This window comes from Microchirus variegatus, assembly GCF_963457635.1.
Source record: "Microchirus variegatus genome assembly, chromosome: 1".
In the NCBI taxonomy this organism is placed as follows: Eukaryota; Metazoa; Chordata; class Actinopteri; order Pleuronectiformes; family Soleidae; genus Microchirus; species Microchirus variegatus.
This window is the reverse complement of record NC_139802.1, coordinates 29,021,475-29,082,422: the sequence shown is the minus strand read 5'-3', so window position 1 is coordinate 29,082,422 and position 60,948 is coordinate 29,021,475. Positions and strand designations below refer to the sequence as shown.

The 60,948-nt window shown below is 40.4% G+C and overlaps 1 protein-coding gene across 1 annotated transcript; it reads left to right on the top strand.

Annotated features, from left to right (window-relative positions):
* Positions 1-5,193: 5,193 nt before the first annotated feature.
* On the top strand, positions 5,194-40,563 carry LOC310932306 (FERM and PDZ domain-containing protein 4-like; the record flags this gene model as incomplete). Its single annotated transcript, XM_083895606.1, has 16 exons — positions 5,194-5,234; positions 20,836-20,958; positions 25,094-25,245; positions 25,961-26,063; positions 27,687-27,732; positions 29,157-29,261; positions 29,499-29,606; positions 29,741-29,872; positions 30,571-30,690; positions 31,881-32,017; positions 32,333-32,459; positions 34,411-34,500; positions 34,596-34,778; positions 34,900-35,038; positions 35,842-36,867; positions 37,250-40,563. The coding sequence occupies 16 exons, from the start codon at positions 5,194-5,196 to the stop codon at positions 40,561-40,563; spliced, it is 5,946 nt and encodes a 1,981-aa protein (XP_083751732.1).
* Between the last annotated feature and the right edge of the window lie 20,385 nt (positions 40,564-60,948).

Sequence of the window (60,948 nt, the reverse complement as noted above, 5' to 3'; positions counted from 1 at the left end):
TCATAGTTGAATGCGTTGATTAATTAAGTGAGGCTGCAACAACTTCACCGCAACAACGTGACCAAGCCACAACTACCACACGCACTTTGGTCAAAGACACCTTTGGCTTCTGTCTCGTGTTTCCGCTTCATTTGTTCTCTTGTGAAACTCCCATCACCATTATGATGATGGTTATTGTGTCGGATGTGCCATTTCCTGTTCCTTTACAGACACACACACACACACACACACACACACACACACACACACACACACACACACACACACACACACACACACACACACACACACACACACACACGCACACACACACACACGCACACACACACACGCACACACACACACACACAGATAGGTTAATGATTAACTCCACATGTGTGTCAACCGTCAGACTACAAGGTGAGCGAGTGCAGAATGCCAATGTGGTGTGTAATAATGCAGAGCACATGCCTTCTCTCTCTCTTACTCGGACAGCACACATGAGCAGTGACCTTGGGCTGTATTGCTATTCATTAGCAGATAGAAGCTAGAGACTGCCTTCTCTCCTCTTATCTCTTTGGGACACAAAGCAGCAGTGGATTGCCAGCGGTGTTGCTACCTATTCTGCGATTCACTCGTTCTCATTGTTGTTTACCTTTTCTTTCTCTCTCCCAAAAAATAATAATTTCGGTGCTTAACTCTTTCAGGGACCATTAAGGTAACTAATGCAAAACCTAACCCCACTAGTAGGTGCAGTTGAGCAACAGCATATCAGACCAAAACAAAACAGATTCATGAAAGCAGATAGAAATACATTCAATAAAGGAAAGGGCAAGCTCCAAGTCATGTTGGAGCCATTTTGTGGCTCGTAGGGATCTCCATTACAGAAATTCCTGACCAAAATGAACCATATGAAGCGTTTTTAAACCATTACTCCATCTGACGCATTGCACTTATTAAGTGTCTTGTCAATGTTTGATGTTTTATTTTATGAGCATTTTGTTTTAGTATTGTCAGTTTATGTTTCATATTGCAATCAGCGGCCGAGTTCGCTTTAATTCAAAAAGTCGAGCTCAACTTTAATTTTTTGAGAGCGGAGTGGGCCATTCACTGGATGGTTATTACTATACAGATATCACGTATATCAAGTTGGGGATGTGGACTTGTTGAAAAAAACAAGACATCGATGTCCTATCTTGCATCCCTTAACAAAATGAGTAATAATAATAAAATGGGAATTTGTGGACCTTGGCAAAAGTCCATTTCCTCTCCCACGCTTCTTCATCACTCCCCCCTCTAAACTTCTTGGCACCACTCCATTGCAATAGAAAGCTGCATCCCTTTCTTATCATGTCGTTTTTTTAAATTAAGCGACGACTTCTCCACTCATTTTATCCAACCTATGCATACCATTCTCCTACAAAAGACTCCATCTAGAAGTAAATATCCTCAGCTTTGATTTCATATGCAACAACATGACATTGACATGTTGCAGAACATACAGATAATGCTACAAGTATCAGTTGATGCATGCAAACCTTATTTTTAGTGGCAGCACTTTAAGTTTGTTGCCCCCAATCCAAATCTGTGCTCATCTGTCAAATGGTTTCAAAAATATTGATTGAAGTCCAGCACAATATTTCTCCCTATTTTGTTTTGTTACTGCTGCTGCACTAGCTTAAAGATGTCCATTAATCTAGAGGAATCACATTTTAAGATTGCCAGATTTGATTTATTCACCAGTAAAGTTGCATCATCCTAAGAGGTGCATCTGAATCAATTCCTGAACACTGTCTTCCAAAAGCTCTCAGTGATGCACAGTGTCCCAAAATAGCATCTGTAATAAATTGTGACAGGAAATTGAATGTACTATTAGACAGAGGGACCCTATTCATTTGTCTTGTTATTGTCCCGTGATGGGTTTGTGATCAGATTGAATGTGAAATGAGTGAAATTATCAGAGGGCAACAAGGCCTTTTATATCCTACTGCCCACAAAAGCCCTTTTGATGTGTGTGGATGCATGTTTTCCTGGTGCAGGGTTTTCAAAGAGTTGTTGCATCAAAGCAACACAAATGCTGCTTCACAACTTGAGTGAGAGAGGGTAATTCCTGATTAATTGTGAGCATGGAAACACACTACGATGACAAACGTAAATTAATTAACACCAGATTGCTGGTTTTTTCAATGTACACGTTTGCAATCAGCCAACGAGAGTTTTATCATAACCCCATACTTTTTACAACATGATTTAAAGGTGCATTATGTAATAAATCTAAAGCAACTGGCCGTGAAATCCTCCTAATATGTCACAGAGACTCAGGAATAATGTTCATATAACAAACTGAACTCACCAACAACAACAGTACAGCCAAAATATTTGCATTAAAAAATATTTTGTGGACTGCAAATAATGTTTATGTTTTCAAATCAGGTTTTGGCATGTGGCGCCACCTACCGCCGTCTACCAGTCATTGCAGTCAGTAGAGTCTCAGCTGCCCAGCAACCATGGGTTGCCAGTTACGTCTGAGCTACAATGGCGGAGAAAAGGAAACCTAAAAGACTTTATTTGGAATTTGAGTCTAGAATTTCAATCTAAAATATGAAACATAGTTATATAGAGTTATTTCACAGTTTTGTGTTTACTACATCATGCTACATCACTACATCATGTGTTCATTCATAGTTTTGATGCCTTTGGTGAGAATCTACTATGTAAATAGTAATGAAAATATAGAAAATCCATTCAAATGAGTCGGTGTGTCCAAACTTTTAACTGGTAGTGTATATATACATATAATATAATTGTGCAGTCATGTTTGAAAGAAAATTGATTTAAAAATGCTGCATTTTTTGTCCATGCAAATCTAAGGATGTCACCACAACAGCCAGACTCGGAAACCATTCCAGAATGATTGAATCTTACGGGTTATTACACTGAATTAAAGACATAAACATTTGGTACTTTCGATGCTCCTGGAGCGATGTGTTGAACACAGTGAACAGGAGTTCCGGACGTCTCCACAATGTCATGGGTGTAGATGAGGAGAGAGAACGACATGACACTCAGTGATTATTTAAGATGGAACTTTGTGTTAAGCAGTCTTTAGTACGGTCTTAAAAACTCTCAATACGCTATAAAAAAAAACAAAATGTCCCAGCCACCCAAACTTTGAATGTCATCAATTGTGCAGTCTTGCGCTGCCCCCTGGAGAAATTTTCATGCTCATAAATAGTGATTAGAGTGTCCTAAACCATCAGCATGACTTTGTATAAATTCGTACATCTCCTGGCACTCATCGTTGGAATATCTGTTACCATTGCTCTAATTTCACGTGCCATTTGACATTATGTCTTTCCCTCTACTGTGAATCACACATTTAAGAAAATTGAAGGAACCAATCCAGTGGTTATTGTCGTTTAAGATGTCTGTTAACATTGGGGACAACATGTCCAGTGAATCAAATAACTTACTACAAAGCTTCGCTGTGATACTCATTAGCTTGTACTTGTATAATAACTAATGGCACTTAGAATAATGACAGACATGTGTACTTCATTGCTCATGTTTCTCTCTGGTGTTTTGCATTCAGTGAAACTTTGTCCTTGGCCCCTCTGTGGCATGGAGCCAGCAGGAGCACCATCTTGCTCAGTCTGAACCATCTGTGCCACGCACACATTCACACATACACACACACACACACTTTCATTGACGACTCTGACTCAGGGTTTGATGACAGCCTTTGAAAAATGATTGGATGTTCTTTTCCCTTCGCAAGTCTGAAATACGGTGTAACTAAATGTTTACGACAACATTTGTTTTCTTCTGCTCATGAGAGGAGAGCTCGTCTCATTCGCGGCCATAAAAAATGATGCAAGTCGATACAAATACTCCTTCGGGGTGAGTTCGGTGAACTCATGCTGCCGTGTATGCACTCACCGGCCACTTTATTAGAGACACAGGACACCTAATAAAGTGGCAGGAGTGGCACCTGGAGTGGTCTTTTGCTTTTGCTGTGTCTTTTGCTGCTCAATGTGCTCTGTGACCAAATAGGTGAAATGAGTGGTTATTTGAGTTACCTTTCTATTATCTAGGACCTGTCTGGTCACTGTCCTCTGACCTCCAGCATCAAGACATTTTTGTCCAGAGAACTGCTGCTCACTGGATATTTTATCTTAAACCCTGAGAGATGGATGCATGTGACAGTTCCTGAAGATCAACCATTTTTGAAATTCTCAGCTGTGCATTAACCATGCCACATTCAAGTAATTTCAATCACCTTTCTTCTTTTTTATTTCTTTTTTATTTTTAATTCTGATGCTCCATTTGAACCTCAGCAAGTCATTTTGACCATGCTGCCATGCCACAGGCTGATAAGATGAGCAGTTGAACAGGTGAACTGAATGAAGTGGACAGTGAGTGTGAGTGTGTATGAGCTCATTTACTTAAGCCAAACTAAGAGGGGGGAGAAACCCTGAGAGACGGGGTCTTGCTCTCATCAGCGTCCCATTCTGCAGAGTCAGCTTTTCCTTGCCATCACACCCAACCCCCACTTCTGTCTCTCTCTATTCCTCTTTACAGCCAAAGCACTTTAACTCTCCCTCCCCCCTCCATCTTTCATTTTGATTTCCTCCTCTTGTAACCATCCTTGCTCTGCATCCTCCCTTCATCCTCTTCTCTTCCTTGCAAAGAGAGTTGCTGCCCTGAATAACAGAGGGCAACGCCAGAGCCAGAAAGCATCTGTCATTCCCTCGCTCTGTCCCTCCCTCGCTCTGTCCCATCCTCTCTTGCTCCTCCACCCCTCCCTCTTCTACTCTTCTCCCTTGCTCACCGCGGTTAGGATCACTGCACTTCTCCGTGCGCTGAGATTGAGAGCGCACACAGAGGTCATGTTGCAGCCCGAGTGAACCAGGTGGATAGACAGCAGAGAGGTGGAGGGTGACCCTCGCTCCCTCTGTCATCACCTACAACATTTGTGGGACAGACAGGGTATTGAACTGTCTACAAACTGGACGGGACATTCAACAAGGCTGAGACCTGCTGCTGTCTGAGTTTATTTTCTTACACTGCAAAACCACTCAGGCTTTTGTTGACTCTTGATATGGATCCAGGTTGAAAGTGGATTTGTATCTATGTGAAGGGATGTGGATATGGATCCGCATGCTGATGTGGACGAATTGAGCTTTGGGACGCTGTGCTCTGCTGTGAAACCACATGGACATGTTTGGTTTCTCTAAGATGCCAAAGCTGTCTGGGTGAGTGTGAGCGTATACATGATGACACTGTTCATAAGTTGTGTTCTTTATGGTGGCGGTGCTCATTTTTACAATGTGTGGATACCAAATAGTGTTTTCTCCTTATTCCATTTTCCCATCATTGTGACCAATAAGAATATAATCCATCCAAGACGATGCCACTAAAAGGTATTTAGCCTGTCTTTGCATAATTAAAAGTCAAGTCTTGTTTCTAATTGGAAATGGAAACCTTTACTGACATCAGCCCAAAAGTTAAGTGGCTTTGGTGAGAAGACTTCAAAGTATATGAGGATAAATGTGACCCGTAGTTCCTCGATATTAATTGGTATTTCTGCGTTCATGGTTGTCATTGATTTGTTCTATTTATGTGCGGCCTGATTGGGTTTTTCTTCTTGTATTTGAGTAACTCAGAAATCATTATGTCAATAAAGTTTAAAAGGATTTGGATACAGACAATAAAAAGAGAGGCTCTGTGACTAAGGGAAATTAAAGGAGGAGTAGAGTCAGAAGTAGTCCAGGCAGACAATGTGCTGGATTACGTTAGAGATAAGGAGATGGGAAGACAGACAATGGTTATACTGAAAAGAATGGGGAGACAGCAGAGAGCACAGATGTAAAGACTACCAACTACTTAGTGTGAAATTGAGCTGAAACCATGTCTATTCTTAAAAGCAACCTTACCTGCGTAGTTCAATTATACATAGGCAGAAGATTCCCTCATTATATGAAAGGACTAATTGTACAATTAAAACCCATGCAACTTAATATTGGGGCATTTTTGGCATTGATTAATTGCAAGATAAGTCATTAATGTGAGAGTTTCCACAGCAGGTAAATATGGCTTTGCTCTGAGGTGTGTAAAAGTAGCTATCACTTCCTGTTTCTGTATCTAGTTTGAGATGAAGAAAAAAAAAAAAAAAAAACTTAAGACAGAGCTGCTGTTAAATGAAGAGCTCAGCACACAAAAATCCCTGCTCATTGTGCGGAGATGCACACCACATGTGCATATAAATATATGTCTGTATTATCCTTGAATCATGTGTGGTCACATTGACACTAAGCCCGCTAAGAGGGTAGAGCATCTGGAAGGAAGGAAGTCTTCATAATAAGAGTTTAATACTAAGCTGTTTTATTTGACACCTTTCACATTGAGAAACTTCATATTTAAGTTGTTTATCACTTTAAAAATCTCTTTCTCTTTTAAAACACTGCAACCATGACATGTTTTATAAAAGCTCTTGAAAACCCATCTCTTCCAAATGCATCTTCTGTCCTAGCACTTACCCTACCCCCTCCCCTGCACGTCTACTTCTGCACTTGGATCCACCTCTGCACTCTCACCCTCTGTCAGTGCACTGTTCCTATCTCGTGGAGTTCTTTCCAAGGATATTTCTATGAAGCTTATTCTTCTTTTGTAAGTTGCTTTGGATAAAAGAGTTTGCTAAATGCTTAAATGTAATGGCAAATGAGTCAGTTATAAAGTTGCTGATTCTGAGCTGTGTCACATGGATGACTGAACACAGGAAGTGCTGATTGTTTCCAATGTAAAATCAATAATGACATTCACCATCCTCAACAGTTATAAAACATCTTTTTTTTTTACCACAAACCACTGTCAAGTTGTAGTTTTTGTACAAAATCAGAACCTTACTGCAACTGTTCTCAATGTTTTTATTATTGTTACCATGACAATGGTCTGGTACGGCTGATGTTCATTTGTTCCTCTGGGTTTTGGAATAAACCATCCATATGGTCCCAAATGGCATCAAACATATCTAATTCCCAGCCAAAAAAAAGTGTGTTTGCATGTATGGTTTTGCTTCCAACATGTCCATCCAGCAACCCTGTCACGTGACAATCTTCTGGAAAAAAAAAGACATAAATATTAATATAATGCATCAACCTTTAAACCTTATTTGACTTTCTCCTCTCCCAGCCGTACCCTTCTTTTAAACCATTTGTCCTTCCACTTAAGCATCACAGCCAGCACATTTAGCTCCATTTGTTGTGAACAGACTGTAACATGGTGAAAATAAATAATGGTGTAGTGTTGCTAACAGGCACCTGTGAGTTGCGCAGATGGCTAGAGTTTATCTAGACGATCTGTCATCTTACGTTTAAGGACCCTTTTTTTTGCGAATGGCCCCATCATAAAGTTTACTGACAAGTTATGGATCACTATCCTCTTTTAATACTTTTAATAAATCTTTCATTGTAAGAGGTGCTGCAGGTGAGATGCACCTGTGATCTGTTTCTGGAAACATTAAATCAGCCGTTCTTCTTCATTTCGCTCTGTGCATCCTAAACACTGAGGCTCTATCAGTATTTGTTGTTGGGTAAAAAATCTTGGCTTCAGTGTCAGCCAGCAGGGCTTGTTTGTGCTCTGAATATCAGATTACAGTAACATATGCCAAATTGCCTTCTGCTTTGTGCCAATGCATGCTGCTACTTTATAGGGCAAAGTTCCATTGTGTACTGAGAACCATCTGACAAGTCATAACCTGTGATTTGCAGGACCCTGTCCTGCCTTAAAATGACCAGCAAAATCTCGTGGTAAAGAAAATGTGTAGCATAACATATTATTATAATGCTCACACACCAACCTTGTCACATCCTGTCTGTTTTTGTCCGTTTTACGCCTGTCGGTCCCAAACATTATCTCTGCCACGATACCTCCGTGCTTTTATTGAGTTTATTTGTATGGACGTTTACACAGTATTTCCTCTAGAGGGCAATGCCGAGTACCAAGTTGTAGGCATCAACAAACAGCCATAACCATTAAAAAGGGTTATTTATTATTGTGCTCGATCTAAAATAGACTGAAATGCAAGCAGATTTAGTGGCCGTGGAATGTAAGACCGCTTAATGTAAGTCGTTCCATTAATGGGGAATTTTACTCTCTGGTGTAGCCGATGAGAGAGATCGATGACGATGATGGCATTTTCAATATTTCTATATGTCCACCGCGACTTTTGACAACTTGCTTCATCCGATAGCCCGTCGATTAAAACCATAGCTTGCCAGTGTGTGAAGTGGAGCGCCTGGCAGACACTTTTCTGGCTGCAGGGATAAACCAGCGAGCTCTGGCACACCGTTGTCAATTGGGCTATTGACTCCACTGCCCCTACTATTTCTGGTGGTATTGGTCTGTTTTGTCCATAAATGGGCCTTTAGAATAAGCCTTTTATATATATATACTTTCGGCAGGGGCTTTGCATTAAGGAGGCCACCATCTTGCATCTTGTCATATCTCTAGAGCAGCCTGAACAGAGAAACCGGCCAGAGCGTGCTTTCAGCATTTTGAAGTGGAAGCTTACAATTTAGATTTGACTGTCGGCAAACTGGAATTTCACAGATTTCACACTTGCAACCAGGCACCTGATTGGACAATGATAGCTATCGTCCACTCATGTATTATTTTGCTATGTCAGTCTCAAACTTTTCACACGAAGTACCACCTGCGAAAATATTGAGCTCTCCAAGTAACACCATTATCGTTAAAATACAGTGGTGTAAATAGGCTGAGCAAAAATCAACTATGGTAGGCAGATTTATTCCCAATAAGATAATTTGCTCTCTCATCATCCTCCTCTTCCTCACATATACTTCAGACACTGGTAGAGCCAAATTGGATTAAGATGGATGGAGAGAGAGAGAGATAAGGTTTGTACGCACTCCGGTCACATATCCTGGTATATACAGTAGAACAGTATTTCTGTAGTACCACCAGTGGAAGCTTGCGCACTAAAGAGGCTTTTGCTGTCTGTTTATTTGCATCCTGGTGGCTAACTTATGCTTTCATTCCACTTCCTTGGCTTCAATTTGTATCCTTTTTTTTGAATATACAGTCGATGACACAGATGTGGAAGAAATCCATATTTCTGGTAAAAGCCACCGTAGTTTTCTGAGGTGCTTAGAGGAGGCCTCTTTTTATTCCAATCTACAGTCTCACCACAGGATGTCACTAATTCATACAAACTGGACCTGTAAGAGCACATTAGATGTCTCTATGGTTCTTAAATGTCTCTTGTGTTCAAAATATTCAGTTACTGGGTTATGTCTCCACACAGATGACATGTAGCCATCCCTCACTCCATTTCTCTCTTTCTCATTCTCTGCCCTTAACCCTTAAAGTTGCACGATTTTCTTGATTTGTGTCTGGATAATCCTCCTAAGGGATTTGGTGGGTGATCAGTGCAGGAGGGGCTGACAGTGTGAGGACACTGTCGGCTGTTCCATTTAGTCTATGAAATGAAATCACACTTATCACTGTCTGTTATACTGTACGACAGCAGCACATCCATCCACCTGTCTGTGTATCTATCTTTCCTATCTAGCCTGTAATTTATAGATGATTCATCTTCTATATTGACACTGACGTGGGTTTTCACTGTGTCAGGATGCCGAAATAAACCAGGCATGTTTTGTTTTTAGTTTCAGAATAAAAAGAAGACAAATCATTCTCACTCCTTGTCTGAGAAAATATGCCAGGTCTTAAATGTAGTACTTTAATCAGCCATTCAATCTGTACTCATTTATTTCCTGCAAAGACCAATATTCTGTTTTGTCATGATTACATATAATTCCAGTTATCTCTCACACTAGTTAATACAGAAACATTGCACAACATGTTCCCTCGCCTTGTGCCCTTTTTGACGAGACACTTGGATTTGATGAATTTGAAAATCAAGCAAAAAGCCATTTTGTTTCTTGTCGCTGTCAGACTTCCTTCCCCTGTCTGCACTACAGAGAAACAAGCAGCCTCATCTCCAAAATGTTGCTCCAAATTATGTTATGAATCTCAAACAGGGAGCACACTGGAATTCAGATTTCATTCATCAAAGATGGAATAAAAACGGGACATTCTTATTGAGTCACTTTTCATGCTCTGAAAATTATATATTTATTGTCAAATTGCACAACGAAATTCCAACGTCAGATGGAGGGTGGATCACAAGGGACCAACCTGACCGAATATATCTAGCATTCTAACATGTTTTGTGTGGTGGGAGGAAACAGTAACATGCTTTTCCCTCTATTCGTGTTTCATCATGTATTATTCAGCAGCGCATTATTAAAAGACACTTTGCTTCATAGGCTTTTAACTACCGTGCTGTGACCATACGATGACCGTGGACGTTTACATTTAAAACGGTTTGCATGTGCTGATGCAGCCACCTCTCCTTCTTTCCATAATGCTCATCATAGCAGGCGTGTAATGGAGTTTGGCTTGAGGTTGAATCCCCTTGAACAATCCCAGAGAACAAAGGCACCAAAATCATCCATGTATCCCAAGATGGTCTGTCCCAAGTTTTTACTTTATACCAACACCACAGTCAACTCTATAATGAGTTGGCAGCTGTGTGTGTGTGTGTGTGTGTGTGTGTGTGCGTGCGTGCGTGCGTGCGTGCACTCGTAAACCAGTAGAACAGGGGTCTTTGGTGTCGCTACACACCCACAAAGAGGGGACTCACGTTGAACAGGGGACGTTTTTCCAGGTCCTCACTTTGTCATGCCTTAAATCAAGCAAAAATCATGTCAAACATGACCTGGTGAGTTTTTTTATATTAAGCAAAGTGGGGATTGGAAGTGTGTGTATAAAAGCCCATACTCAGCACTGCCCCTGCAGCCTAGAGCAGGGATTTTAACACTTCATTGACGTCGTTTCTTAACACTCCTCCATAGTCTGAATGGCTCGCAGCCACAGGCAGTCTTTCTGATAGTAGTAGGGCTATTCACCAAACTACTTAGTGAAGAAACAGTCTATTGAAACACAATTAATTGTTTTTTAAACAAAATATAAAAGTTTAGCTTTAGTACATATCGTTTCAAGCTCGACACTGTATTAAAATAAAGGACTGCCCAGAAAACAGGAGAGCAATAAGTCTTTCAAAATCTTAAAAAGAAAAGAGAGGGATAAAATTAGAAATCAAATGGTCAATGGTTGTTTTTCTGTTTTAAATGTGTGTACTTGTATTTAGTACCTCTTTAGGACCTATTCTGCCACAAACACTAACCTTATCAGGACCAGCAGTCCTCATGAGACCAAAACCTATCCCCAGCACTTGTTTAGGCTGTTCAAATGAATGGAAGTCAGTGTATTGTCCCAAGAATAATAGCTGTGGAAACCTGTGTGTGTGTAAGTTTGCAGCTCATAAAACAAAAACAGTATGACAGACAAAGTTCCATTTATTGGACATGTCTCAATGTTCTATGTCTTTGACCTCCACCTCTGTATCATTTGCCATTACAGCTGCTGGTCCCCCTTTAGATAAGCACTCTTGGATGCAATAACAAAATGCAAGCAACGTGGGTGGTTTTGTCCTTTTTTGCTGTCATTACATCCTCTCCTGAGCTATGTTATTTTTAATTAATCACATTCAAATCTTTTCTCGATCAGGTAAAACAAGTGATGCATGAAGTAAATGGATGTTTCGTGCCACTCTTCTTTCCAAAGTGCACACTCAATAATTGATTACAAGGACTCGCTTTTATAACATAAAAGGAGCAAATTGTTGGTTGTAGGACAGAAGGGAAGTTAAAAATATCTTCTGCCTCTTGAATTTTATATTCTCTCACTCTCACAGTAAAGTTGGCTGGGAGAAAGCGCGGAGGAACAAATTAATCAAACATTAATCTTTTTCATTCAACTTTAATGTCACTGAAATTGTGTGTATTTTCTTTAACGTTGTCGGCAATGTTTGTGTTGAGAGCATAATTTTATGATTTGCATTTGTTGGGGAATAGTGGATGAAACTAAACTCAACATTGCTTACATTCTCGAGCTGCCAATATGAATAGTTGAGGAGTTGAGAAATAAACTGGAAGAAACTTGGTCGAAACAATGCCTAAAATTGAATGCAGATGATGGTTGTGCCTTCAGCCTGTTGTTTGTGTGCTGATACATCTGTTTGTTAAACAGGCGAGTGGGGGGATTAGTTCTGCTCCAGATACTGTCACATAATACTTAAGTGCCACTGTGCATTCTCAGAGACATACTGTACTGTAAACTCTGCCTACAGCACTTACACACACACTACACACACTAACGCACTGGCAGACAAAAAAAAAAAAACCTGATGTGCAACTGAAAACAGGGAGGTCAAGAGTCTCAAACTCTCTGCTCTTTCACTGATTTAGTCATCACTCCAAATAACTTGACTCATTTAATTTAAATAGGAATTATGAACAGCATTAGACATCAGAAATCACCTCATAAACACAAAACGTGCTAATTTCAAAGTTATGCCATCTTTCAAACACTGTTAGACCTGATTTACCTGAATTCTCATGAAACTTTCACTGAGAAGTGATGAACAAATCAGATAACGGAAAAATACATTGTGAAATTTACTAATTCCACACCAAAAGCTCAAAAAAAAAAAATATCCAACATAGGAACCATATAGTTTCCTCTGATGACCGTAATACTGCAACTACCCATGTATTTTCACAATTTTGCATGCTAATACTATCAATTTTGAGTTTAATCTAATGGGACCTTGACTTTTTCAAAATATATTTATATTAATCTAAAATTGTTATTTATGTTTTGGCAAATTTGGTCTGTATAAAATTATAAATTTTCTATTAAGGTATTTTAATTATTATTATTATTATCGTTCACAAAAAACAAAATACTACACTACTGATTCATCATTTTAATTGCAATGACAGGTTCCATGTTTGCAGATGAATTAATAACTTTTACTAGAATTGCAATTTACCCACATGAGCTCCAGTGTCACAGGTCTAGGCCGTTTAAGACGATATAGAATTCCAATAATTTGATAATTTATTCGAAAGGGAGACATTATACAAGTGAAAAAATATTAACAAGTCTGCAGGGAACAGCATACTGTACATATGGGAGGTATTGTGTATTTTGTCAATGAAACATGTCATTATAAAGCACATTGGATCTCAGATCTCTCTAGGAAGTTGTGTATAGGAGGTGCATCCAGCTGGTTGCCAAAAAATTGCATTCTAATTACGCTAAACCTCTTTTTCAGCAGTATTTGAAGTATATACAACTCTCAATAGTGAGTTTCTTTCTTTCTTTCTTTCTTGGATGCGTTAGCATATGGTACAGAGTGAGGATTTCATTCCTACATTAGGATTCAAGAAGCAAAGACAAGAGCATAAGGGTCCCTCATTTATTCTGATGATCACATCCTCCTGTGTAATCTTATTTGAGGAGCGTTTAGCGACGCTTGTTCGGCTGTGCTATTTATATCCCGCTGAATTACGCTTCGACGTTTGCTGCAGATGTTCTTGTCGAATGTGATGTTTTCCCACCTCTATCTTTTGACGTGAAGCAAACGCAACCCCCCCACCCACCCCCACCCCGGTGACAAAAGCAGTGTAGTATTCATGCGTGTATATACGCACACAAATGCTGCTAATGTTCATATGAGTTCTTTCTTTAACTCGAACCAAACAGATGGAGCGAGTCAATGCTTGGCTGTCATTATGTCGCACGAGCACAGTCAACCAGCTAGAAATGGAGTGATAGTGAAATCCCCACAGGCAGGACCTCAGCCAAAGCACTGCTATGCTCCCATTACAAAGGTGAATAAGAATAAAGGGTTCTGACACAGAAAAAAATCAATTAATTTGATATTATGTGGTGAATCACATGAGCTTTTGATTTTCTTTCAACTGTTGTGTATAACATGAGACCTTAAAATCGAGTGAAAAGCTAAATTTTAGCGGTGAGTAAGAGTTTATAACTCTCCCTGGAGGGACACATGACTTTAATTTAACCAAACAGTATTTTTTATAATCGATTAATCTATGGATTATTTCGTCACTCAGTTGTTTGGTCCATAAAATGTCAGAAACATCTTGATCACCATTTCTAAAGCCAGCAACTGATGATGTTTTCAAATGTCTTGTTTTGTTCACAAACCAAAATCATTCAATTTAAATGGTTTAAATGATGATGATCGTTTATAAACCAGAAAATATTCACATTTAAGAGGCTAAAACAATCTGAGCACTTTTATTAATTATTTAAAAAACACTCAAACCGATTGACAATTGATTTACTAATTGAATATGCATCAATTAATTTGTAGTCTTGCATTAACTTGTCCATTAGTGCTTGTTCCTAGATTCATTGATGGAGTTCAGAGTAGAGTAACAGCGGTGGATACAATCATACAAATATAAAAAATTTTGTCCGTTTGCCAAGAGTGGTTAGTTTCAAGAGCCAAATCGGGTCATCCTTGCTTCAACCACAACAAAATAAACACAATTCATCCATCACCTTCTAAAAACACAGTTTATAAACATGCTCTGTTGCCCTTTGTGTTTCCAGCCCCGCTGGAACTGCGGGGCTTTGTGTGACATTTACAGAGAATCAATGCTGTGTGCCGCGGACTGTGTTGTCCCACTGAGACACACCGCTGTGCCACAAAGGTTGGAGAGCAACACTGTAAAGTGTTTCAGGCCTAATGATGCTGGTACTGATACAGCAAAGACCAACAGTCTGTCACACATTGGCAGCTTGTAAACAAATATAAAAGAGAAGTGGAAGGGGAGAGTATTCCTCCTTTGTCTTGTCTTGATAGGAGTGAAGCATACGTTGTTCATATATATTTAAAGACAAAGCGCAATACATATAAAGTAATATGTGTACTTTAACAAGCATGACCTCATATGGTACTTATTGATTGTTGTTTCAGCTCCCTCACTTTCATCACAATAGCATTCCTGTCAATCAAAACTGTGACATAGAACACAAGCTTCTAAAGGGCAACAATTGTGTCAGAACAAATATGAAATGCCTTCACTAAGGTTTGTCACTAATGGTTTATGGATTTTTTTCTTTATCTTTTAAATTAATTACTTCATAATTAAAGCTGCAGTGGGTGACTTTTGGTGATTTCTTCCAGTACTGTGAGCAGAACTGAAGTTGCATATGCGAATACAGCAGTAGAGCAGCGGTGAACAGGGACAAGAAGGACGCTTGTTTGTGTTTTCAGTATTTTGATAACATTTTACTTAAAGGTGAAGTAAGTAGTTTATAGTGCCACTAGAGGAGAGACTGAAATTTACAACAAAGAACTGCTCCTCTGCTCACCCCCTCCCATTCCTGAGCGATACGGTATCCTCAGCCGGTCAAATGTCGTCCTCGTCGTCTTTCTCCGTGTCAGCAGATGAGGTTCGTGAGGCGAGGGAGAAGGCGAGCTACCGCGGCCATAGCAGATGAAGCGGAGAGAGAGGAGGCTGGACTTCCGCTACAAGTAAAGAGACGCTTGTTTTGTTCTCTCGCGTCCTTACAGGCTCCGGTAGAAACATGGCGTCTCGCTGCTAACAGTGGCTATGCAACCGCGGCCCGCGACCATGTTATTTTACATGACTTTTTGAAACACTACGAAAATGAAACATTGAAATATTATACAGCGACTAGACAATGCAGGAGCACATAATATGTATACAAAAGTGGATTTTGGGTCTTATAAACCCATAAATTCTTCACAGTGTCCCTTTAAGTACAAGTAAAAGTACTGATCTAAAAATGTACTTAAGTCAAAGTAAAAGCAAAAGTAAATTGTATAAAATCTACTCAGAGTAAAAGTTACTTGAGGTTCTTTCTTGTGTTGTGCAAAAACAAGTTAATTTGTTTTTAATTAAAGGCCAACCTTTACAAACTAAAGTGCTTACAAAATAACATATGTAAACACATAATGCGTTGGTCAAAGGTGACAACATTCACCTGTTCTTGTCATCCACTGCCAAAGTTTCTGTTGCGTTTTTTTTTATTGAGGTAAAAGTAAAATTACAAATTTTAAAAAAGTGCGAAAAAAAAACCTACTCAATTACAGTAATGCGGGTAAATGTATTTCATGACTTTCCATCTCTGGTAACAGTTGCACATTATATTCTAGTATCTTACAAATAATCACATGTACACCGCGTCTCTTGTTCCAACCCACAAAATGCTGCTCTCCCTTTGCACGAAGCTTTTAAGTGAAACGTGACATTTCAACACAAACTTGTTTCAGTCCTTTAAATGGCATTAATGATGCAGTTAAGTACGGTCACTGTGCTATGACACAGTGAGTCTGGCCAGTAGCCTGCAGTGCATGACGTTACAACGTTTGTCTGAGGTGATTCTAATGACCCGTCGTCCTGTGTGGGAGCTTCACTGCAGTTGGAGCACACACTGTGACTTGGACAGCTGTGATTGATATAGTTGACTTTACACAGTGGCAGAGCCTGGTATTTTGTGTGCATATTGCTCACGCTGTTCACTTTCGTGTAGACAAAGAATGGAGCTGACCGTGGTGCTGAAATCAACTGATCAAGCGTCTCCCTGGCTTCCCGACTTTAATGACTTTGTAAGGACAAGCTTTTTAGTGTGAACTTTTAATTGACTCCTTCATCGTAGGCTTGTGTAACCACAGCCAGTCAAGAGTTGTCTCTTTGCATGCCAAGTCCCAAGATCTATAATAAGTCCGACACCACACTGAGAATGAGTGTGGCTGTTTAATATGAGCTTAATTAACATGTTAAAGTAGATGAAGGAGAAGAAGGTGACCCAGACACTAATTTACATTTTACCTATGCTCGACATCACCTCACCCAACCACTTAACTTGCACGTCTTTGAGGTTTCCACAACTTTTGCAGCAAACTGTGCGACTGATATTGTAATAGGAAAGAAAACTCATTAAGATTCCTGTGGAAATATGGTTAAATTAAGTAAACCAGCCATTTCCAAGAGATAAATGTTTAACAATTGAATTGCAAATTCATTTTAAGCATGAAACCTTGAGTGAAAGGCTGGAAAAACAAATTATTTGGAGATTCAAAACACATATCTTGGCCCTGACTTCTGTCCTGGGAATGACGACTGTGTAGCAGAGTATAAAATTAATGAATGAATCTAGTGGAATTAATATCATACAGAGTTATTGGCCAGGCTGTCTTTTAAACAGCCTCAGTTTTGAGGCAGGACCTTTTGTAATGCTGCGGCTTCTTATTTGAATCTCATTTCAGCGGATTCATACTCTGAATTGAAAAACAGACACGTCTGTGTAACTACGCAGATCTTGCTCTACTTCTGGGTTTACTTGCTTTGAAGACAGTTAGATGAAGGCCAGGTTTTTCCTTGTCCTTTGCCAAATCCTCCAGAAAAGCCAGTCATAGTCATATTTACTGTGTGCATGTAATGTACACTGATGTATTAACACATTGCAGGCTTATGTGGTACTATAGGCCTATATGCTGAGCTCTGAGGTGGATTACGTTACTGGACAGTAACAATCAAATCTGCAGTAGAAGCGAATCAAGAGGAGACGAGTGCTTGGGGCTGTGCCTTGTTGCTGAGTGGAGCATGTGGAGGCTGGGCAGCCGCGTCAGTGCCAGCTGGCTCCACTGCGTTCTGTGATAGCAAGGTTTGACATATGATGCAGCAAAAAAAACAAAAAAAAACATGCTGACTGGCTCTGGTAACCACCAACCATGAAAACATATAAGGATGGATGTTTATCCACCATGTGGTGGATTATTATCTGGTTTAACTGAATGCAAGAGGCTCTGCTTCATTGTGTGTGTTTCAAACAACCTAATAAAACAGACTGGGTGGTCAGAGTCTGTAATGCAGTCAGTGAAGGACTAGCTTTGATTAATCCATCTGGCTCGATAGCTTTTATCGACAAAGCAAGTATTGGGATAGCTTAGCTCAGCTAATATCCCTTTAATGTAGTGCATCAGGACTCATTTATTGCCAAATGCACCTTTAAGTTCATCCTGTCCTCAAATATTTGTTGAATTGCTACAAAATCTGGCCCAGACATTCCTGATCCACGGAGGGTAAATCCTCAGGAGCGAGACATCAACATGTTGGGCAGGTGTGAGGAATGTTAGCATGTTGCCGTTAACATTTCACAGCAGCAAATGTTGAATGAATAAATGAAAGAGTGAAAATGATATGGTTTATATTACACAATAAATAGATCAAAAAACAGTTTTGTAAATCATCACCAATGAAAAATAATCTGTCAAACGTATTCATTTATTCAACATACTGCAGCTTTAAGTGACAGTTAAGGTTTAATGAAGGTTTAAGACATTAGTCATCAAAGTATCATCTTACTTTTGTTCTAACCTCATGTCACCACATTATACAATGCACTATAGCCTTTTTAAGAAGTAGAGTGAACGACTGTCAGAAATCCATCCCAGGAGGTGGCGTTTTGGAGAGAAATAGGTAAAAAAAAAAAAAAAAAGTCAATACAGTGACATTTTCAGCAAAGGCATCCCTGCTGCTGCTTTTGAAAGTTTGTTTTTAGATTCCTGGTACATTAAAGGGAAAGGAAAACAGGGGAATCAGGTTCGAGTTGGCCTAAAACTCAAGTTAATTGAGAAGACGACATAAACTAGACTCATAAAGTTAGGTTGTGTTGGGATGTCCGTGTTTCTGATAGAGAAGTTTTCAGTCTGGATTTTTTTGTCCTGTCATTGAATGAAACCCCAATCGGGGCAGAGGCATACGTTACCGCAATCTAAACTCACTGTCCTGGTTGGGGCAAGATTTGTTTTGTTTTGTGACTTTTTCTCTGCCGGAAGAAGGAAGTGAATATAAATGAAATAATAATCCTATCTTCATGAACTTTATGAGGCAATTTTCTCTTCTGCTTCCTCCTGTTTGACACCAGCTCTGAGATGGAGCCCTGTTTCCACGTTGTTTCTCCCTGAAAATCCTCTTACACACTCAAGCACACATCCACATGCACAGTCGCACATCGACTCATTCGCTCTCTCTTTCACACACACACACACACATACACAGCGTGGATTTGTTTTCTCTGTGATGAGAAGGATTATGGGATAAAGGAGGGAAGGCCACGGCAGTTTAGTTCAGTTTGGACCAAAGCTGCTTTCGGCAGCAGCAGCAGCAGCACAATGACAAGCACAGATGAATGTCAGGCTACACACTGGATATCCGCACGTCTGCAAACACCACGGTCTCTTTGTATTTGTAAAAACAAGTGGCCCTCATTGTGATTCTGAAGTGGCAGTGAAGCTGTTCTGATGATTCCGTGGATGACTGAAGATCAGCAGAGACACGCGTGTCGGATGGCGGCAGAATTTAAATGAAATGCTTCCGAGGAGGACATCAATATCAATTGGTTTTTTTTGTGAGCATTGAAGGACCATTTCAATTTTCCCGGAGTGGAAGCTATGACATGAGTGATGTATTCAACCCATCAAGAGCAGAACATGGGGATCGATCGGCTGGATTCTTACAGCGATGACATCCTCATCTAGTATGCATTTTCACTTATTTTAAGAATTTGTTCTTCTCAGCCAGAAAAGGTCATAGAGTTAAAACTGTAACTCCTGATAGTCGTGCACAGACTGAGAGTGAGAATATACTGTGTGGCAGAATATTAGTCCGATTTTTGCACCGAAAAGCCAGCAATCATTTTGTTAATCCTGTAGCTTTGCATCAGCTTGCTGTCACAGATGTGAGGTCAGAAGAGTGAACTGGTCTTGATGAAACACGATGAGGAAGGACACAGATGCTTAAATGCACTCTTTTCTCTGGCTTGATCTTTTGTAGCATTTGAGTTGAGTTATGTTGAATATCATTCCTGGTTTATTTAATTACCTGACGATGTTGATGAAGTTAGTTTGAGAGTCCGTCTGTGCAGCTACTGATGCAAACTTGGACAAAGATTGCAGCAGATACTCTTTCTGTGCTCTTTCACACTGATCCCAGGTACAGAAATGTGGCACTGTTTGATTTACAGTGAATGAAGGCGATATTCTCATTAATTTTTAGTGTTTTTTTCCCCATATAATCCACCATCTGATGCCAGCTATTTACTTCTCGAAAACCTAGCGGCATCATAATTCTTTCTCACGGCACATACGCATGCACACAATTTTGCAGAGCAACTGACCAAATCCACAGCCATTGATTTCCTATCTATGGAGCCAATGAGCCAGATATGGACCACGGTCAATTGCACTTAGCATGTGCCGTTTCACACTGCAAGCCACACACAGAGAGTGTGAGCAACAGTAATCTAAGCAGAGCTGAGGAGAGTGTCCTTCGTGATCTTTAGAAAGTCACCTTCAATTCAGTTCTGTAATTCAGCCTCTTTGTTTTCCTGTCATTTTAAATGCTTGCTTTTATAAAACAACTTTCATTTATGATGCTTTTACTGTATTCCCCAAAAATTATCCATGCTGCTCCTTTATATAGGCATGGTTGTTCAGCAATATATAGAGGGCAGAAGGTAGGTAAACAAACTACGGATGATATGATACCAATTTTTGTATTTGATACAATTGTCCAATATATCAGTCTGAGACGGTGACTTTCTCTGATATCCAGACATGTGATTTTGACCAATAGTGTTTGTGATATGTGAGATATGATTTCTAGAGGTTTTTTCTTTATGTTTAAGCTTTCAAAAGACAAGCGCAACTGTGAATTGTATATACAGTATTGTGATATGTCCTGAAACCAAGTACAGCTCAATCAAGTGGATTCACAATTCCGAGTCATTTTCTTTCACAAACTGTACCAACACAAACAATGATCATCAAGGTTATTTTCCCCTCTTTTTGTGTTCCAGCCATAAGAGCAAGACATCAGGCTGGCCACCTCCTAGCTTTGGCACATGGGCTGGACTGCATGGGCCTCCGTACAGCTGGGACAGCATGAGCAGCACCAGAGATGAGCGTGACTGCCTCACCAAGTATGTATGATCGTAAAACACCCAGCCATTCCTACAGTCAAATCTGGTTATAACACTGGCCACTGGAGAACTACAGTGCAGATTTATGTCTGTTTAGCATAATTATGAATCATAGTGAAAGCTCCTCATAAAGCGCTGCTCTAATGGTTCCATGTTTTTCAAGTTTAGGTTATCATGACACAGCAAACACCAAATCAGCTTTCCAGGCTGCTGTGGAATGGAAATAAAATGGCTCGAAATGCAAATACGGCTATGTAATCATGATCACTTTTAAGAGCCAGTGTTTCATTTTTTTTGTTTCATTCGCCTCTCTCTTTCCACGGCCTGGTAATTTTGCATTAGAGCTGCATGTGCAGTCTGTCAGAGAAAACCTTATGCCAGGTAAACACAGCAAATCCTCACATTGGCCTGGCATTGTGATTTGGCAAGAGGACACTATGAATCTAGCTACATGTAAACACAGGCTTTCTGCAGATCTCTCTGGTGGCCATAACCTTATTAATATTCTTGTATTGTTTTTTTGTATTGCACTAATCTCTGCTGCAGCTTCCTGTTACTCTCCCTTTTTCCTGCAGTAGCTTCCTCTCAAGATCTTACATCTTCGAGTGTTCCTTTTATCTACTGCTACATTCTCCACTTTCTGCCGATTCTCTTCCCCTTGACATCACTTCCCTTGTCTCTGTCGTCCATTTTCCTCGTTAGCAATCTAGAATACCTCTGCAATGCTAATCTGCTATTATGCTGCCTCTCAAGTAATTGAATAATTGTGAATTTTCTTGCACCATTACTCTCTCACAGACTTCCTAACCTACTTGAAAATATTTCCTCATTTTATTCCCATTTTTTAAGCTTTAATCTCTTGTCTTTTCTGCCCAGTCCCTCCTCTTTGTCACTCCCCTATTAACAATCCCCCTTCCCTCATGACAGTGGAGTCAAATATAACAAGGCTGACAGTTCAGGCTCTGTGGCTTTGTTCCGAGGGAAAAGCTGATGGCTTTTGAGGCAGTGGTTGAGTGTGACAATTGGATTTCTGTGAGACGCAGAGAGAGAAAGAAAAGGGAGAGATGGGAAGAGAGTGAGTAAAGCCAATGATTTATTTAACTGCACTGGACGGATAACTCCCCTAACCATCTCTAATATGATGGAGCGGGGTTCTGAGTGCTGCTCTCTGCTGGAGCACTCACACGCCTGGTAGGACAGATATATATATACCAAGATACCATAGTTTTTTTTTCCTGAGTCAGTAAGGGAATGTCTGTTTACATTAAGTTAAATGAATTCAAGGGTTTGTTCAGTGCTAAAATAAAACCTGCAGAGTTGAGCAAAAGACATGGTTTTTGCCTTGAGCACAATGTTCATGAGTGTAGGGTTTGAAGTTTTAAGAGGCACAGTACGTACTGTGTATCCACACTTTGGTTTTCCTTTCAAAGTACATACATTCTGTTTTTTCCCCAGCAGAGTTTGAAAAGTCGTACGTTTGCAAACTCTAAGGATGCTTTTTAGTCTGGATGAGTAGAATAAACATAACGTCTTCCTTGTGCATACAAATGTCCTTTTCACCAGTGTTGCGTCTCGTTAGTAGTACAACTGCGGAGGAGAGAATCTGCTTCCTGTTCACACTGGCAAGTGAAAATGTAATGGTATGGGTGGAGCCTTCAGAGATGAAAAGATTGCCTTGGATCTTTCTGTCACGTTTGGAGCATCTGAGAGAGTGGCCCGCAGTTTATGGTTTACGATCACTGGTTGGTTGCCAAGAGTAGATTAAATTTGCTAAGCTTTTTATGCAACTCTCACATGCTTCTGTTCACTGAATTACATTTTTATCAAAGTCCTTTATTGACTCATTATGAATGACTAAGTCTGGCATGAGCCAAACATTTCTCCCAGGAGTCACACTCATGTATTTTAAGGCTGTGCTTGGAAAAAATCAATACAGCAGAATATCATGAGGTAAAGCTTGCTGATGCGTCCATCTGAATTGATTTGGCAGCAGATGCTGTGATGGTAGTCCTGAGACATAGACGTTGATTAAGGTGCAGTACAGAATAATGTCAGTGGGTGGCAGCATGATGCAACGTGCATCTCAAAAACGTCTATTTTCCTTGCAGTTTAAAGTGTGTAACATTTAGAAGACGTTTAATATACTACTATATCTTTTGTAAATAAATGATAACTATAAAATACGGTCTGCACGCTCACAACTAGATGTCTCAAAATCTTACACACTGGACTTTTAATGGTGCATTATGTAATAAATCTAAAGCAACTGGCCATAAAATCCTCAGGAATAATGTTCATATAACAAACTGAACTCACCAGCAACAACAGTACAGCCAAAATATTTGCATTAAAAATATATTTTGCAGACTGCAAATCATGTTTATGTTTTGCAATCATGTTTTGGCATGTGGCACTACCTACCGCCGTCTACCAATCATTGTAGTCAGTAGAGTCTCATCTGCTGAGCAACCACAGGTTGCCGGTTACGTCAGAAAACTTAACCTAAAAGACCTCTGTATTTTGAATTTGAATGTAGTAGCGGTTTTTGGCCACATTCTTACATATGGAACCTTTAAAGGTCAATTAAGCAGCTGTTATAGTAAATTTTGTGTAGGATCATTATTCAATACAACGATATATTTTGGATACTTACATATATCGTCAGAGGCAAGATTTCAGTTTTAGTGGCAGCATTTCTCCCTGTGATTCGGTCATTTGTTAATACCTGACCTCTAAACTTTTCTCATGTGACACTTCATGACATTTAGGAGTGATTTTAACAGAATGGTAGAAACCTTAACATTTAGCAGTCTGTGACCTGAACCCATGCGATGGCACTCTGTGTTCCATTTGACCCTTTGTTTCCAGCTTTGCTCTGACCTTCTGACATCCACCCTCTGCCTTCCTGAGGGATTAAACCCCAACAACCCTGACAGGGAAGATGAGCCAGCGGTATCACAGATTGGAACACGCTCCAGAACAGACAGATTTAGTTTGAGATTTCTGCTTCCTATGTACAATACAGGGCGATGCATTAATGAGAGAGAGGGAGAGAATGAGAAAGCACAAGAGGAAAAGAAAATGGGAGGCGGGGCGGAGATTGAGACTGTTCTGGATTGGCTGGGGATAATGTCCTCTATGGTTGGAACATTTTTCATCATCTGAACAGATTTAAAGCCACAGGTATATATCTGTTGTAAAAACTCCATAAATATCCAGTGGTGAGGCTACACAGGTTGTTTATTAGCTGAAGAAGTTTCTAGTCTCAGTGTCTAGTGAAGGATTCCAGACTGGAACAAAGACATAAAACATTTTGTGAGAGTGTAAAGGTTAGAATAGATGAGGCAGGAAATTCATGTGCTCTTCCATATGGACAGTAGAGGCAGAAAAAAAAAAATGGGACGGATGTTGGCCAGGTAACAATAGACACAGGAGAGAAAGCAATGACTGCCAAGGAAGCTTTGTGAGAGAAGGAGGGAGGAAGAGAGTGAGTTAACCTCAGTGAAAGTGTATTTCACTTCTTAATTAACAGGCACAGGCACATTCTCTGTGTCTCAGTGTAATCTAATATGGTGCATTATACTTTAGTGGTGCTCTCATCCTCAGTTACTTGATATAAGGCAGAGAACAGGACAGTATAAAACTCAACCAATGTTAACCTACACTGGTCTCACATTAAATTGCTGCCCTGGTATATTATCACTCCCTCAGACAGAGCATATATGAGGCAAATTAGTTCCAGATTTAAAATTCCTAATAAATGGCGGACCCGTCCTCTCTTTTGTGTTGTGCTAATGGCCAAACATGAGCCAACACTCTGATTTATGAACAGCTGCTTGCATTGATAAAATAGTTCATTTAAGGTTTTATGTTTTCTATCCTGGTTAAGACTTTTAGTCCTTTTTCGAATGCAGTCGTTGAATTTTAATGTGCACTTTGAGTTTCATTCAGCAAGTAGAACAAGTTTGATCATGTAAACAAATTGGATCACGTGAGTCACTGTACTTTTATTTGTAAATATATATATATATATATATATTGGTCCCAGAATTTCCCTCATGGGGATCAGTAAAAGGATCTTTCTGTTTATTTGCGGTTGTGCCTCAGTGTTTCTCTTCTTTGCTGTGTTTTCCAGCCAAGTGTCTCAGAGCAGTTCCCTGGAGGAGGTTCACCTGGATGGCATCCCTCCTGCCCCTCGCCTAGTAGAGATGAGACGTGACCCGGTCCTGGGCTTCGGCTTTGTGGCAGGCAGTGAGAAACCGGTGGTGGTCCGCTCCGTCACACCCGGTAGGGGTTCACACTCAGCTGTCTGTGATTATCTTCTTTTGTTGAACCATCACGAAGCATCATTTCATGTTGTACAATATCCTCAAGTTTAAAAAAAAAAAAAAAAAAACAGAAAAAGCTAAATCTTCTTAATTGCCTTGCTTGCTTTCTGTTATATTTAAAGGTTTCACTATACACATGTATAATGTGTATAGTATGCATGTATTCAGTAATGTTATATTTTATACAATATTTGACCAGATGTGATTCGATAAAGACTTTTTCCCATACAAATAAAATAACATACTTATTTTATGTATTTTGTAGACTGTATGAGCAGAACAGTATATTTGTTGTTTTTTTTCCTGGACAAATTGTTTATTCTGGTTAATTGGCTGATTACTAAATTACTGTTAAAGCCACGCTTCTGTCCTCATGTCAGCCATCAGCTCGAATGGCTGCACAGACACAGTGATTAGGCATATCAATAATCAATCAGTGCTGAATTGCAGGCAGGCAACTGAACTAATGAATGCACTATTTAGAGCGTTAAGCCAAAAAAAAAAAAAAAAGAGAATACTTATTTTGTGCATTAATACAGCAGAAGGGAAACACACAATTTTCACGTTACGTGGTGATATATTGATGCATAGCCTTTGCTATGCAGTGCAGAGCAGTGATTTGATCAGCTGTGGCTCATTTGCACATGTGTGTGTTTGTGTTTGTGTGTGTGTAGGTGGCCCATCAGAGGGGAAGCTGTTGCCAGGCGATGAGATCATCATGATTAATGACGAGCCGGTCAGCTCAGCTCCAAGAGAACGGGTCATCGACCTGGTCAGGTAGATACACACCAAAGCCTCTGGGACATTGCGAGGTGTTGGCATCAATCACAGCTGACACAACCGTATCTGCCTAAACTTTAAAAGGCCAGCTCACTTATACTAAAATATGTGTTTTTACCTCTTAATTAAGGCAAAAAAATTTAATATATGGCAAGATATAATACAATACAATAAAACGTATGAAACCTATAAATCTATAAATCTGGAGCAGGATCGACCCCCTCCACCTCCTGGTACAAAAGGTGCCCAGCCCGTTGTTTGAGGCATCGGTCTGCAGGATGAAATGGAGAGAAAAGTTAGGAGTGTATAAAAGTGGCTTCCCACAGAGGGCTTGCTTTACCCTCTCAAACGCCTGCTGACACGACTCTGTCTACTGGATTGGATCTGAGGCACCCTTTCGGGTCGGTAAGGGGGCTGGCCGAGAAAGACTGAATGAACCTCCAATAGTAACCAGCCAGCCGCAGAAACCTCCTGACCTCTTTTTTTTGTCTTGGGTATTGGGCAGACTACAACCGCTGTGGTTTTTTATATCTGTGGCCACACCTGCCCGCCCCCCAAAAAGTGGTACCCAAAATACCGTACCTCCCTCCATCCAACCGCACACTTCCCCGGGTTTGGCCGTGAGCCCTGCCTTCCTCAGGGACTCCAGGACTGCTCCAACCTGCTGCATATACTGCTCCCAGGTCTCACTATGAATGATGACATCATTCATGTAGACCGCAGCATATGCAGAGTGAGGCCACAGCACCCGGTCCATGAGGCGCTGAAATGTAGCTGTGGCCCGGAACAATCTGAGGCCGGTTTTTCCCTGGACTCTAGCAACAAAAAGAATCTGCCAGTAGCCCTTGGTCAAATCCAGTGTCATGAAAAAGTGAGCCGTGCCAAGCCGATCCACAAGTTCGTCGACCCGGGGCATTGGATAGGCAACGTATTTAGACATTTTGACTCTACGATAGTCCACACAGAACTGTACTGACCCATCAGACTTGCGAACCAGTACAATGGGGTAATATCAGTCACTATTAGACTCTTCTATTACCCCCATCTCCAACATGGCCACCCCGAACAATTTTCCTCTTGTGTTCTGGCAGCTGATAGGGTCTATATGGTGGTGTGTGAGGCTTGTGCGCCCTGTCTTGTTTGTCCAAGGCTCTTACCTAAATGACATACAGAAGGTTTATTTTGAGGCTCCAAAAACAAATTATTTTCATTTTATAATGCATAGTTACAATATTAAATTCCTGCCAATAAAACGAAATGTTACATACAAGACAAAGTCTAAAAGTAACAGAAAAAGAAAAAAAAAAATTCTATTATTATTAATTTGTTTATTTTATTTTAAATTAATCTTGTTATGTTTTAGTGATGCTTTACACTACGGTCAAAGTCATAGCATGAGCACATAATACGATTGAAATAGTTTCAGATGATATGAATAAGAGTTCTTCTTCAGCAGTTTTAATTATGTTCTTTTGTATATGGTGATTGCCAGAGGCAGCTCATTTCACTTCAGCAAAGCTAATCAAGTTCCTGTCGTTGTTTGTCTGCCATTGTCGTTTCATCGCTCTTGTCGGTTGCTGGCGGTTTTGTTGACTCTGTGATTTGCTGTTCTTGTTTCAGAAGCTGCAAAGAATCCATCATGCTGACTGTTGTCCAGCCCTATCCTGTGAGTCGATCCTGTCTTACAAATAGCTTCTACTTCTTCTTTTTTGGGGGGGGAGTACAAATTGTTTTCCATCTCTATTGTTGTTCTGAGTGTATCATTTTATTTATTTTTTTAAATTGCTGATAATGGTGAAATCTCCTTTTACCCCAGAACACTAAACAATCCATTAACTCGCAATTGAATCCTTCATATAATGACCAGAGAAAAAAAACACAATCATGACGATGAGTAATGTTCCGTGTCTCATTTCGGGAATGTTATTATTGTTACCAATTGCAAACATTATCCTGACGTCTGTCCTTGAAAACTAATATCATTCTTTTAAAGAATAATATATTCTGGATTAACCTTATTTTCGATGAATTAGAGCCAATGAGCCTATTTAAGTGTTGAAAATACCTATATATACACACACACACATATATATATGTACATACAGAGGTGGAAAGTAACTAAATACATTTACTCAAGTTGCTGTATTGAATACTTTTTTTGTGTATTTTGTATTCTTTAAGTACGTATTGACTCAGGTATTGTACTTATACTTTATTTTACAATACTTTATATTACTTTATAAATCCTATCTGTTACTGAGTAAAAATAAAATTTCAACACAATGAAGACCTACAGGGGGAAAATATACACCAGAACCAGACGAATGATCCAGCACTGGCGCGTGAACATAGAGGGCGCGCAAAAAGTGACATATTATTCTGTGTCGTGCCAGTTTTGGATTTCTGACCCCTTGTCATATTTCTACTACCCTCACACCCCACGCAAAGTAACTAAGTAACTTTTACTTAAAGTACATTTCAAATGAACTACTTTTTACTTCTACTTGAGTACATTTTCAGATGACTACTTTTACTTCTACTTGAGTACATTTTCAGATGACTACTTTTACTTCTACTTGAGTAATATTTCATCAAAGTATTGGTACTTTTACTTGAGTACAATATTTTAGTATTTTTTCCACCTCTGTGTACATATATAATTCCTCTTTGTCGGTTCCAAAGCTGTCCAGCAACTTAACACCTGGTTGCTAAGGTGCCTGGTTCTTTTGGGAAATGACGACGCACATTTTTACTTTTCAAAACAGTTTCTGGAAATTAGAATTAATAGAAAAACTAGCATTTTCCTTCAAAGGGAGATTAAATAATGTGTTTCTTTTAATTTAGTTCATCCTGTGCTATGCATGTTCTTCAATGCATGTTGCATTGCACTTGGACTGTGTTTCTGTAACTTTTTTTTTTCAAGAAATGTAAAGTGACTTCCTGGAAGCCAAAGGGCTAATGACTTTCAGTTTTTAATCATTTTTATTCCTCTATATTTGACCAAGTATCCTGCCATCTGTCTCTCTCTCTCTCTCTTTCTTTCCACCCCATCCACATTTCCATCTCTCTTTTTGGACGGCTGACTCTTAGTCCCCGAAATCGGCCTTCATCAGTGCAGCCAAAAAAGCCATGCTCAAGTCCAATCCAGTCAAAGTGCGCTTTGCAGAGGAGGTCATCATAAATGGCCAGGTTCCAGTGAGTTTTCACACACACACACATACACACACACTCATGTATATGTATGACCTATATAGGCAGTGCCAGATGGTTGCCACTTGCCTCATAAGACAGACAGCTCAGTGTGACAGACAGATAAGATAATCACTGTTACGTTGATGAATTTGTTACACGTGTTAAAGCCTTCACAGGTTTTCTGTTGAAGTGAGCACTGCTGTGCCACATTTTGTATTTATTTATTTATTTTCCCCCCAGAACCCAGTGAAGGACAACTCTCTTCTGTTCATGCCAAACGTCTTGAAGGTTTACCTGGAGAACGGGCAGACAAAGTCGTTCCGCTTCGACAGCAGTACCTCCATCAAGGTGCGAACCGTGTGTCCTACGTGAAGACGAAAGACTGGACTTAGTTTTCACAACTCGCTTAAATGTTTTATGTTTAAGTCAACATGACAACTTTTTTTTTTAATGGTTGTAGTTGTGTTGTTTTGTTCTCCCAGGATGTGATTCTGACCCTGCAAGAGAAGCTGTCAATCAAATGCATTGAGCACTTCTCCCTCATGTTGGAACAGAGGATGGAAAGCGCTGGAGGCAAATTGCTTCTCCTGCACGAGCAGGAGATGCTTACTCAGGTAAACGCGAAAGGTTTTCTTCTTCCCTTCACTGTGTTTACCACGTTTCTGTCTGACACACAAATGTCGACAGACGTACACATTCCTGCTCAGCATTCAGGCTGCATTTGGACCCCAGTGTCAATTTATCAGCACTAGCACACCAGGGGTGACAGCTCACATTACACCTATCCTCCCACACACATACACACGCACAGTGTCCGCTACATTCTAATGAGGTTGCAGGATGACAAAGGACAGTTTTAATATTCATACCACACAGTTCAAGCTCCGCGTGTGCCACAGCGTTGGATGAATGTTCTTCTTCAACACACTTGATAAAATATACTCTTATATACTCTAATAAACATGAGTGTCCCTCTTGGGCTTATCATCAGTGGGTATTTATTTTTAATTTTTTTGAAAACAAGGGTTTTTCAAGAGGTTTAAAAAATACTCCCATCGACACATTCATTTCTCAAAGACCATTTCACATGAAAACACAAAACCCCACTGTTTAATTCTGCCAAAACTTCAGTATGCCAAGTGGTGATGTTACAAGCTACAAACTCAGTACAAACTCAGTTATCCCTGTCTAGATGTGCCGCAAATGCATTTTTTTTTTATTAGCCTCCGTTACACAGTTAATACAATTACACAAGGCATCATTTGGCAACTTCTCCCCCTTTTTTACCCTCTCGCCACCTCCTGCTTTTCAGGTCACCCAGCGATCCGGCTCTGACAAGATGAAGTGTTTCTTCAGAATCAGCTTCGTGCCGAGGGACCCGGTGGAGCTGCTCCGCAGAGATGCCGTGGCGTTCGAATATCTTTATGTGCAGGTGAATCTGGTTTTCATTATCTCGGTAATTGCACGTCCCGTCTTCAGCAAAGTTAGGACACGCTCTAGAAATACAATTAAGTCTAAAATTTCCAAATTAACATGGACTATTATTTAACAGAGAAAAGGGTCTTTTGGTCCAACTCAGATGAGTTGAGGCCCAGAGATCTCTGCAACCCTTTTGTGGGACTGATTTACGGCTTCCTTTTTGCGTAATGTGGTTTTCAGGATGCGTTTCGTGTACGGTGACATTGAACCTGTGTGGTTTTGTCCATCATAGAAACGACACTTTCTCATATATGACAACCTGAGGTTCTTGATGCACATGCACATTCAGCAACGTTTTCTGCCTCTGGCTTTTTCACACCGAGATTTCCCCTGACTCTGTGTATTTTGTCAAAATAATATGTACTGACAAGATGGTGATGGTGAAAAAAAATATTTAACAACTGACACACCAACTTTACAAGAAAGGAAGGAAGCTGGCCAGTGTTTTTTTTTATCAGTGCTGGTAAAAAAAATACACAAAGGCTAAATTCTAAAGGTGCTGCTGGATATCTACATTGCAAAATAACCATTAATGGTATTATGATATTGATATTATGAATCAATTGCATGAGCACAGACTAAGCCTTTGGTAGATGCTCTTTTTATATGCAATAACGATACCCACACCTGATAACTGTGGATCCTTCCAAAACTGCGCTTCTTATATATTATATATTTTCAGTCCTGGAAAATTGCAAAGCACCTCATAGGATACGTTGCAAGTGAAGTGATTTCACAAATTATAGTTTGTGAGTTCCAATTTGTTTGGAAAACGTGATGTTGTGGCATGAAATTTAATGATTATGTCGCTTGTTCTGCTACAGAACAAATTCCTTTAAGACAATTTGCAAATTAAGTCCTTAAGTAAAAGTGCTTTTGTCTTAGTAGAATAATAAATGACTTCCCTGCTGGATTCTGTAATATTTATTCAGAAATAAAAGCCTGAGAGAAGGAAAACTGATCATCTTTTCTCGTCGGTTTACCATTGTGTGTTTGCAGGTTCATCAGGAACTGTAAATTGACAGAATCTGTTGTCTTATTTGATCTTAGTGAGGATGAATTGTTGCTTAAAATGCAGTTCACATGCCTGAAGACTTGATTTTTAGCAACTCATATATAACTTCGTGCCCTACCTTTCTCTAGAGTTGTAACGATGTGGTGCTGGAGCGATTCGGCCCAGAGCTCAAGTACGATGCCGTTCTGCGATTGGCTGCACTGCAGATGTACATCCTCACCATGACAACACGGCAGAGCCAGAAGGTCTCCCTGAAATATATCCAGTAAGTTTGTGTGTGAGACTTTAATCGCATGAGTTTTTCAAAAATCTCACGTAACAGCAGTGGATGGAAACCCACATAATTTCACATTCTTTTACCGAAGTGTTACAATTTGTGCAGAATTCGAATGTGTCACATGTGGGTGTGGTCTGTGCGCTCCCTGTGCAGAAAACACTGATTTGCTGAATGTATGAATGTAGAGTTCAAATATGGTATATTCTTATTCTGTTCACAACAACATCACCACAGGTTGCAGGAGAAGAGGCATCTGATTTCTAGCTTTTATTTATCTCTATCAAATCAATCTCTCCTCAACAGAAAGGAGTGGGGTCTGTCAGTGTTCCTGCCTCCTGCTGTGCTGACCACCATGAAGGAGAAAAACATCAGGAAGGCTCTGACACACATCCTTAAAACCAACCAGAACCTTGTGCCTCCAGGGAAGAAAGTAAGCAGCTCTCTTTGTCTTTCTTTGCCCTTGTTAATAAACTTCTGTCACACACACACACACACACACACACACAATTTCTTTGTTTTCTGATGCAATACCTTAAAATAGCATCGCTGCCAGGCTCAGCCCTTGTAGAGGCTCTCACCTTTGTCAAACCTCAGACCCTTCGTCAAGCCAGACCTTGGGTGATGACGTGTTTTCAAACTGTGTGCATACGTAATACAAAACATATTTATTTTCACACACACACACACATGCAGCCTTTCAGCTCTTTTTGTTTAGATAAAATAAGCAGCTGCTGGTGTTTTTAACCTTGTGAACCTATGCAACAGCTTCAGCTTTAATTAGTGATTTACTGTCAACTGTCATGTGAATGAGGTTAGGTGCACAACAACCTGGGACGTACAATATATCTTAACCCCTTAACACATAAAAGCCTCAAAATGTTAGAATGTTAACCATAAAAGGGCCAGAAAATGTCCTGTAACTAAGTGCTTTTTGCTAATTTTTCCAGAATAATGTTCAATATCTGGCAGTTATTTACAATGTACTGCATATTTTAACAATTAAAAAAACAAAATTAATACATTTATTTATTTATAAAAAACTATTTAATTTGATGCACATTTGGAGTAAATATTTAGTGATATTTTCTCTATTAAGCAGCGTAAAACACTGAGGCTCTACTGCAACAATAAATGTTTAGACTTCAAAAAAAAAATGCTTTTGAAGAAGCTATAGCTTATTTTGATTCCACCCCAAATAGTCAGTACAGTGCCAAATGTCTATCAATCTTGGCTGAATATTATTTATCCTTCCTTCTGAGAACCTGTTTTTTTATATTTGTACCCGTGTTTTTTGAAAAAAAGATTTACATCTGCATTAGGAGTGTATGTGTGGCACAGACAGAGAGGCTGGACTGAGATAAAGAGAATACATTGCTGGATGTGCTCTGTTTGTGGGATTTATCGCAGTAGGGGGAATATAAAATAGAATATGTGCAGTAACGCTTGGATTTCATGTCATTATATGGTATTCTAATCATAGCTGTGTTTTTAATATTTCAATTAATAATGTAATAAACACATAAATAATACTTAAAAATTAAATGATTCTCTCCATATATTTTATCTGTCATAAACAATAATAAGGAAACAATGTTGACCATGATCTGGTGGGTTTTTATTATTATTATATTAATAAGGTAGATTTGATGATTTTACAAATAAATATTTAAAATATGTTATAAGTTATTTATATGGCCTTTGGGAAATAAATAAAAATCACTGAGGCATACCGGATCACTATCCAACTTTACCATCCTAATTACAGCTCCATGCAATTAGAGTGGAGTTGAGGTTAAACATACTTAACATATGTGTCTATACATTTGACAGCTAAACCACAAGGATATTGATTTCCTCCCTCTGAGACCGAGCAGTATAATAATTTGTATGCGCTGTGCCAGATGATATCCAATCTGCTCATTAGGGAGATATACAGCCGAGTGGCACTCATGAACCAAGATGGAGATAATCAAAACATTGATTCTCTAAATCAACTTCCTCGTTGTGGTCTTCAATTTACACAAACTGTAATTAACCAAAGATGACTTATGAATATTCTAAGTCGGTGTGTTATGTGGCATTTTTATTGCGCTGCTTTGTCGTGTTGAAAGACAAGAGATTTTTCAATGCTTTTGGGTAAACTGTAGATATAGCATTGCACCAGCGTTCTATCATGAGAGCCTTAAAGAGCACTGCAGTGGAGTAGCTCTCCATTCAGATTTTGATCAGATTTAAATCATATGACATAATGGAAAACCAGCCGTCCACATCAAAGTGGCTGGAGAACGCTTTACATCCTGACATTAGAAGACAAATACCCGTCCTCAGGAAGAGATTTCATTTCATATGCCTGCTAATGTATTTCACTTCTCTCTGTGCAGCTGACTGCTTTGCAGGCCAAGGTACATTACCTGAGGTACCTCAGTGAACTCAGACTCTATGGAGGGAGGGAGTTCAAATCAATACTTTTGGTGAGACCATTAGTCCTGGGAATGGTTTGTTTGAGACGAAAATTCAGTTTCAGACTTGTGTTTCATCTCTAATGCCTACACTCATCTGTCTCTAGCAAGGTGAGAGACAGACAGAGGTGATGCTGCTCGTGGGCCCACGTTATGGCATCAGTCACGTCATCAATACACGCACCAACCTGGTGGCCCTGTTAGCCGACTTCAGCCACGTCAACCGCATCGAGATCCTCACTGAGGACGACACCAATGTCCGGCTCGAGCTACATGTTCTGGACGTCAGGGTTAGTATATTTCTGTCTGAAAGCAACAAACATTTGTGTCCCTCTCTCTTCTATTTCTTCATCTTTTTTTCTCTCCATCTGTCCTCTTTACTTGCCTCCCTCTTCTTTTTTTCTGATACAGCCCATCACACTCATCATGGAGTCAAGTGATGCAATGAACCTGGCCTGCCTAACAGCAGGCTACTATCGCCTCCTAGTGGACTCAAGGAGATCTATCTTCAGCATGTCCCGCTGTAGCAGCACTGGAGGGGATGACACAAGTATTTAATTATTCACTCTCTCTGCATGTGTGTGTACTTGTATTTGTTACCTCCTACCTTTTCTGGCATAAACACTGACCTTAAGACCAAAACCTGAGCCTAATGAGGCAGAACCTCATTTCTGAGTAGCCAGTTTAAGTCTGTGGCTAAATTAGAATTGTGGTTAGGTTAAGGTAAGGATTAAGTATTAACTGGTGAAGTTAAGGTTAGGGATAATGCTTTGTTTTGGCTGTCCAAATGAATGGAAGTCAATGCAGTGCCCCCAAGAAGAATAGCTGCACAACTGTGTGTGTGTGTGCGTGTAATCAGAAAAGTTTAAATTTAAATATTATTGAAGTGTTGGGATACTAAAATATACAAAACTACAGCTTCACATTAGATTAGTTGTTGCCTTGTGCCCTTGTATTCCTGTCTTTTATAAAGATGTTTAGACAAATCCTTTGTTCAACTAGATATATCAATTTAGTGGATGCAAAAATTTACAATTTCAAGAAGGGTTGCGTCTGAATCAAAACTGCTCTTGAAACCAAATTGAATGTTTTTTTCAGAACATTTTCATTTGTCCACTGGATGTTGTATAAAGGAGTGTCAGTGCCTTTGTCCTGGCAGGGTCCTCCACCATTAAACGAATTGAAAAGTTGATGAACACTCCTACTCTGGCACGACTCAAGGCTAAATTGGATGGTGTGTTTTACAGTGCGGCACAAAGCCTCACAGTCCCGAAGTGGAGCACTCGAAAATGTCTAGTGAAGAAAAGGCCTTTTAAATATAAAATAACATAAAACCTTGTATGCTCCCTGCAGGTCAGGATCGTGTTCTGGAGTGGCCCTACAGCACATCTCTGGGGGAAAATGAGGAGCTTTCACTTAGCCAAGGAGAGGTTAACAACAGAGACTCTGCATTTCCAGACAACAGGCAGGAAGAGAACAGAAACAGCATCTCTCCTTACTTTCACGCACTACAAAACCCTGACAACAGAGACCAAGGGACACGGAGAAGTCCGCTGCCGCCTCCTCCTCCCCCTGCTACCAGACACAAACCTCAAGACTCACCTCGGAGTGCCAAAGTGTCTTTTATTTTTGGGGGGGACCAACCCTTGCAGGCGTCTAAGAATAACGCGGGCTATAAACGACTGTTAGAGAGTCCGGAGGTACCTGAGCACAAACCGCTCTGCTTGCACAACAACACAGACTTTCAGCTACAGGACATGGTGCCATGTCAGTTCAGCGGTCTGACACATGTGTATGGTAACATCATCACTGAGGGAGGGGGTGAGGAGCCACTACTAAGAGACCTATTTTATCATGACACAACAGACGATGCAGAGGATGATGATGATGCTTCCTGTGAGGAAGACTCCACTGGGGGGACACCAGTGGGCAACGATCGAGGAGGTGGAGACGAAAACTGTGATAATCAAGCTGGGGTGCGAACCACGGCCGCTACCTTCCTCACGCTTTCTGGTTCCACCGACGACATCATCGACCTGACGTCGCTCCCTCCTCCCGAGGGAGATGACGGCGTAGATGAAGATGAAGATGACACACTGCTGCAGACGCTCAACCACGCGATCGCAGCTCCACCACCAGGCTTTCGGGACAGTTCAGATGAGGACACCGCACCTGAGGGAAGACCGCTAAGCACAAGGGACAATGATGACATCCCTGTGTCATTAATTGATGCCATACCAACACATGGGGAGGGTGAAGGGAGCACGGGAGGGGAGAGGCGACTGGAGAACTCAGTCATGAACACTCTACAGGCACTGGAAGCTCTGTCTGTCTCTGAACAGAATCCTCCCCCACCACCCCCCAACAGTAACAATCGAGGTTGGTTCAATACTAAATCCTTAATTCCCCCTTCTAATTAAGTCTAACCACCCTCAAATACATCCCAGTGAACAATAAAAATGCGGTAAATTTATTCAAATATTTAATCACATGATTGTCCATAGTTAACTTTGCAAATTGATTGCATTTCAAGGGATATTATTTCAAGTTTTTAATACTTTTGTCAACATGATATAGTGTCGTTTCCTGTTTTTGTTTTGGAAAATTCCACTCACAGCACAAGTGTCAAAACATGCGTTATTATTGTGTTAACTTTGACCGCCCTTGTTTTTATCAAACATTGAAAAATTAGCCTCTGTTTGAATTTTAATTTAGTGAATTTAACCTTTTGTTGAATGACCCTGTCTCTTGTTTATTGTAGGTGTTTTCACATCGCGGGGCTTTAGCCCAGGGTCATCCTCAGATTCTGGAAATGAGACCAACTCCTCAGAGATGACTGAAATCTCTGAACTGGCTGCTACTCACAGACTCAGCGAGAGCCACATGCGCCTTCTGGTGGCTACGAGGGAAGGATACCAACCATTAGTTGAGGAGAAAACTGAGTTCCCTGTCTCACCGAGGACAGGGGGGACAACACAGAAGAAACCTAGTCCGGCACGGCACCTTCAACCTCCGGCAGTTCCTCCAAGACGGAGTCCTCAATTAGACACCACTTCTTCGCGGCAGGACAGCTTGGAGGTGAGATCCCAGACTAACCTCTCAGCCACTCTGCAGCGGCCAAGTTCCACCACACTGGGAGGCAAGCATCACAAAAAATCTGCAGACTCCAGTGGGAAGTACAACACTTTCAGCACACGGGAAGGGCAGCGAGGAAGTAGTAGCCATCTTGACTTGGACCAACGCACTTCATTTTGTGAGAGAGGGGAAAGTCCAGGAAGACAAAATTCTTTTGTGGCAGAAAATTCTGGAGCAAACAGTCTACGCCCTGATCACCACAGAATTCCCAATCATCCCTCCACATCCTCTGATCACCTCTCTAATGCCGTGAACTTTGGGGACTGTGGCACAGACAATGGTGCTGTGCCTGTTGAGCAAGACGAACATTTAGTTGTAGCATCATTGTTGTCTCCAACCAAAAATCCCACAGCAGTTTCTGACCAGGGATCTGATATACAAAACAACCATCAGCCAATTTCTAGACAGCAGAGTGTCGCCCGTTTGTGTGAGTACCACCTCGCCAAAAGGATTTCGAGTTTGCAAGGAGAAGCCCACAGTTCACTCCAGGGTTCTCTCTGCTCATCACTGGATGCTGGTGGCAGCACGAATAGCAGTGCCTGTGCAACCCCAACTGACTCACCGCTTGGCTCCGGTGCAGTTGAATCAAAGCACCTCCATTTGCAAAGGCACCCACTTTCCAGTTCCTCCTCCTCGTTATTTAGGGTGCTTAACTATGAGGAAAGCAAATCCGGAATCCCTCACAGCATCCCTAGTCAAAGTATGCAAGGAAAAGACCTTCACCCTCATGCAGACCCTGCCCTTCTTCGGAAAATGCTGCCCAACATTCACCCCCCTGCTGGGGGTGAACCAGCCCGTCCCTCCTCAGCCACACCATTAAAGCATAAAGAAACCACAAGTTGTGGAAACAAAAAGCCCTTTAATGATCTGCATGCTAAACAACAGCCCTGTTTTAAAGGGCTGAACCAGAAAGAAGGCAGTGAGGCTTACAGACAACTGATTAACTATCTGACAGTCAGCCAGATGCACCAGGGAGGGAAGCTGCACAGTGCAGGCATGGGAGGGGCAGTGAAAAAGGACACCAGGCGCTTTATCACAAGCAACCCTCAGCTTGTTGAAATGGTGAGGAATCGGGGCAACACCATTGCTCGCTGCCCATGTATGCCTTCCTCCATTTCATCCCCATTTCTTAGCCAAAATGTAGTAAACCCTAACGCTGCAACTATGCAACTGGCAAATAGAAATCTAAGGTCTTACCATTCAGCCACACTTCCTGCTAAACTCAAGAGAGCTCCTGACATGCAAGCTCACAGGCCAAATGAAAGTCTACATTTCAGAGCAGCCACTGCCGAGAGAAGAAACTCCCTCTCTGGCCTGGAGAGTGAGCTAGAGAGGAGTGGTATTGACCCAGAGCATGCTCTGTCACTTTACAAGACAGAGGGCTTTATGAGTCATGATGGAGGATTCATTGCAAGTGGAAGCCGTGATGGTGGTGCAACCTGTAACCGTCCCCCTCGTCGGTCAAAAAGCCAACCTAGTGGCAGTTCAGAGGAGTGGTTCAAATCAGACCCGAGGTCTCCTCATTCTCGTCCCAATGACTCTCTATGTTTATCAGCTGCCTCCAATCTAAGTGGTCAACGAGCAGAACTCAATACCCTCTCACTGGGAAGGGGAGACCACCCATCAGCTTTTATCAGACAGGCATCTACAAGGAGAGATTGTCTTACATCTCCAACTCCCATTCTACAGTCTCCACCTCCTCCCCCACCACCTCCTCCTCCTTTGTCTATACCTTTGCAAGTCAACACTAGCTCCAGAAATGCAGGCTTCACACAAGATCCAATCCATTCCATCCAGTCCCGGCAGAATCAGAACCACATCCAAGCCCCTTCCCCAAACCTACCACAGACCGATCCCTTTGGCAATATCCTACAAAGAGGTAGGGAGCTCAAACGCAGCTCCAGCAATGTCACTGCCAGTTCTGGTAGCGTTGAAGTTCTGTTTGAGAAGCCAACCCGAAGCAGGAGTCAGCAGCCCTTGTTGCCATCTGTGCCCCAACAAGGTGACACCAAAGTCCAGCGGAGGCCAACAAGGAAGAGGCTCTCCAAGAGCTATTCCCAAGGTTCTGTGTCTTCACATACCACGTGTTGGTCTACAGGCAGTACGTTAGATAGAAGGGCATCGGTGGCATTTCCATTGCAGAAAGACACTAAACACATGAAAGGCTCACAAAAACTAGACACCAGTCCCTGGAGATGCAATGGACCTTTTAGCTATTGTTTCTTTAAACGTAAGAGTGAGGGTGAAGAGGATGAGACTGAGTGGGAGAGGCCCAGACGAAGCCGTAGTGAGAAGAGTATTGATATTAATGGTGCCACTGTGTCGGCCATATCGCCCTGTGGCTCAGTGGTGGATGCAGCTGGAGAGCAGCTGTATGGAGAGGTCCTCAATAACATGAGTTTTAGTGACCGTCTTGGACGAATCAACGCACTCAAAGACCACATGTACAGTTTCCCAACCGGCTTCACTGATGTTCGCCGTGATTCCAGTGAGCTTATTGCGCTGGTGAGATCCAGCATAGGTCGCTGTGATCGTGGACCGCAGATGCCAGTCCAGGATGTGTCCCAGTACAAGCAGCTCCTCTCAGTCGAGTCAAAAGAGTTGGGCCGGGCATGTCGGAGGATGGCACAAGCGCACGGTAGCCCAGAGGAAATGCTGCTAGCTGTAACGTGTAGCTTCCAGGTGCTATGCTGTCTGTGTGAAGCTTGCATGTGTCTGGTTAGAGGACTCGGAGCCTCGGCTCCACACCAACAGAGAGAGGTTGTGGCAAAGGTCGACGAGGTTGTTATGAACTATATTTGTTTGCTCAAAGCAGCTGAGGCTGCCACTGTGGGAGCGCCAGGGGAGCACAGCGTGAAAGCCCTGGTTCGCCACTCTAGTACCATGTCGGCTATTGCTAACGCACTCACTCGCTCCCTTAAAACGCTGCTCAGCAAGTAGGGGCTACTCCTTGTGCTTTATAGTGTGGCCTACACAGCTAGTATTAGTCTGTCTTTAAGCATCTTGTTGAAAGTTGTATTTGTATGGCTGGACGGTCTCCATATCAAAAATCTATAACGTATATGACTTGATGCAGACATATTTACGATTAAGGTTTCATAACTATCAATTTGATGCGTAAGATGCTGAAAGGGAGCCCAGTCTGATTTTGCTGTTTCTGATGACTATATTGTGTATACATTTGCAAAGCCATACTGTCACAGACCTTTGTAATATTAAATGTACCGAATAGATCCCCTTTTACCTGTGCATTATGTAAGTTATTAACATGTTTATAATGTATATAAATACAACAGAATTATATTATTTGCCGTAGCAATTTTGAGAGGCCATTAAGTATTCAGCTTTTTAGGTCATTTAATATGCAGGGCTGGAATGAACTCACTTTCAGTTCAATCAAAGTGCAGTTTTACTAGAGATATTTATAATTTATAATAAGTATAAAACGTTACCTGTAGAAATTGAAATGCCAGTGAGGAAACTGTTGCTGTCATTTTATTCACCTGCTATATACAGTAAAAAATAAAGCCAAAATGCAGCTCAATTTCTCAGTGACTATGTAACAGTGAACTGATTTCAAACCTTTTGCATTTACAAAGCAGTGTCTGTTTGTTTTTTGTTTTTTTTGCTTAAATAGTTAGAAATGCTGGAAATACAGGGATGCTGAAGTTGCACTGCATTTACCTGCTAGATGAATAAGCTAAATATAATTATGAAAACTACTACATAATAATACTACAATATTAACAATTAAGGGAACTTTTATTTATTTTTTTCAGAATGACATGTTAGTGATATCTATTTAAAATTATTTTTCATCTGATTTATTATTATATAAACTATGTATCAAGAGTATCTTGACAAGATTAATCTACCAACATATTAAAATATTTTACAGATATTTATCTGCCTTTAATGCGTCTTTTGTTTTAAACCTTTCCCTGTAACAACACTGGTGTCTTTTTTAGTTTCGCCTTATCTTCACTTCAGCTGCTTCTTTGATTGGTTTAAACATGGGTGTGTTGCTGAAGACCCAAAGTTCAGTTCAACTGTGAAGTTGAAGGCGTAGAACACATGTGGTGGCCAATGGAAAGAAATGTTTATTGTAAAAGTAAAGATTGTGAGATTATTATGATTATGAGAAGTCAAAATGGTTAGGCACAGAGTCATTTGTAAGATAAACAGTTAATTTTTTGTGAGATGGTCTTAACTTTGTGTCAAAAATCATACACTAAAGTCAGTGTTAAATTGATAAATAATTATTGTGAGGTATTTTTTCATATTTTAACTTTATATTTGGGTTTTTTTGTCTTCTTAATCACAGAAAAAAGCTTAGAATTCAGACCAATGATTGTATTTTTTATTTAATAAAAAAAGTCACTAATTATTGTGACTTTCTATTCAACTAGTAATTACTTTCTAACACTTTTATTTATCTCTGTTTGGCTTCCATCTCATAACTATATAATAACTATCAAATGATGATGACTTTTCATCCCATAATTACACATTTGTAATTTCATCTGATAATTTCGAACTTACATTATTGGGTTTTTTTTATTTCTTATACAGGCTTTATTTTATTATTTTAATTATATTTACGTTTTCAGTGGTAAAAATATATACATTAGTTCCTTTATTGTGTTTGCATGAAGGGGAGACAGTGGGGTGGGGGTGTTTGCTCGTAAATTTGCATATTGGGCGCTTCTTTTTCCGCGTGCAGTGACGTTGACCAATCAGCTCAAAGTGTGCAGGGAAACCACGCCCGCGCGGTAACTCGTGTCGCGCGCGGCTCCTCATCAGCATTGTGCCCCTGCAGCAGCTCAAAAAAAACTAAAGTTGCCTCTTACTTTACCTCTTTTTCCGGAGGCAGAATATACCGAAAATTGCTTATATGTTTATAATTAAACGACAGAAGCCGTGGAAAGAGCTGCTACAGTGCGAGGAGGAGTCCACGAGTTGAAGCGACCTCCTGCCGCGGTGAAGTTAAACTTTCCTCCGCCGCTACTGGTGGTGTTTAAAGTCCAGCTAACAGCAGTAGCATCCCTGGCTGCTATCGAGTAGTTAGCGTAGCATTTTAGTCACAATAATGGCAGCTGTTTGTCAGCAAAGACGAGCATTGATGGAAATACCAGCTCCACAGCCAAAAATTGCAGGTCAGTGTGAAAAAGTCGTACGTTTTTATTCTTCAAACAACTTTAATGTGTTTTTTTTGTTTGTTTTTGTTTTGTTGTTTCGCTATCGCGCTAATCCAACAAGCGCGAGACCCCAGTACACAGCTGGTGGGTTTTTAACATGTAGCTACTTCGCAGCATGATGCTTCACCATGTAGAACACAGACACTACAATACTAACTGTTGTTTGTTTTTGCAGCTCGGATGAGGAGGTCCTACCTGGAAATTCTAAGTCCTCGTTTGGCTCCATCTTCTCCAACAAGGGGTAGAAATACGGCAGCAAATACAAAGCGCGTGCAGACATGTAAGTTCATACCGCAACCTTTAACTTTCAATACACCAATATTTTCTGCGAGCTAGTCATACGTCGTGCCTCATTTGTCTCCTTTTTGTTTCATTTTCATTTAACCGAAAATAGCAACATGATTTCCATTATTCTTTAACCAGATTAAAAGCACAGTATGTAGCATGTAAGATGGTTGATTGACTGAAATTCTGTACGAGTTTGTAAGTGTATAATTGCTATATTTTGGTGATGCATATAGCCTTTCAGTGTTGCTACTTTTCTAATATTGGCCAAATGGATAAGCAAGCCATTTTGATGCAGCAGCTTACAAAGCTAACAACTGGAATGACTTTCAGAGTTTAGTCTCACAATAAACTGATTAAGACATTGCCACATCAGTAGTCGTCTCTGATTACCTTGCCCCGAATAGAGTTGTATTTGAATCAGGCAATGACAATGAACAGATTAAAAATATTGATTTCACATAATGGGGGGCTTGTTGAAGTCAGATTATCAAACATAGAGATTGCTAGAATGTTGACTGACATCTGAAACTTGTCATTTTGTCATAGCAGCTCTAATTTGCAGCTTCGCACAAAATATCAGAGGGAAAACAAAAACGTAAAAATAATTAACCAGAAATTGGTGATAGCAACATGCAAGAAGAATCATGATCTTGATTTAAGTATTAGGATGGATTGATTCACAAAAGTGTGTTCAATCTAAATTGGTTTACTGTCATTCTGTCATTTACTGTTCCTACTTTCTGCAGTGGACATGCCCATTGGTCGTGTGTGGAGTGGGAGTCTAGAGGAGCAGAGCGAGAAGATGGATGAGCAGCATACGCCACTCTCCAAACAACAGCTTGTACAGTTAATCAGATCCCTCATCTTAGTTGAACAGGTATTCATCTTGTTGATTTACGAAACCGAGCATTAATCATCTCAGTGTTCTATGTAGTTAATGAACTTAAAGTCAAGTAAATTGTGTTTCATTTGTGTCTTAGAGCCAAGAGCCCAGGAACATGGTGTCAGACATGAAGAATCTCCAGGAAGACTTGCAGCTAAGGAAGGCAAATGTTTACAGGTCCATACCATACTCGCGTTTTGGCTCCAACAGGGATGCTCACTGCTACAGAAAGGCATATCCTCACCTAGTGGCATTTAAAGTGAGTACAAATGTTTAAAAAAAGTCATTTTACATGTATGTTTTTGTTTAATGAAGTCTAATTAGGCCATCATGACATTTGAAGAAATTTTCCTTCTCCACCATTTTAGGTTTCATGTCAGGAGTGGGGCCAAGTTCTTCTGAAAAACAAAGAATGGGATGCTGTGTTGGAGCATGCGCTGATGGCGTGGCGCTACACCAGCGAGCTGCCACAGTGGGATACGGTGAACCACAACGCCATGAGAGAACAGTGTTACAGCATTCTGGCAGCTCACATCCTCTCTGCGCTCCAGCACTACCCATGTGACCCCAGCAGGGGGCGTGAGCTCCTGAGAAGGTATTGCCTCACCCTTAAAAAATCCAGTGTGTTAGAATGAGTGATTTTCCAAGTGCATCTGGAACTACTGTGGCGTTTGAACACCAGAAAGACTAATTAATGTAGGTCATCTAAGTTTGTGTAGTAAGATTCTGCTTCAAAATGTTCAGGCTTCTGTAGAAACATGGCGGCCTTGTTAAAGCAAGTGTTGCACGTAAAACGTTTATATTCTTATAAATATACTTTTGGGTTGTATGTTTATTTCAGGCCATTCAACCCTAAATGTCATACACAGGACCTTTTTAAAAACACATCAATAGTGATTTTTCAGGATTTTACGCAAACCCCTCAGTCTGTTTGATTGAAGCAGTGGAATAATATTTAATTCAGTTCTGGCTGTGGTTTTATTATTGCATATGTTGAGCCACAGTGTGGACTATGTAATAAAGTTTATTATTCTAAAAAGTCAGTATGAGATTTCCTCCAAGACTTCTACCTGCTTCTCAGCAATAATAACTACTGAGTTATCCGAGGCGATGGCAAACCTCACTTCCCCTGAGTCATTACCTGAAGGCTGTGCTGAGCGTTTTAAGTTCATTTAAAGGACTGAGATTTGTTACAGCCCATGCCGTGGCTCTGCCGGTTTACTGTGATTCCATTTGGCATCAATAAGCATCAGAAGCAAAGCAGCACAGACATCTTACTGGAGTCCTGTCTCGCCGTCTGTTGAGTGTAAGTTCACTCAACTTAGTCCTGGGTCAGCTTTTCTTCGCCATACATGTCAACATTAGCTCACTCTGTATGCGTTCTGTTTGTTTTGCATACTTTTTATGCTAAATTCACAGTTCAGCCTGGTAACAATGACTGCTTATGCACTGAAGGTAGTTGTATTGTAAAGTTGCCAGCCAAGCATTTGATTGATGCTACAGCCAATTACCCAGCCTCTTGAATAGCTATGAAGTTTAGATGTTATCATATTCATATGGTGGTGATTAACTTCCTGCTGTCTGGTGATTTGGCTGTTAACCTAAATGGTCAATAGCTTTTTAGAGCCAACCTGTCTGACAAACAACCCCCTATTTTTCTCTTTCCAGGTTGAAAATGGCTCAGGTCCATAGCCAGTCAATTACGCCGTGTATTCATGAGCTGCAGAGGATTATGGGATGTGCTGACGACTCCTCCATGGATACAAAATAACACGATAAACCCTATCTGACTTGGTGCTAAGTGACGACGGACCTTAAAATGGATGTTAAAGGGCCAAAGAATGTGTTTGTGAAACCACTACAGTGATATTCCAAAGGGCAGGGATCAACTGCAAATGTTAATGCCATATGAAGCAAATCACATTTTTATATCAACTGGGAGCTGTGATGTATCACTTGTCAGTTTAAGTTTGATTTTTGTTCAGACACGCCTCCACACCAGGAGAAGTATTCAGTTCAGCTGTACATTTTTAGAAACTTGTATAGATAAACTTTTGTGTTGACCGCTGAAATGTGAAAAAGTATAAAATGGTCTTTGTGTTGCTTTACGTGTGTCTTTCTGTTCATCATACTTGAAAGTATTGTCTTTGTTATCTTTGTATATATGTTTTTTTGTGTTTGTTTGTTTGTTTGTTTGTTTATTGTCTCCGTTGTCTGTCACCGTTTGCACCGTTTCTTTTTGTCCTGGAAACTTGAAGATTTTTGATGAAATAGACCTTTAATTTAAATAAAGTCACAAGTTAATACTGTACCCAAGTTGTGTGTTTTTGTTCTCCACTGCAACTTCATTTCATATATTTACATTTCACAATATCATTTTGTATTATGATCCCACTTTTCTGCATGTGATTGGTTAGATGATTAGTACTCTGTAATCTGTGATTTGTGAACTGGAGTTTGGAGACTGCTGCTTCTCCTAGAATTCTTCATGCGAATGGATTATATATTGTGTGAGCTCTGTGCCTTAACTGACCATGTTGTGCCACTAGGTGGTGCCCACATTGCATCATTTTCCAACAAATCAGGCTTCTTGTTTTAAATTATAAGGGTTACAGCTACAGAGGGTATTTAAGGACTTTTTACACTGATTCATGTGACAGTTCTTATCCATAGAGGAATCTGATCTCAGCCTATTAAATGTCTATTAATACAGGAAACCCATTTAATTTATAAATTAGATAATACGTTTTCAGGTTAAATAATGAGTAAAGCAAACTGCTGCTTCTGAGCTTTTTTATTTGCCCAGAAACAGGATCAAACACAGAAAGAGCATGTTGTATTTTATTTTACATCATTTTTACTTTTTTATTGTTTTGTCACATTTGTAATTTGGCTTATGCAGTTACTCCACTGTGGCGACCCCTAAAAGGAGAATAGAAGCCAAAAGAAGAAATGCAAAGCACTGTGTGAGGCATTTTATTTGTATGAAAAGTGCTACAGATATAAAGATTGGTTGATTGATTAAAAGTGAATTTGTTCATTTATCCTCTACATGAGGGTCGCGGGCCTGCTGGTGCCAATCCAAGAGTAAAGTTGTAAAGTCTTTATAGTGACACTTTTGCAGAGATTTAAAAACAAATGCAGAAAAATACATTATATCTGTCATTATATCTGTCAGTTGAGATTATTCCAGGAAATAATGTTTTTTTTTCTTTCTTCTCGGAGCACTACTTGTCCCAGATTATTAATAGATGCTAATTTAATCATCAGATAAAGCATTTCTTTTTCTCTTAGGGGAACATAAATATCTTCAAACACTTGTTCTGGCTTAAAAAGGATGTCAGTTAAATAATAATAATAACAGCTGTTTTCTATACAACCTAATTTGATCAAAATAACCATCTTTATCAAAAATAATACAGTCACAAGATTACGGCTGGATACTGATACGGTATCAATATCTGTAATATATACCTTTTTTTTTACCATCGATTTTATGATATACAACAAAAATTGCAGTATATATTATGGTACAATACTATCATTTTATTTTCATAATAAAAATGCTGGGATGTTGTGTCGCTGATGATACCCAGAAGCTACACCTGATGCTGTTAATTTGCATTTTAGATGGAAGATGCAGCTGTTTTGCTCTTGATCCTGTACAGTTGTGCAACTTTCCTCGAAATGGGAACACAATTGATAAGACTGACACATTCTTTTAAAGAAGACTAAAGGAAAACTATCGAGACCATACACTTATAAATCAGGTGAAAAGTAGGCTTATTTTCCCACACACTTCCATTCAAACTGAGTTCTCTTGGAATCAGCCTCATTTCCCCCTGGTTGCTCAGTACTACTTCTGTCCTACTATTTCGACTCTGTCTATTTTTATGCAGTCGATGGTTCACATACTCTTCATTCCTTTAAAGGGACAGAAGAGACTTCATCATAAGTAGTCGCTGCAATTCCCTGGACTTCACTTCACTTTACTGAGCAGTGAATAAATCCCCGTGGTTCGGATTGTGATTCTTTACATCAGTGTCCCTCAAGAAGCCAAACAACACTGCTTTTAATTTGTCTTCAACCTCCTAATAAGAGCCTGCTTTTACACCTGGGATGGCAGGTGAGTGTAATTAGCACTCATTAACCAGCTCTGAGGATAGAAAAGCAGCAACACTCATTCCCAGAGAGTTCCAGGGGAGAATGAGAGTGAGGGAACACGGCGGCTGAGTGTTTGTACATGACATGAATGGTCTTACGCAGCTAAATTCCCTCTCACAGACGTCTGTACCCATGTTCAAACATCTGTCGCTGATATGCAACCCGAGCTGAAAGACAACGGAAGAGAACGCCATTGTGTGATTCCATGTTCCACGATAAATTCAAAACTCCTGAACAAGGTCTCAGGTAAGAACAATACTGGAGAATCACTTTAACGTCCGCTTTGGTTGTCGCTTCTGGCAGAAGTTGAGAAATGTCCAACTTTCAGCCAATCAAATCATGTTATGCAAATGTTCCAAAGCAGGCACTAGCTAATCAAATCAATCAATCAAATGATCAATGCTTTAGTGTCACATAGGGAAATGAGCCTCTGCTGTGCATATGAATGTCCTCGCAATACAATAAAAAACAACTGCATTACAAGCAATACATTGTACATAAATTTGTGTTCCGTACCCTTGGGTTGTACCCACTCCAACAAGTAATACCCATTGCATTTCGTGTGAGTCTTTGAAGTCGAACTGAGCTTTTGCATGGATAAAATGTTACATTTATTCCCTAACAGCTGATATTTCCAGTGAGGGAATCCAGTATTTGTGTTGGAGAGCTGTTGAGTTTGTGCAGTTACAAGAGCGTGAAGCAATTTGTTCAGTGGCAGAAGTTCAAAAGAAATAAGCGAGCTCTATTAAATCCCGAAAGTTGGTTCGGCTTGGAATCACAACACAGTTATTATGTATTTTTTTTTCCCCCCACAAAGAGATCTACTCCTGTGTTTCTTGTCTTGTTTCTCTTTTTCAGAGGCCTTGTGTAGTGAGGCAGGCAGACAGGAGAGTGGAGGATGGAATGAGAACGCCTTATACGAACCCATAATGTGAACTTTTGTCCATTGTGCGTTTTCTGAATATACAGTAAATTGCATTGGGTTTCAGCTGGTGGGGAAAAATATGTTTAAGAAAAATCTTCTACTCTCTCAAGTCTTACAGAACCATCCCTCAGTCTTTGTAATGACACTGTCGCAGTGTCACCGAGACAATATTGAACTCCTGTAGACTTCTCCTTTATCCTGTTCCTTCCTCGCCTGCTTTGTCTCCTTTCCACCTTTTGAAAACTGTCATCCTTGACTCTCTTCAATTCTTTTTATTATCCGAGTTGGTCAAGGAGCATTTATTTTGACGGCGCTAACATAAAAAGCAAGTGCAACTTGATTCGTGGAATTAAAGGTCCATTTGAAATGATGACCTCCTTACATTAGAATGAGTCCTTCACTGTATATGACACTGGAGCAGAGTGTGTAGATTTGGACACCTATGGGCTTGGAGCATTTTCCCTATGCAGTTTTGTATGCTTGTATAAGAGCCAGTACAGCTTAGGTACTTCTCCTCTCTTCAGCCCAAAGCAGTGTAGTTGCAGCAATGGCAGGAGAAGACTCAAAAGGGATGGAGAGGGAAAAATAATGAGGAAAACGAGAGGAGACGTAAGAGAAGTGAGGGTTAGTAAATAAATGTGAAGAACTCATTCTCCCTTCCATATCCCGGTCTTTTATCCACCATCCACCTCTAAACAAACTCCCACACTCGTCCTTGTGCGTTTTAAACTTTTAAATAAAGTTTTGTTCAGGTGAATTGCATCATCACGAACAGTTATAGGATATTTTTGGGAGAGGAAAATCTCAAACCACTTGTTTTTTAGATGTGGTATGGCATCTTGGAGTCAAATTATTCTTGTGAATCTTAAAGCTGAGACACATTTCTTTGAGAGTCTTTGTTTCCAGGGATAGTTTTGTGACCTATAGTCCAGGCATAGAAAGTGGCTCGGCGCAGTTTACTCTCTACCCTTGAGTCTTTATCCGAGAGGGGGGAAAAAAATACACCTCTGGCCTTCATATCACCCACAAGCAATAAACCATAAAAATAACCACCACAGTTTTCAGTTATTATGATTTGGGCTTCATGCACTATTGTTGAAATTGGGGTAGATCCTACATCACAGGGATATTTCCTGTTGGTGGAATATATAGGGGAGAAACCCTGATCTTGTTCAAAAATGTGACATCAAACAGTCTTTTAAACTTCAGCCACGCAGGTAAAACTACTTTTTAACCTGATTTTAACTAGGGAAGCATCATTGAGAAGTCTTTCCACATCCCTAACCCAAGTTATAACTAACAAACTCACCTGTTTTTGTAAATCATTCCAAGCTGATTAATTTAATTAATGTAGCAGCATGGAAAGCCTTTTCTCCCCAATTTAATGTGGACCTTTGGGGTATTTAATTAAACGTAATTCCCACAAGCATACGTTATATAGTTCACCACTTCTATGAATAATATCAGACCTTACGTATTGCTTAAAGGTTATAAACCCTGGATTGTCTTGAAAAATCAGAAATTCCTTCTGTCATCTCCCACTGAAGTGCAGTACATTGCCCAGAATGCTGCTCTAACGAGAGCAGCCAATGTCAGCAGAGAGATGGACAGTAAAGAGGTGGGTGGAGGTGAAATGACCAGACCTGGAGGCCCTGGACCAGGGTCATGTATCATTAGCCCGGCCTGATATTGGGGCAGACTGTGGCACAGACGAGCGCCTGTGCGGGGAGTGCTTTTTTCGCGGCTGAGTGGAAAACACTCACGAGCTGCATCTGTCCTTAGTTTACCTTCATTCAGAATCCACCTCCCGTTCACTCGGCCACATTATTCCCCTCAAAATACTCAGGAAATGTTGGGGGGGGAATCAAAAGTGGTGGTGTTCATTTAATTCTGAGGGGGAAAATACGAGCTTGTTTAAGGGACGTTTTTTTTAGCCAGCTCAATCTGCTCTGTGAGAGGACTTTTCTTTCATACTGGAATTTTTATTAAATGGCTAAAGGGAGAGAAGAATGTTGTATAATTGTATTTTCTTTAAAAAAATATGTATTAAAGAAATGGAACAAAACAAGCAATGTAATCAAATGGGCCAAACAAAGGATATTTTATAGCATAATAATCTACATTTATGCATCACACTCAACGATGCAACCAAAGGTCAAACAGAAATAAAAATAATAACAGAAAATAAGTTCACACTATAATAATTTAATGATGCCAACACCCATTATGTAAAATATGTTTGTATGTGTAATAATGATATTGTGAAGAATGTCAATCCTGGACTGTCTAAAACCTCCTGTTCCATATTTTTCTATCTTTTGTCTCTTAAATTTAAAGACCAAACCCCATTTTATGCCCAATTACTTACAATATACTTACAGGCAACAACCGTGCGTCTCTGCTCGCTGTCCATCTCTTCTCCGTCATCGCCGCGAAAAACGTTTAAATTTAGATCATGAGTCACACAGATAGGCGTTGAAGATGTGGAGGGAAAGCGGAATTACTGCCTCAAAACCTGAACGCAGGAGCGCTGATGGCGCTGAAAGTAGAACACAAGAGTCGAGAGCTGCCAAGCTGTAAGATTACACAGCAGGCCCGAGTGAAAAGATGATTACGGGCAATTATGCAGCCGCAAATGCCCTTGGAAGGAGAGCTCTTCCGCTACTCAGAGGCTGAACTGTATGGACGCGCAACTCGCCATGTTTGTTCTCAACAGATAAACCATTACAACTTTATTTTCTACCACATTAAGTCGATCATTTCCACTGGGTACTGTAAAATTGCAAATATCTCAATTTCTTTTCTACTACGGCACACAAAAAAAGCCCACATTTAATTTTACCGTATGTCGCTGATAATGCAAACATTTCAAGAAATGGGTTTTGATGCAGATTGATTTCAAACAGTCTTTTCTCATCATGTGTGTATAACTTCATGCAATAAATTCAAAGCAAATGTTTGTTGCATGCAAAGCATTGTTAAATGAGTTCACAATATGTTGATTAAGCCCTACCATTCTCTCCCTGCGTTTCTCAGTATTGCAGTTTTTAGATCGTGACATTTCCACGCTGCACAGAGGACGTTGGATAGATGGAGGGAACAGCAACGTTATGTTAGTAAGGTGAGATGATGTCTGTTCAGCAGTTTTATAGGATAGTGCTTGGCAATAATGCCGTGTTTCCACTACATGGTCCCAGCTCGGCTCTGCACGGTTTGGTTGGTTTTGGACCCGAGCACAGACTCCGTCTCACGGTCACTGAATACAGCGGCAGCGGTTTTTGATGCGGCTCGCGATCGCGGGCTTTCAGCAGTGCTGTCGCTAAATAGACCAGACTCCTCCTGTTAAATGATGAGATTTTAGACATTTCCTTGCTGAAACTCGGCATTGTTCAGTTTGATTCTTGTGCCTCTTTCTGTGATGGCACTTTGACCAATCGCTTCACGTATTTTAGTATCAGCTCAGCCCGCTTGGAACCAGGTACTAGGCACCGTGCCGTGGAAATGCTTGAATCTTGAATTCACACGTGATGCTTGGTGACTGTTTGAGGTTAGCAAAGCAGTGTCTGTCGTGGCCGACTATGCAGGAAGAGTGACTGACATTGCTTACTGTAAGTATTCTCTGCAATGTCCGACACTTTGTTCAATGTCGGGGAATAACCTTGTCCTTGAGCTCTATTTGAGCCATTGATCGTTTCTCAACTTCTGCCACTAGGTATTTTATTTGTAATCTAACTGGGAGGATTGATTTATTTTCTTCGCTCCCTGTTTTAAATGTATCTATTCACGTCACGAGTATCTGCCGTTTTCAGCATGTGTCTCAGTTCTCCCTTCGTTCTCCACTCCTCCTTTCCCAGACAGGAAGTCATTACAGGGGCTCTCACCCCATCGCAGATGGCCATTTAACACATCGCTGGCAACTGCAAATGAACCAGGAGTAGCAGCCGCTTGACTAGACCTGGCCAACTTTGCACAAATGTTTATCTCTCACTCCCCTGCTGTGCTGGGAGGAGAGGTGCTCTTCAACCTTGGATCAATTCTTAGGTTTAATCGTTTCAGTTTGTTTGTCACAGGCAGCTCACTCTTCAAACCCAGTTCAGAGCATTCTGCAATCCAGGACCACGATGTTCCTCAACTTTTGTTTTGCTGAACAAACAACATATAGCTTTGTTTTTACAGAAATCTTTGCAGCAGTGGATAAAAACTTTTGCCTTGTTTATTTTTCACTCGGCGTTGTACTTTTCTTTGAGCAGCCGAGGCACGGCAGATACCTTTTCTTCTCAAATCTCCTTTTGCTGCCCCAGTGAAAATTTGTAACAGCCGTATTTGCTCTGTCAAGCTGCCTTATGGCTCTTTGGAGCGTTTGGAGTTCTGCTGGCGATAAAACAGATAAAGCCGACTTGACAAGTTAAAAATGAGAAAGCCATTGTGGCTGACGCCCTGGAGACAGCCGTCCGCTCTCTTTCTTTCTCTCACATCATTCTGTTTGCTCTTGTTGTCTAAAAAAGCCTTGCTTGTAATTTACTTTCTCGACTGAGTAAAATATTAACGAAGATGCCTCTTGAGGACATTTGCAAGTGATACGACTGTAGTCAGGCTCTTAAAGGAGGGAGCTTAAGCACTGAGGGACGCAAACACGGGGCCTCTTCATTAGTGCATTTATGTCATTCCACCACTTTACCTTTTAATACAGCGGATCCAATTTTCCTGTCAGGAGTAGGACGATTTCTATGTATTTATTATGCAATTGTTTGTCAAACCATTTAGTAAATTAACTGTCATTAAATTTAAGTAAAGCAATCATTAAGTGGTTTGGAAATCGGCGTATATATTGGTACAAAAGTCAGAGTATATGAAAATAAATCTGCCATGAAAGTGCATTGAAAGATAATTGTTTTTTTTTTTTTTCATCAGATTGTATAAATTAAGGTAATGTACCTAGTAATGAGTATCCAATAAATTCTCTTGCTCCTTGTACATTGCTTTTCTTCTTTTTTCTCTCTTTTACTTACTGCTGAAACAAACACAAAAATGTGCACGCAAAAATTAGCACAATAATATAAAATCCTTTAATGGAAAAGCAGAGCTGGCAAGGCCAGGTGTCTAAATCATGGCCTGGAATGGATCCTGAGTGTCACAGCCACAGATGGAGGATGGCGCCCACAGGAAAAGGATAAACTGTCTGATAAAGTGCACGCTGAGGTACGAGGCTTCTGCTGGCAGGCAGGCTCCTGGGAAGGTTTGTGTTTGGAGAGACAGTCAGGAACAGAGAAAGAAAACGAGTCAAGAGGGAACAGGCAACAGATGAATATCCATCTGTGTTCCAAGGCGGGCAGGGACGTCAGCGAGACAACAAGCCAAACGACCACAGCGGTGCACTGTTGTGGGTTTACCTCTCCAGAAGAAGACTTAAGTACATTTAGGTTTCTTCTTTTTTTTCTTTTTCCTCAGAGGAAGAGGACCGTGCACGCTTGTGTAATAATGAACTTGGATGAGGGGCATCAATCAGAAGTGAAGAACGGTGCAGCAGCTGTAGTCGTAGCAACAGCACAGTGAACTGGAGATGAAAACGAGCTTTAATGACATTTGTTCAGTTACGGTCTGTGGTCATGCATTTATGGATTCACATTATCTTTAATAAAATGGCATGAGGAGTTTTCTTTGTGAGAAAATCAGTTATTTTGTGTTTATATCTGAGCATTTTGGGGAGGTATACTGCCATGATTTATGAATTACTCTCGACACATATGCACTCATTGGCCGCTTAATTAGGTACACACGACACCGAGAAATGTGTCAGGAATAGCACACGGTGTGATCTTCTCTCTGCTTTGTTTGACATATTGTGTATTCAAAGGAAGCAGTAGTTTGTTTGTGAAGCCTCCAGAATTGCTATTTGGCTGGTGTTACGTTGACATTTTGCAACCAGAAACTCACTGATGACACCTGTAATCAGGCTCCTGTTGGACGGTACCAGCTGTCATTCACACTGGTGATTGACTTTGTTCAGAGATGCTTTTCTGCATATCTTAGTTGTAACAATTGTTTTTTGTTGTTGTTGTTTTCTTAGTCACCGTTTAATTTCTATCATCTTGACCTAGTCTTGTCATTGTCCTCTTACCACCACCATCAACAAGACACCTTTCACCTTTCAACTGCTTCTCTTTTTTCGGATCATCCATCCATCTGTCTTCCTCCTCCACATGAGGGTTGCAGGGATGGTGCTGCCAGTCCATCACATGGCCACATAAACAAACAACCATTCACTCTCACACTAGACTAGATCTTTGCTCATGCAGCTGAATGGGTGTACCTAATAAAGTGGCCAGTGAGTGTATCTGATCTGTAAATTAAATCAAATTACCCCCAGTAATCATGACACTTTTGTAAAACTATAGATCCTGCATTTTAGAGCTGTCAGCACTGCAGTGTGCCGTGTATGAACATAGCAACAGAGAATCAGTTATCAGTCTCTGTTTAATCTAATGCTGTATTTAAAAATGTGATCCAAAATTTAAATGAGAAAAAAAAGTTACAATTCTATGTTTTCCATAATACAAAGAGACCTTGAATAAATACAAATACAAATACCTCCCAGACTGATAGATTGAATGATATTCCCACCTCCTGTTCTGGATTAAGTAGCTTTATAGTTGGCTTTTGAATCATTGCACTTTTCTACCATGTGCCTTTCTATAATGTGAATTACAGAACTAATTTTTAATTTACTGGCACTTTGGATGTGTTACATTTCATGTGGACTTCATCTTCAGTTGGGTCCAAAGAGGAAACACAAAGTGCAAGAAGTAATTTTTGTTCATGAGAACCATGTTGGGATCCAGTTTAGTGCTGCTGGTGGTTCAGAGAGGATTTCAGGATTTAATATCTTGGCTAATGGTGAGATTGTGGTGTCTATTTGTAATGTCCAGGTGGCAATACTGGGAACTTCTGCCACTTGAATATGCCCTAATTGCAGTTGGACACGTCATGTCCAATATAAATGAAATTAGAAATTAGCCAAATTGCATTTGAAGAAAAATGTGAAACAAATGCATTTATTGCTACAAATTAACACTTTCAACTTCACTTACAGCGATCGTCCTCACTATTGCACCAGTACAATCGCAATCTCTTACTGCTGCTCTTGAATCAAGGCAAAAGTGTGACAAGTCAACAGCATGTTTCGCCAAAACTGATTTGATTGCGACACTCTGGGCTGAATCTATGTGTTGGAGTCACACCATTTACTCTCTATCAATAGCAGCTAAATGAAGCTCAGAGGAAGTTCAATCCGGGAGGCTGCCTCTGCCCTCCACTTGCTCACACACTTTTCTGCTTGCTAATCACTTCAAGCTACTTCATGCTCAGTGGTAGTTGTGCAGAGTCAGAAATTGTGATTATGCTGTATATACTAGATGATGTGCAAAAGTGAGCGGAGTTGCTTATTTATAAAGGTTCCACCTGGAACCCTTAGTGTTACCATCAGGAACGGGGTTTTAAAGGGTTCTCTGGATCAAAATGGCTCTTACTGGAACCATTGGTGTTACCATTGAAAAACTAATGGTTCCAGGTAGAACCTCAGCCACTGTTGAAGAACACTTTTGGAACCCTTATTTCTAGGCGTGTGCTCAGTTTGGTATCAGGCACGTCGCTTTCAGCAGCTTTCAGGTACAGGTACTATCCCTAATGGAGAAGCAAAAAAATTAGTTGAGTCATGCTACAACTGTATCATGAAAAAGCAGCAAATGTTGTTGTTTTTTTCCCCAGGGGACCAGACTGGTTGATGCTACAGAAATAGCTGAAGACAAATCACTCATGAAAGACCAATCCATATCTGAGTTTATAAGCAAATTGCTTATCCTATTTTGTGAGGTTGCATTTTCAATTTCACAAAATAAGCACGGCATCCTCAGTTTTACTCTCACAGGTTGGAGGTTTTCCCTCCCCTCTTTAATGCCAGCTGTACATGTTGATAGCTGAAGACTCTGGATACACACTCCAGCATCCCTCGGCGCCATTGTACGTCAGAAGATTGTACGTGCAGACTTTTCGAAGCGAGAAATGAATCCTCAGAGCTTTCTATGTGGCTTGTCCAGATAATCCATGTGGTCAAAGGAAAAGAAAGCCCCTCTTCTTTTCACCCGAGGCATCAAGGGATTCTTAGAGATGCCATTTTACATTTCAGCTGTGGTCTATACTTGCTATGCCTGTTTACCATGCTGTGATCCAGTTTAAAGATATGGAGTGAACAGGCGAGTGGCTCAAGCTTGATGTAAATCATCAAAAAAAGAGAAAGATTGAAGAATAAATCTTTTTTTTTTTTGATTAATTGAAAAGATACGTTTCGTAAGGTCGAGAGGAATGGAAGGAGTAAATATTTCTCCTTCATTATTTAAGCTCCTTTAGGCTGCCAACATCAAAGATTAAAACTGAAAAAAAATGATGTGGTCTGAATGCTTTGTGGAACTAAAACCATTTCCTTATCATAGCCGATCTCATGTTGGGATCGTGTGTGTGTCTGTGTGTGTGTGTGTGTGTGTGTGTGTGTGTGTGTGTATGCTCATGGGCATGCATAAAAGCGTGTTCATGTGTGAAACAGCACTGGGTTGCTCCCATTCCTCAAAACCCCTCCAGGCAGCAGGGAGCATCTGCATCCCTCTCTTTTCCATATGCCCTGCTCCTTTCAGTCTCACTGTATCATTAATTCAGGGTGATTATGAATTAACAAGCCACCATCACTCTTTTCGACTCGGATCACCCTGATTTTTGGAACAAATTTTCTAATTAATATTGAATCAGTATTGATAATTGCAGTAGATTGACAGATGGTTCAACATGGTTATTTATACCTTCGGGTTTTGGTGAGTTTTGTTGTTGTTAATGTTGTTTGAACAGAAGCAGTGCATCATTGTTTGTATTCTCCATCCCTAAGCTGATATCAGACTCTGCCATGCAAAACTATCAGACCTTACTGAAGAAATGTTTGCAGCAGCAGTAGGCACGGGCGGAGACAACAAGTGTTTATCCTGTCAAACTGCTGAATGACTGGAATTTTGTTGAGCAGTAGAAATCAATGCTGCACCCAGGTTCATAATCTGGTCTGAACAAGGGATTTTCTGCTTGGAGTTTGCATGTTCTCCCTGTGTGTGTGTATTTTCTCCAACAGTCCAAAACCATCCTTTTTTTGCGGATTAGGCAAATTGGACACTCTAAATTAGTGTGAGAGTGGATGGTTGTTTGTTTCTATGTGGCCCTGTGATGGGGATTGACACCAGCAAAGATTAATCATGTCAGATATAGGCTATTTATACATTCTAAATAGATCTGCAGTTCAAAATTCAGCATAGAGCCATAGAGGGAATTATTGGTCAAAATTGACCTACATCACAATGAAGGTACACAATATGAAGAGTGTGTGAGAGTGAAAGAGCGCTTCTCTTCTAAAAGATGGAGCTACTCCGGTAACATAATGATGATGATGATAATTAATTGAAATCCATTTTTTTATTTGGGTTACATTTGCATCACCCTTTCAAAGTGCATGCTCATTTCTCAAATGTTTGTAGACTCTTGATGGAAATACCCCATATCCTCCTCCAGCAGGTGGGCACTCAGTGTGTGCTACTCAGAGATGCTCAACAATGGGACAGGTGCTTTTTCAACACAGGGGGCCTGATCACAGTCACAGCATCCTCCAGATGAAGGGTAGTCTCTTTAATCAAAATGAAGCCCCACGGCTCTGCCGCATTGTCAGACCATTGTAGAAACAAACAGCAAACCTGATTAGATAAGTTCGAGTTTACAAGCTTCAAGCTGCTTTTATTTTGAGAGGAAGTAGCCTGCTTCATAGTCATGAGACTTGTAAGAGTCCATCCATCCGCGGGGCCCTGCGCCAGTCTCAGCTGACATAGGGCAATAGGCAGGACATACACCCTGGACAGTTTGTGAGTCCATCGCAGGGCCACATAGAGACAATTTCCTAATTCCCATGTTGCATGTGGGAACCTGGAAGAAACCCACACACACACACGGGGAGAACAGAAAGGCCCTTGTTCCGACCGGGTCTCGAACCTGCATCTGTCTTCTTGCTGCAAAGGCATGAGTGTCATGTGAAACATGTGAAATCATATTTTTATTTATCTCCATCATGGATGTCAAATAAAGTTTTCCCCTTCCTTTTGTTCCCAGTAAATATGCAGCCTTCATGTCAATGTCATCATCTGGGATGAGATACGTAAATCTTACAGTCAATGAATGCTGCTCAGCATTTGCAAGAAAGAAACGTTTATTTCAATGAAAAAAAAAAAGGTTACGTTATTGTCCTTAAGGCTTAAAAAAACAGTTTATGCTATGTACATAAAATGTAACACTATTAAATATTATATAATATACAAATGATATGCAGGTTGAACCATGTCATGTTATTTATCGTATACAACTTAAAGTCAATCAATATAATATTTCATTCTAAAACAATGGCCTGTTCTGTTTATTGATAACTTGATCAATACAAACAGGAACAGCCCCTGTCCGGTTCTGATTGGTTAATTAATCCAACCACGTGACTCGCGTGCGTCATTACGCACAGTCGTGTTGACAGAGAACGAGTCACCGGCTTGTTATTTTTTATATCATTACAGCAGAATCAGTGTTTTTTTTTTTTTTTTTTTAATTAAAATCCGGCGATATTGTTTAAAAAAAACTGCCCTAAGAGTGGTGTTGGAGCAGAAATAACCGGAGCGAATCGAGGAGGAAGAAGAAACGGGAAAAATGGAGCAGTGAGCTAGCTGTCATTAGCAACAGGTGAGGATTATGTTGTTTGTTTAAACGTTTAACTGCGGAATATTTGCACACACACACACAGCTGCAGGTGTCTTGTATGTTTACTGCAAAGCTGCTTTCCGGTTGCCTTTTGTATTTTATTGTATACATAGTGTGCTATATATGAATAAGCCGAGTAGCCAGTTTTAATTTTCGTGCTACTCGAAACGTCCTGAAGCAGCAGGAGATGCACGCTCAGGTGTGGCTCATTAACGCTGATTGAAACGCAGGTGACACGAATCACCTTAATCATGGCTCTGTGGCGCAGAAACGTCCACATAATATAATAGTAAGCGTTTATTGTCGATGATTTTTCCATGAATAACCAGAGGCGGACAGAGTACACGGCTTCATTACTTCAGTAAAAATACAGATACCCCTTGCTAAATTTTACTAAAAGTAAAATTACTACAGTCAGATGTCTACTTAAGTAAAAGTACTGAAGTACTTGTTTTTAAAAGTACATTTTCTAAATATTTCATTACTTCTGCTACAGTGCTTAAATTTATGTATAGAAACGTCCTACATGGATGGAAAAATGTTAATACCTTGAAGAATGTAAAAGGAATTGAAAGTAAAATCAAGTCATTTTCATCTGTTTACCATGTTGCTTTATTTAACATTTCTCACTCGCCCACAAGGCAATAGCACAATGGCAACGCTCTGACAAACCTCTGCTAGAGTTTTAATGGATTTTTTGCATCCACATTTAAACCTGACTGTGTTAAGCACACAGCATACTCAAGAACATTATAACAAATGCTCAGCTTAATGTGTGATATCACTGGTGGTGATGAAGTTTTGTTCTGGTAAACACAGCAAACACTTGAAGTGAACACTATCATTAACTTGTTCAGAAAATTGAAATAGTCTGGTGAGGTGGGTCCACGTGTTGGCACATACCCAGGATGGACCTGGATAGAAATGTAGTGGAGTAAAGAGTAAAATATCTGCCTCTCAAATGTACTTGAGTAAAGTCATGAGTACTCCAGCAAGGCAGTGGTACAGCCTGCTGGAAATTATGATTCCGAGATGAAACAACCAAGCAA